Below are 71,817 nucleotides of genomic sequence, written 5' to 3'. Positions count from 1 at the left end.
AGAACACTAGTATATATATATATATAATCAACACAGTGAAGATAATCATGAAGACATGTTGAGATTGAAGCCAAACCAAATGTGAAGACATTGCAAGGTAACGCCATGAGTGAAACACTTAAAAGTAGAACGTTTGGTGGTGGCGTTACCCACCGTATAGGAAGTATTAGACCCAGACACGGCGCATAATTATCGTGGCGCTCCGAAGTCAAATTCCACATTAATGTATTCACACTTAGAATGTATGTCTTCATTGATTGAAGATATACTTTACTTTGTGTGTTGCACATCTAAGTCATCAATATGCATAAGGGTTAGGATGTGTGCCTGATCACAGGACATTTGAGGATTCCAGGATATTTAGCTCACACCGTAACTTGCAAAATCTCTTCTCATCCAAGGGCTTGGTGAAGATATCTACCAATTGCTCTTCAGTGTTGACGTGTATGATATCAATATCTTCCTTCACAACATGATCTCTGAGAAAGTGATGACGAATTTCAATGTGCTTTGTCTTCGAGTGCTGAACTGGGTTGTTGGCAATCTTGATGGCGCTTTCGTTGTCGCAGTAAAGTGGCACTTGCTTCAGATGAATGCCATAGTTCTTGAGTGTTTGCTTCATCCATAGAAGCTGAGCGCAGCAAGATCCAGCAGCAATGTATTCAGATTCAGTAGTGGAGAGAGATACACAGTTCTGCTTCTTTGAAGACCAACATACAAGTGATCGTCCCAGAAAGTGACATGTGCCTGATGTAGACTTGCGATCAACTTTGTCACCAGCATAATCAGCATCCGAGAATCCAACCAGATCAAACTCTGAGCCCTTTGGATACCATAATCCTAGAGTTGGGGTGTGAGCCAAATATCGAAGAATTCGTTTCACAGCTAAGTGATGCGACTCCTTTGGTGCCGCTTGAAATCGAGCACACATGCAAACACTAATCATAATATCTGGCCTAGATGCACATAGATAAAGTAAAGAACCAATCATGGAGCGGTATACCTTTTGATCGAACTCTTTACCATTGTCGTCAGGACCCAGATGATGTTTGGCTGGCATTGGTGTTGTGAAGCCTTTGCAGTCTTGCATACCAAACTTCTTCAGTCAATCTTTGAGATACTTTTCTTGAGATATGAAGATGTCGTTGCGTTGTTGTCGTATTTGAAGACCGAGGAAGAACTTCAGCTCTCCCATCATGGACATCTGATATTGCTCTTGCATCATATATCCAAACTCTTCACTGTACTTCTGATTGGTGCAGCCGAAGATAATGTCATCCACATATATTTGGCATACAAACAGTTCACCATCATATGTCTTCGTGAAGAGAGTGGGGTCTAGGGAACCAGGTATGAAGCCTTTGCTCTTCAGGAAATATTTGAGTGTGTCATACCAGGCCCGAGGGGCTTGTTTGAGGCCATACAGTGCCTTTTTGAGCTTGTATACCATGTCAGGATGTTTTGGATCTTCAAAGCCAGGCGGTTGTGCAACATACACTTCTTCTTCAATCTTGCCATTAAGAAAAGCACTCTTCACATCCATTTGATATAGAAGTATGTTATGATGATTTGCATAGGCCAGCAGTATACGTATGGCTTCAAGTCTAGCCACAGGAGCAAATGTTTCATCGAAGTCAATGCCTTCCACTTGAGTATATCCTTGAGCAACGAGACGAGCTTTGTTTCTGACAACTTGACCATGCTCATCTTGCTTTTTGCGGTATATCCATTTGGTGCCTATTATATTGTGCTTTCGTGGATCAGGACGCTTAACCAGTTCCCATACATTATTCAGCTCAAACTGTTCAAGCTCTTCTTGCATAGCTTGAATCCATTCAGGTTCCATGAAGGCTTCTTCAACTTTTTTGGGTTCTGTTATTGAGACGAATGAGAAGTGCCCACAGAAATTTGCCAGCTGAGTTGCCTTTGAATGAGTGAGTGGACCGGGTGCATTGATGCTATCAATTATTCTTTCAATCTGCACTTCATTGGCAACGCGAGGATGTATAGGGCGAAGATTTTGCTCTTGCTGATCATTGTCGTTGTTAGAGGGAATGTCTTCAGGCTGAGCATTGTCTTCATGTTGATCAGGTGCTGAGATGATAAGTTCTTCTTCAGGATGAGCTTCAGAAGGTATAATTTCTCCAGTTCCCATTAGCTTGATTGATTCACTGGATGGAACTTCATCTAGCACATTTGGCAGTTGCTCTCTTTGTTAACCATTGGTCTCATCGAACCGCACATCCACTGTTTCAACCATTTTGTAATGAAAGAGATTGAAGACTCTGTAGGAGTGCGAATCCTTTCCATATCCAAGCATAAAACCCTCATGTGCTTTTGGTGCAAACTTTGAGGTGTGATGTGGGTCCTTGATCCAGCACCTGGCGCCAAATACTCTGAAGTAACTGACATTTGGCTTCTTGCCAGTAAGGAGCTCATAAGATGTCTTGTTCAGAAGCTTGTGAAGATAAACACGATTGATTGTATGGCATGCAGTATCAATGGCTTCAGGCCAGAATTTTCTTGGAGTCTTGTATTCATCTAGCATCGTTCTGGCCATCTCAATGAGTGTTCTGTTCTTGCGTTCAACGACGCCATTCTGCTGTGGCGTGTACGGGGCCGAGAATTCATGTGTGATGCCCAAGGTATCAAGATATGTATCAATGCCAGTGTTCTTGAATTTAGTGCCATTGTCACTTCTTATGTGCTTTATCTTGGTGCCATAATTGTTCATTGCTCGATTGGCGAAGCGTCTGAAGACATCCTGCACTTCAGTCTTGAAAAGAATTATGTGCACCCAAGTATATCTAGAGTAATCATCAACAATGACGAAGCCATAGAGACAAGCAGTAGTAGTAAGAGTTGAGTAATGAGTGGGACCGAAAAGATCCATGTGAAGCAGTTCGAAGGGTCGAGTAGTGGTCATGATTGTCTTCGAGGGATGTTTGGTCCTCGTCATCTTTCCTGCTTCACAGGCACCGCATAAGTGATCTTTCTTGAACTTGACGCCCTCGATGCCTATGACATGCTTCTTCTTTGCAAGAGTGTGGAGGTTCCTCATGCCAGCATGCCCAAGCCTCCGATGCCAGAGCCAGCATTCTGAAGCTTTTGCTAGAAGACATACGGCGAGCTGTGGCCCTGTTGAGAAATCTACCACGTACAAATCATCTTTCCGATACCCTTCAAACACTAGAGACTTGTCAGATTCCATTAGAACAAGGCAGCGATATTTTTCAAATATTACGATCATGTTTAAATCGCAAAGCATTGAGACATACATTAAGTTGAAGCCAAGGTATTCAACAAGCATGACTTTATCCATGTGTTGATCCCTTGAGATTGCAACTCTACCTAGACCCAATACCTTACTTTTACCAGTGTCAGCAAATGTGATGTGGCTCTTGTCGGATGGACGTAAGGTTGAGTCCATAAGAAGGCTTCTTTTACCAGTCATGTGATTTGTACACCCACTATCAATAATCCATTCTGAAGACGCTGGTGTCGTACCCTACAGTGCAGTTAGGGGGATAGGCTTCACGAAGAGAATTGTGAAGCAAAAACATTTGACGAACCAGTGGGTTATGAAAACTTAGATCCAGATTAGGACTAATAGGGAGAGTAGCATGCGATTCAGGAACGAAGTACATAGTAATGCCATTCGGGCATTTGATCTTGTGCCCTACAAGATGTTTAAGGTCCCCAGCAATAGCGTCAGACGATTTTGGTTTTCTGCTAGAGACCTTTCCCTGCAAAAGAGAGTTAAGCTTTCTTAGCCACCCACATCTTCAAGGGTGGCTTAGAAGCAATAAGTCTAAGTGCAGCATATGAGAACTTTGGCTTTGGAGCCCTAGCAAACAGTCTTGCAGGCGGACAATAGTACTCGTAAGAATAAGCAGAATAGTTCTTGGTCTTATGATCATGACGGTTTGATGAACCGGTCTCATATTCATATGCCTGAGTATGGTTTCCCTGCAACACATTTGCGTTAGTCCGACTCAGGTGAGTCCTCTGAATGTATGAAGCCTTTTGACCGTATGAAGCCTTTGATCTGAGGTTTGCCTTCTTCAAGTGAGGTGTCATGATGACATTCATAGGAAGATTCTCCAGACACCTTTTCGGAACCCAGATCTTCTTCATAGGCGGTCCATTCCTGCAGTTAGTACCAATGTACCTGGCAAACACTTCACCATTCTGATTCTTAAACAGTTTATAGTTTGCATCAAGAGATTCATCGATGATAATGGGGTTAGCACAAGTGAAGCCAGTAGATTGGATGGATCAGCTGAAGGTTCCTTTGCAGCAACCCATGTGGTTTTGGGGTACTGCTCAGGCTTCCAGTAAGAGCCATCAGCATTCATTTTCCTTACGAACCCAACACCCTCTTTCCTCGGGTTTCGGTTCAGTATCTCTTTTTGAGGACATCACATAGTGTCTGATGCCCTTTAAGACTTTTATACATCCCTGTTTCAAGCAATGTCTTCAACCTAGCATTCTCATCAGCAATAGCAGTGGTATCCTCAGCAGAGGGGTTAGTTACCACATCAATAGTTGAAGATATTGCAACAGTAGCAGCAGTAGAACATTCAGCAACAGAAATAGCATTATCACGCTCAATGCATTTAAGACATGGTGGTTCAAATCCTTCCTGAGCGGAACTGATATGTTTGGTGCGAAGTGACTCGTTTTCCTTTTGAAGATCTTCATGAGCCGCTCTCAATTTCTCAAGATCTTGCTTCCTTTGAAGATAATCATAGGAAAGCTTTTCATGAGTTGTTGAGAGAGTTTCATGACGACTTTCAAGTTCCTGATACTTAACGTGAAGATTTTTTATGTCTTCAATTAAGGATTCAGATCGAGTCATTTCAGCACCCAACAGATCATCGCTTCTGTCTAACAGTTTTTGAATATGTTCCATAGCTTTCTGTTGTTCAGTTGCAATTTTAGCAAGTGTTTTGTAGCTGGGTTTTGAACCACAATCAGAGTCATCGTCACTAGATGTTTCATAGTGAGTAGTGCGTGTGTTTACCTTGGCACCGCGTGCCATGAAGCAGTAGGTAGGAGCGGAGTAGTCCTTGTTATTTGCATCGGTGTCGGTGATGAAGTCATTGTCTTCACTGTTGAAGATGGACTTGGCAACGTATGCTGTAGCCAGACTTGCAACGCCAGAATCGGACTCCTCCTCAGACTCCACCTCCGCCTCCTCAGAAGCAGACTCCTCTGAATCCATTTCCTTGCCAACAAACGCACATGCCTTGCCAGATGAGCTCTTCTTGTGTGATGAAGACTTTGAGGAAGACTTGGACGAAGACTTTGAGTATTTCTTCTTCTTCTTGTCGTCAGAGTCATATTCCTTGCTCTTCTTCTTCTTTCTGTTCTCATTGTCCCACTGCGGACACTCAGAGATGAAGTGTCCAGTTTTCTTACACTCGTGGCATGTTTTCTTCTTGTAGTCATGAGCAGAAGCTTCATCATTCCTTGAGCTTGATCATGAAGACTTTCTGAAGCCTTTCTTCTTGGTGAATTTTTGGAACTTCTTCACAAGCATAGCAAGTTCCTTTCCAATGTCTTCAGGATCATCAGAACTGCTGTCAGATTCTTCTTCAGATGAGGAGACAACTTTTGCCTTCAAGGCACGAGTTCGCCCATAGTTTGGACCGTAGATATATCTTTTCTCAGAAAGCTGAAACTCATGTGTGTTGAGCCTCTCAAGTATGTCAGACGGATCGAGTGTCTTCAAATCAGGACGTTCTTGAATCATCAGGGCTAGGGTGCCAAACGAACTGTCAAGTGATCTCAGTAGTGTCTTGACGACTTCATGCTTGGTGATCTCAGTAGCGCCGAGGGCTTGAAGCTCATTCGTGATGTCAGTGAGTCGGTCAAATGTGAGCTGGACATTCTCATTGTCATTTCGCTTGAAGCGGTTGAAGAGGTTGCGAAGGACACTGATTCTCTGATCTCTCTGGGTTGAGACGCCTTCATTGACCTGGGAGAGCCAGTCTCAGACCAGCTTAGACGTTTACAGAGCACTCACACGGCCATATATACTGTCCTTTGGTCAGATGACCACAGATGATATTCTTAGCAGTAGAGTCCAGTTGAACGAACTTCTTGACATCAGCAGCAGTGACACCTTCACCAGCCTTGGGAACGCCGTTCTTGACGACATACCATAGGTCGACGTCAATGGCTTCAAGATGCATGCGCATCTTATTCTTCCAGTAGGGATATTCAGTTCCATCGAAGACGGGGCACGCAGCGGAGACTTTAATTATCCCTGCAGTCGACATAGCTTAAAACTCCAGGTGGTTAAACCGAATCACACAGAACAAGGGAGCACCTTGCTCTGATACCAATTAAAAGTGCGTTATATCGACTAGAGGGGGGGTGAATAGGCGATTTTTATGAAAGTCTTCAAAACGTGGAAGTTTTGAAGACTAACGATAGATATAAGCCTATTACCATGCAGCGGAAGGTAGACTACACTAGGCAAACCATAGGCAGGTATTCAATGAAGTGAAAGCACAATGACTGATAGCAGCTAGGTAGTAAGGATCAGGTAGGAAGATATTATGAAGCCAATCAGAACAAGTAGTCACCTAGTGAAGACAAAAGATAAGGCAATCATACAATGACTTCACAAGGAGCAATCAGTAAGTAAAAGGAAGGAAAGGATGAAACCAGTGACTCTCTGAAGACAATGATTTGTTGGACCAGTTCCAGTTGTTGTGACAACTGTACGTCTGGTTAGGGCGGCTAGGTATTTAAACCTTAGGACACACAGTCCCGGACACCCAGTCCTGAACACACAGCTCAGGACACCCAGTCCTCACCGTATTCCCCTTGAGCTAAGGTCACACAGACCTCGCCCAATCACTCTGGTAAGTCTTCAAGGTAGACTCCCAAACCTTCACAGACTTCGTTCACCGGCAATCCACAATGTCTCTTGGATGCTCAGAACGCGACGCCTAACCGGCTGGAGGATGCACAGTCCTCAAGTGTAATAAGTCTTCAGATCACTCAGACAAGAAGACTTAAGTGATGCCTAATTCTCTTTGGCTCTGGGTGGTTAGGGCTTTGTCCTCGCAAGGAATTCTCTCTCAAAGGCTTCGAGGTGGGTTGCTCTCAAACAACAAAAGTCGTACTCTCAATCTGAGCAGCCAACTGTTTATGGTTGTAGGGGGTGGGCTATTTATAGCCACTTGGCAACCCGACCTGATTTGTCCGAAATGACCCTGGGTCACTAAGGAACTGACACGTGTTCCAACGGTCAGATTTCAAACTCACACGGCAACTTTACTTGGGCTGCAAGCAAAGCTGACTTGCCCGACTCTGAACAAGTTTCGCTCTCATAGTCTTCACTCAAAGACATAGGTTTTTGGTTAGGCATCACTTCAGTCATTCTGACTGGTTCTCTTAGACCCCACTTAACAGTACGGTGGTTCCTATGACTCAACACAAATGAAAAAGAACTACGAAAGATCTAAGTCTTCGAGCTCCATAGGCTTCATGCGGTGTCTTCTCTTGTCATAGTCTTCAATGTGAATATCTTCATATACCACCTTTGACTTCAATGTCTTCATACATTTTTAGGGGTCATCTCTGATAGGAAAACCGAATCAATGAGGGACTTCTACCTGTGTTATCCTGCAATTCTCACAAACACATTAGTCCCTCAACTAGGTTTGTCGTCAATACTCCAAAACCAACTAGGGGTGGCACTAGATGCACTTACAAGTACCATAAACAAAATATGCATGTGGGGATTTACCGGAATTTGTTGTTCGTTGTTTCCGGCCTCATTTAACCTTGACTAGATAGGTAGTTTACATTTGCTTCACACCTAGCCATGTTAATCAACATTTAATATTGTTGAGTACCTAACAAGATCAAACTAAATAACTTGTCGTGGTGTTTCGTCAATATGCAACGGAGATGCATGTTGAGCTCCACTTAATTTGTAGGATTGTTTGTGCACTTTGCCATGCCATGCTTCATTAAACCGGACATGCATCATACTTGATTGTGCATCATGCCATGATTTTGTGGTGGTTGTTTACTATGTTGTTTGCTCCTTTCCGGTGTTGCTTCTTCGGGTTGGTTTCGATAACGTCGTGTTGTGAGGATTCGTTTGTCTACGTCCGCTTTGTCTTCTTCATGGACTCGTTCTTCTTCCTTGCGGGGTCTCAGGCAAGATGACCATACCCTCGAAATCACTTCTATCTTTGCTTGCTAGTTGCTCGCTCTATTTCTATGCCTATGTTGCGATACCTACCACTTGCTTATCATGCCACCCATATTGTTGAACCAAGCCTATAACCCACCTTGTCCTAGCAAACCGTTGTTTGGCTATGTTACCGCTTTGCTCAGCCCCTCTTATAGCATTGTTAGTTGCAGGTGAAGATTGAAGTTTGTTCCCTGTTGGAATATGGAGATGTTGTTCCTTGTTGGAACATGTTTACTTGTTGGGATATCACAATATATCTTATTTAATTTATGCATCTATATACTTGGTAAAGGGTGGAAGGCTCGGCCTTATGCCTGGTGTTTTGTTCCACTCTTGCCGCCCTAGTTTCTATCATATCGGTTTTATGTTCCCGGATTTTGCGTTCCTTACGCGGTTGGGTTATAATGGGAACCCCTTGACAGTTCGCCTTGAATAAAACTCCTCCAGCACATTTGTTTTACCATTTGCCACCTAGCCTTTTCTTTCCCTTGGGTAGGCCTGCCCAAGGGTCATCTTTATTAAACCCCCGGGCCAGTGCTCCTCTGAGTGTTGGTCCAAACTGAGCGATGTCCGGAGCTACCAGGGGCAACTCTGGGCTGGCCCACCCGACGTCTGGCTCATCCGGTGTGCCCTGAGAACGAGATATGTGCAGCTCCTATCGGGATTTGTCGGCACATCTGGGTGGCTTTGCTGGTCTTGTTTTACCATTGCCAAAATGTCTTGTAACCGGGATTTCGAGTCTAATCGGGTCTTCCCGCTAGAAGGAATATCCTTCGTTGACCGTGAGAGCTTGTGATGGGCTAAGTTGGGACACCCCTGCAGGGTTTTGAACTTTCGAAAGCCGTGCCCGCGGTTATGGGCAGATGGAAATTTGTTAATGTCCGGTTGTAGAAAACCTGAAGATGACCTTAATAAAAAACATCAACCGCGTGTGTAACCGTGATGGTCTCTTTCCGGCGGAGTCCGGGAAGTGAACACGGTGTTGGAGTTATGTTTGACGTAGGTTGTTCTAGGGTCACTTCTTGATCATAGTTTCTCGACCATGCTTTGCCTTCTCTTCTCGCTCTCATTTGCGTATGTTTAGCCACCATATATGCTAGTCGCTTGTTGCAGCTCCACCTCATACCTTTACCTTACCCATAAGCTTAAATAGTCTTGATCGCGAGGGTGTGAGATTGCTGAGTCCCCGTGACTCACAGATACTTCCAAAACTAGCTTGCAGGTGCCGATGAGACCGTGCAGGTGACGCAACCAAGCTCAAGGAGGAGCTCGATCGATGAAGATCTTGTCATTTGTGTTGATTCGTTTCCAGTTGATCAGTAGTGGAGCCCAGTTGGGGTCGATCGGGGATCTGTGTAGCATTTGGCGTAGTCTTCTTTTATTTTGGTTCCGTAGTCGGACCTTGTTTGTATCTGGTTGATGTAATGCTTTATTCATGTAATTGTGTGAAGTGGCGATTGTAAGCCAACTATGTATCTCTTTCCCTTATGTATTACATGGGTTGTGTGAAGATTACCTCACTTGCGACATTGCTTTCAATGCGGTTATGCCTCTAAGTCGTGCTTCGACACGTGGGAGATATAGCCGCATCGAGGGCGTTACACACGTGTCCACCACAGGACGTGGCTTGCGTTTCCTTAATTTCATTTGGTTGATAATAAACGTTTTGCTCTTTAATTTGATACTAGTAAAAATTTGGATGATGGATATCTTGTGAACCATAGCTCCGTTTTCTATCTTCTTTATATATTATAATTCATAGGGAGAAGATCTTCAGAACAAGCTCAATCAGGGATACATTTGAACTAGTTTTAATTTTTACTGTTTCACTGGTTTAAAAATATATAATTTCACTCGTTCAAAAATCAATATTTTAAAATGCAGATTTCACTCATTTAAAAAAAAATGTCAATTATTTAAAAAACACTTGATTAAGTCAATACATAAAAACTGCTTCCTTTAATTTCAAATTTAAAACATGTTTCACTGATTTCACTTATTTCAAATCACTGGTTTCACTAAAAAAAATGGATATATTTGAACTAATTTTTGTTTAACATATTGCAGTTATCTTTGAAAGCACTTTCATAAACTAAAAATTGTTTCGCTTTATTTCATATATTTGAAATAATTAGTTTCACACATGAAAACAATCCATTTCACATATCCAAAATGTCCGATTTCACACCGAAGATGACCACCACACGACATGGCCAGCTGGCTTCATATTTTTCGTGGTCAATATCATGCGAGTTATAGCAGTCCTAGGGAACTTGTTTAGTGTTGGAGTTATCACATTTCTATTAATGAGTGTGACAATTTTTATAGGATACATACCACCTTGGGTCAGATGTCCTTTTGAAAAGCAACAGTAATTACAAAATTAGCTAGCGATCATACCAGTAGTAGGAGATGCCACAATTACTTGGCTTTGCGGTGGTTTCTCAATGGACAATATCACGTTAAATCGTTATTTGTCTCCATCATTTACTCTCCCTTATTTTTATTAGGCGCCATTCATCTTCGTCTGCTCGCGTGTGCGTGTATTCCTTGTATTCTTGAAATAAAAAAATTAATATCTCATATTGAAATCCAAATGTACAAACCTTCCACGACACATAAGATACATACTTTGCTTTCAAACCAACAATAAGTGTCACTGATTTAGTACAACTTCATATTAATTTTATACTAATTTATTTCGGGACGAAGAGAGTACATGTTATCCACCAACCACAGCTGCATCCTTTGTTTCACAGAAGAGAGTACATGTTACATGTTATCCCATTCGTAGGAAGAAGATCTTCAGAACAAGCTCAATCAAGGATACATTTGAACTAGTTTTAATTTTTACTATTTTAATGGTTTCAGAAAATATAATTTCACTCGTTCAAAAATCAATATTTTAAAATGTACATTTCACTCATTAAAAAAATATTTCAAGTATTTTAAAAACACTTGATTAAGTCAATACATAAAAAATGTTTCCTTTAGTTTCAAATTTAAAACATGTTCCACTGATTTCACTTATTTCAAATCACTGGTTTCACTAAAAAAATGGATGTATTTGAACTAATTTTTTAAATATATTTAAGTTATCTTTTAAAGCACTTTCATAAAATAAAAATTGTTTCGCTTTGTAAAGTTATATCATATTTTGAAATAATTAGTTTTACACATGAAAACAATCCATTTCACATATCCAAAATGTCCGGTTTCACACCGAAGATGATCACCACACAACATGGCGAGCTGGCTTCATATTTTTCGTGGTCCATATCATGCGAGTTATAGCAGTCGTAGGGAATTTATACAGGGTTGGAGTTATCATATTTCCATATATGATTGTGACAATTTTTATAGGATACTTACCACCTTGGGTGAGATGTCCTTTTGGAAAGCAACAATAATTACAAACTTAGCTAGCGTCATACCAGTAGTAGGAGATACCACAATTACTTGGCTTTGCAGTGGTTTCTCAATGAACAATACCACGTTAAATCATTGTTTGTCTCCATCATTTACTCCCCCTTATTTTACTAGGCACCATTCTTCTTCATCTGCGTGCATGTGCGTGTATTCCTTGTATTTTTAAAATAAAAAAAGTACTATCTCATATTGAAATGCAGATGTACAAATTTTCAACGACACATAAGATACATACTTTGCTTTCAAACCAACAATAATACTCTCCCCGTCTCAAAGTGTCACTGATTTGGTACAATTTTATACTGACTTTACAGTACTAATTTATTTTGGAACGGAAAGAGTACATGTTATTCCATCAACCACAGCTGCACCCTTCGTTTCCCTCAAGGAGAACTCCCCTGTTTTATGTTAAATGTTAGAGACCATTTCATATCCACCCGATCTCCTCCTCTGCGAAGGAAGCGATGCGGTGCCTTCGAGCCGCTGCTGCATGAACAACAACAAGGCCAGCAGCACTGCCCCGCACGGTATAACCACCTCCCACGCCATGCTGAAGAGGTCGCCACGGGGGCTCGCGTACAGGTGAGAGGAGTACATGCTTGGCTTGTAGAGATGGGCTCTGACCACATCGTACACATGAGGCGCCACACGGACCATGGTGCCCCCTATGTAGAACCATGGCGAGATCGCTCGAGCTCTGGATCCTCCCAAGGCCGCGTTCAGGATGACCTGCGGGAGGAGGAAGCCATCCAGTACCAGCCCCACGTACGACACAAGGTCCTCCCAGATCGTCGCCGGCCCTTCACCCATGCTGATCATTGACGGGTCGCCGCTCATGGCACGGGCGTTGATCCCGTGGATTATCGCGGCCAAGGCTCCTCCGAGCGCGTACAATGGTAGGCATATCCACAGCACGGTCCTCTCGGACACGGTGGATGTGCGGCGGCCTGACCACGCCAGCTGAAGAAGGCGCAGCTGCAGCACGAAGGCGATCAGCGTAGGCGCCCTCATCATGACCTCGTTCATCTCTAGCCTCCGGCTCGTGGAGTAGTAGAAGTCATAGTACTGGCTCCTCCTGCTTGGAAACAGGGCCTCAGAGTTGAGCGCGAGAGGGGCGAGATACCCCATGGTGACCACGGTGAGCATGGTGATCGATGTCGCCGCAGCCGCCTCTAGGTTCCTCTTTGTGTGGAGGATCTGCAGGATGATGAAGACGCACGACAGCGTGGTGGAGGCCAGCAGGAGGACACTCTCCATGTCCATCCTTGATACGGCCTCAAACACTTGTGAGGAGTACATCCCATAGGAGGTGAAGTCGACCTTCTCGAAGAAGAGGCGGTCGGTCTTGTCCCTGAGGCTACTGATGACCCCGGTGCCGTGCCCTTGCGCCTTGGAATCGAGGGAGGCGAACTGCACCGTTACCAGTGTCTGGCAGTCCGTGGAGCCGTTGTGCTCCTTGCAGCCGACCATGCAGAGGATGCCCCTGTTGGGATCATAAACACCTTCTGCTGAGATCTTTCTCTTCTCATAGTCAACTGAGTAGTTTAACGTATTGGTAGGGCGCACCCAGTTATCAGGTGGAGCAGTGTAGCGTATGGTGTAGCTGACATTCAGCAGACCCGGCTCTTTGTCTTCCACAGCCACTGTGTGCTGGAAGAAGGCGTCATCGGCGGCCAGCCTCTCGCTGGCGAGCATCACCGAGCCGATTGTGACTGGGTAGGCTTCTCCACTCCAGATGTCCAGCCCGTCGAAACGAAACGCAAAGTCACTGACGGTACAGTTAAAGTCAGGGAACGAGTACGACCCCGTGACCTTCTTCCCCTTGCTGATTTCCAGGTAGTGTTTCCTGGCCTCCCCGAGCACCGTGGCATTGTAGCTGTACTTCACGTCGGAGAGATTGGTAGAGCTTATTTGGTCGTCGATGCTCGACGCTGTTATCACGCCGTGGATCAGTCCAGAGCCGGCGTTGGTCGAGTTCCAGAGCATCCCTGACACGATGCTCCGCTCCCGCATCGTCCATACGGCCGGGAACCAGAAGCTCATCCTGATCCCGCATCCGTGCTCTTGCACAGCCGGAGCAGACGACGGCACCGGCAGCGCAACCCGGCACGCCTTGAAGCAGAGCATGCGCCGATCCGAGTCCCAGTGCCCGTCGGCCACGACGGCCTCCTCGCGGACCAAGGAGTGTCGGCGGCGGCGGTAGTACCGGCGCCTCTCGGTCGCCCTGGTGTCGTTGAAGAGCACAGCATTATGCGCGGACGTGCGGCCGCCGTCCGTGGTGCAGCGCATCTGGTTCACGCGCATCCAGGGAATCAGAGCGCCGCCGTGCTCTAGGCTGTACGAGGTCATGAGTTGTTGGGTCAGGTGGCTGCACGCAGAGTTGTCGCCCCTTAGCGCCCGGAGCGACTCCCTGTCCGGGTGCTTGGGTGGGCTGGGGCTGCAGGCCGCGCGCTCGGAGCCGTACCTGTAGTCGTCGCCCTCGCGTACGCGCGGAGGCGGAAAGTCCCAAGGCCGGAGCCGCCCTCCAGACTGCCGGTCACGAATGGATCGGCGAGGGTGGGAGGACTGGGGACGCGGAGGCGGAGGGCGACGTCGGGGTAGTGCTTGAGGGAGCCGTCCTCTCCGCGCTCGGTGCCCGTCCCGACCATGCAGAGCTGCAGCGAGGCGGAGGAGTAGTGGCCGTCGAGGACGAAGGAGATGGGCGCAGGGAAGCTGTAATTGTCGCGGCGTCCACCGGGGCTGCGGGGACCGGTGAGGGTGAAGGTGGCGGTAAGGTGGAGGAGAGCCGGGTCTTGGGTGCGGGAGATGCCGTGTGGGAAAAAGGCGAACGAGCGGTCATTGTAGGGACCATCATCTTGAGGGGAAAACAGGCCGGCAGCGCCACCAGAAAACTGGCCGGCGGAGATCTGGAAGGAGCGGGTCAGTGAAAGGGCGTCGTCGGCGTCGGTGCGGCGGTCGTGGGCGGGCGGCAGGGATGGGCAGGCGGTGGAGTAAGAGGAAGCGGTGACGGCGGCCGAGAGGGTGGCGGTGGACGCAAGGAGAAGGAAGCACAAGCAGAGGTGGCACGTGTGCATGCTGGGAGTCCTCTTCCTCCCTGGTGCCGGCGCCATTCTTGGTCGGTTGGTTGAGCTTGTTAGCCCGGCCATGGCCATGTCCATGTGTTGGTGCTTACATACCCGAGGGAGTACTAGACTAGTAGTAGAAAACTGCAGGGCTGCGATGTGGATTGTGGAATGGCCGACTTATTTGTTGGCAACTTGCATGTATCGAAGAAAAGTTGGGAGGAAATATAGAAGAAAAAATGTGCCTAGTGGAAGTTGAGAGGAAATATCGAAGAAAAAATGTGTCGAGTGGTGAGAGGCATAATGGCCAATGGGTCCACACACTTATCTTGTCCTGGTTTTTCAAAGTAAACGTCAACGGTCAGTGAACCCGGCCTTTCGTTTTCATTCAAGTTAATTGTTCGCAAAAAGAAAGATTGTCCTAGGTGAAACTTAAATTAAGGCTGACCAAGTCTCTATGCAGAAACATATCAAATTCTCTACTGTAGATAATTGTGGATTTTTTGTTCTTGAATTCAGAAAATGTTTGCATATTCGAAATATGTTTGCTAATTTGAAAAAAAAAAGTCCATCAAATTGAAAAACTGTTCACGGATGTAAATATTGATCACCAATTTGAAAATTTGTTTATGGATTTGAAAAATGTTCACGAATTTAAAAATATTCATGAATTTTAAAAATCATCACGAATTTTAAAAATGTTCCTAATTCATAAAATGCTTACAGAATTTAAATAAGAAAAATATAATAAAGGGATACAAATTAAAAGGAAAGTAAATAGAAAATAAAAAACCAGAAAAGCCAAAGAAGAATGGGAAAAAACCTTCCCAAAAGCGGAAGGAAGGTTCTTGTAGCTTACATAAACCGCAATTTGAGCTAACATTATCGCCAATGAGCCGGTCCAGGAAACAACGTAATGTTAGCGAGCAATTTTTTGTTGTCGAGAATTCGCCCTCTCTAGCCACTTTATTCAGTAATAGGCAGTTCATATCCGATTGAACAGGAACAATCAGATGAAAGTACTAGGACCTTGAACAACAGCATCTCTTGCCGCAGCATGAGCAGCTGCATTAGCGCACCTCCTAGGGGCCTGTTCGGTAATCACCCGCTCCCAGAATCTGTGGAGCGGAGAAACCACAACTCCTTCGATTTGTACAACAGCTCCACCAACTCCGCTCCTGGAGTTGTGGAGCGGAGGGATACCGAACAGGGCGCTAGTGAACTCAAACTTGAACCCCTGAAATGTCCGATTGAACAGGAACAATCACATGAAAGTACTAGGACCTTGAACAACAGCCTCTCTTGCCGCAGCATGAGCAACTGCATTAGCGCACCTCCTAGGGGCCTGTTCGGTAATCACCCGCTCCCAGAATCTTGTGGAGCGGAGAAACCACAACTCCTTCGATTTGTACAACAGCTCCACCAACTCCGCTCCTGGAGTTGTGGAGCGGAGGGATACCGAACAGGGCGCTAGTGAACTCAAACTTGAACCCCTGAAATGTCCGATTGAACAGGAACAATCACATGAAAGTAACTACTTGAACAACAGCCTCTCTTGCCGCAGCATGAGCAAGTGATTAGCGCACCTCCTAGCCTGTTCGGTAATCACCCGCTCCCAGAATCTGTGGAGCGGAGAAACCACAACTCCTTCGATTTGTACAGCAGCTCCACCAACTCCGCTCCTGGAGTTGTGGAGCGGAGGGATACCGAACAGGGCGCTAGTGAACTCAAACTTGAACCCCTGAAATGTCCGATTGAACAGGAACAATAACATGAAAGTACTAGGACCTTGAACAACAGCCTCTCTTGCCGCAGCATGAGCAGCTGCATTAGCGCACCTCCTAGGGGCCTGTTCGGTAATCACCCGCTCCCAGAATCTGTGGAGCGGAGAAACCACAACTCCTTCGATTTGTACAGCAGCTCCACCAACTCCGCTCCTGGAGTTGTGGAGCGGAGGGACACCGAACAGGGCGTTAGTGAACTCAAACTTGAACCCCTGAAATGTCCGATTGAACAGGAACAATCACATGAAAGTACTAGGACCTTTAACAACAGCTTCTCTTGCCGCAGCATGAGCAACTGCATTAGCGCACCTCCTAGGGGCCTGTTCGGTAATCACCCGCTCCTAGAATCTGTGGAGCGGAGAAACCACAACTCCTTCGATTTGTACAACAGCTCCACCAACTCCGCTCCTGGAGTTGTGGAGCGGAGGGATACCGAACAGGGCGCTAGTGAACTCAAACTTGAACCCCTGAAATGTCTGATTGAACAGGAACAATCACATGAAAGTACTAGGACCTTGAACAACAGCCTCTCTTGCCGCAGCATGAGCAGCTGCATTAGCGCACCTCCTAGTGAACTCAAACTTGAACCCCTGAAATGTCGACAGAAGAGTCTCTGAAAATTTGGTATCCTACATTTACTAGGTCAAGCCAAGCCAAGGCCCAACCAAGCCCACAAAGCTGACTAAGTCACAACCGAGGCTTCAGGCAAAAGAAGCCAGGCATGTCCGACATCTGCCTAAGAACTGCCCAGATTTAAGTAAAAAAAACTGGCAAAACTTGTGAAATCTCACAATCCATCCATCCCTTGGTCAGATTTTGTACGGTAACGCACCAGAAGAAAAAAAAACATACTACAAAAATGCCCAATACCACTATGAGATACATACAAGATTTGATCTGATCATTATCGACTCAAAAGCGAAACGAAAGGAGAGTCGGTGGAGATCGTTGATGCAGATCCCCACATCTGAGATTTTAGAACCTATCATCTGCGAGGATGTTCTACGTCAGACAGCCCTTCAGGAGGCCCTCGGACATTTCCTCAGAGACGGCTTCAGGGAAAGCAACTAGTTAACGAGCGCTCCTTCGGGAGCCTCGCAACGATCAGCACCACTTGGCGCGCTCTCAGCCATTTGCCACGTGTCGCGCTCCCAACGATTTTGTTTTTTTATATTTTTTCGCACGCGTTTTCGGCCTTTTAAATGATTTCTTAGACGTTTTTCCACCGGTCTTCCTTAGCTTTTCCATCAAAAAAATCGAGAAAATTTTTTTTGCGCAAAAAACGCTTTCTCTTTTTTTTCGCGAGAGTCCCGGCCGCGCCTCTCGGAAATGAGAAAAAAGCATTTTCTGTTTTTTTTTCTTTTCGCGAGAGTCACAGTTTTACTTTCGCGAGAGGCATAGTTGTGCTTTAACGAAAGTCATAGCCATGCCTCTCGAAAAAAATACATTTTCTATTTCTTTTTCTTTCGCGAGAGTCATGGTTTTCCTTTCGTGAGAGTCATGGCCATGCCTCCTCGGAAACGAAAAAAAACGTGTTTTCTCTTCTTCTTTTTTCATCCGCGAGAGTCACGGTTTTGCTTCCGCGAGAGGCACGGTTGTGATTTCGTGAGAGGCACGGGCGTGCGTCTTTCGGAAAGGGAAAAAACCCATGCTCCTGGTTCGGTCTTTTCGTCCGGTTTTTTTTCGTGAAAAAAAAAGATTCGTCAAAACCTATCAACATGAGATCTAGTTTTGAAGATATTGACACAAAGAATCCAACGGTGAAAGCGATTCGAGATGAGACGATGAATGATTAATTTTCCAATTGGTTTGATTGGTCAACATGATGGCCTAATTACTGAACGAATCTGATCATCCTTTATGGTTTGATATTAAAAAGAAATGAAATTGTTTTAAGCTTTCGCAGTTTCAAAGATATGGTGGAGTCCTTTGTTCCAGAATGGTACCAAAAATTATTTTAGTGCAGTTGAAAAATAATCAAACAAATTATCGTCCTCTAATCAGTTTAGGGGTCGGCTAAGTGCAGCCTAGAGGAGGATAACCGAATTTATCCTCCCTTACGATTAGATACAGGATCAGTTAGAGTTTTGCTAATGTGGGGACTTTTGGTTGAGCAACAGGTTTATAAAGAGAACCAGGAGTAAAACGGGAAGAAGAATCTACAAGTAATCTTTCTAACTAGCAAGGTCGGAACATGGGCATATTGTTGATCTCAACGCAGAAACAAAGAACGTAAAACAAATCTGGATCAGACTTTCCTGATTCCACGCGGCCTGTAAAGAGTGTGCATACCTTGTTGGGGTGGTCAAAGAGAAATAGAGACCTAGTTTAGAGATCAATCGCAAGTTGTTGTTCTTTCATGGTGAAAAGTAAGTGGCTTTATTTTTTTTTCCGAGAGAAATTTCCACATGGGCGGCACGACGACGCCGCCCTGGTCGCGGCTGCCCATTAGTGGTCGTTGTAGCGAGCAGGCCATTGTACGAGTTTTGAAAATGTAGTCTATATCAAAGTAATGCATTAACTCTGCACTGGTTGTTAAAAAAACTCTGCACTGCTTGTAGAATACTATGGAGAACGGGCCGCCATACCAGTGCGATGAATTTACATTTTTCAAAGTTGATTTTTTAAACATGCAAACATTTTTTTAAAGTGAACACTTTTTAAATGTGAATATGTTTTGAAATTGCAATGTTTTTTTGGAAAAAGCAAAAAAATTTGAAATTTTGAACCATTGTTTCAAGACACTGACATTTTCTAACATTCGCAAATACTTTTTGACTTTGTGAACAAATTTTTAAACTAGAACATTTCTGGAAATTTTGAACAAAATTTTAAAATCTCAAAAAAATAGAAACTCCCAAACATTTTTTCACATGCAAAGAAAAACTGAAAATTGGAGCACTTTTAGAATATTTAATGATTTTATAAAAACATGAAAATTTTGAATTTATGTAAAATTATGACAAATGCAAACATTTTTTGAATTGTTTGAACATTTATTTGTAAAAGTCAACATTTTTTAAAATTCAAATACAATTTAAATTCCATACGAATAATAGAAAAACTGAAAATTTGAAACAGATTCAGAACCGTTCCCAAAACTGGATGGCTTGTACTGTCTAATATGTCAATATTATTGCCCATATTGTGAAGCTTCCAGAATTTCCTGCTACGAGCGTCCAATAGCAATTGCGGTCCTTTACATTGCATTTTGCGTCAAGATGCCCACGTTCCGCAACCGCATCTCATCGATTCTGCCTCTTGCGGAATTAAATCAATGCTTTCACAATAAGTAAATCGGTGCCTCTTGCGTGTTTTTTTCGTTCTCCGAGAGGCACGGTGGTGTCTCTCTCGAAAGCAAATCCGTGCCTCTCGTAGTCTAAAGAAAAACGAGTTCTTTCCTTCTGTGAGTGGCATGGTCGTGTGTATCACATAAGCAAATCCATGCCTCCACGAGAAATTCCTGCCTCTCACGGATGGAAAAAATGTGTTTTTTCTTTTCCGAAAGGCACGACCGTTGCTCTCGTGAAAACGAATCCGTGCCTCCATGAGAAGTAAATGTGTGTCTCTTGTGAAGGAAAAAAGTTTTTTTTTCTCTTTTGCGAGAGACACGGCCGCATAAGCAATTATGCACGTGCCTCCACGAAAAGTAAATTTGTGCCTTACGAAAGGGGGAAAAAAGAACATGCATCAAAAAAATTGGAAAAAGATTTTTGGTCCAAAACCTAAGAAAAACAGAAAGACTTCCGAAAAGCCGAAAAAACAAAAAAATGTATTTAAAAGCCGAGAACGCATGCAAAAAGATAAAAATTAAAACAAAATTCGGAAAGAACGCCCATCGCGCGACACGTGGTGGCGGCTGAGAGTTCACCAAGTGGCGTAGCCCAGCCCAAGTGACCCTTGCGGGGGCATTCGAAGGAGTACTCCTTGATTAGTTGCTCTCCCCGTGCGAAAGGCGGAGAGCGACTAGGTACCGCTCATAGCGACACCTACATGAGCGTCACCTGCAGCACTAGCTAAACGAAACTGGTCCAATTAGTTCCAAGCATCCACAGGAAAAACAAACATGTCTGCACATATGAGTTTTTTTATTCGTTTGATTTTCTAAATATGTTAGTAAAGTTTAAATCATTTGAAATACCTACTTCCCAGAACTTAGAACTACTTTTAACAAAATCTTGGAGTTTAAAAAGATTAACACACTGGAAAAAATTTCTAGAGTAATTTCAGCAATATGTTTATAGCATTCAAAACAATGTGTGACATTTACAAATATTGGCGCATTTCATAAAACCTATACATGACATTTAAGAAAAAGATTTATACAATGAAAACAAATCGTGTAATTCAACAAACCGGATACAGAAAATTGTTACAAGTTCAAAATATATTTTTGATATTTTACTGAAAAGTGTTTGCACACTGTAAAAATTGTTCCGTATCATTCAGAAAATGTTTCGATAGGGATTCCTAAGACTTTTAACATATATCAAAAATAATCAAAATCTTTTTGAAAGAATATTCATCATGTATTTAAAAAATTTATTAAAAAATGTTTTGGATGTATACAAAAAATATAAAATGTATATCAAAAGAATAGACATCAAAATATATGTTTGAAAATAATGTTGAACATATATTTAAAAAAATTAAACGTGTAAAAAATGTTCTTGGTATATATGATCAATGCACAGTGCCTACGAAAAATGTGGACATGTGCTGAGAAAAAAGGAAACATAAGGAGAAAAGATGATCAAAACCGAGAAAAATTATAAAAGAAACCAAATAAAATAAATAAAAATAAAGGAGCAAAAACAAAAAAACTTGAAGAAACCATGCAAAACATGAAAACCCCAATAAAACCCCATAGATTAAATTAGCAAAACCCAAAAAAGGCCACAAAGAAAATTAAAAAAAGACTGTAAAAAGGTGAATACCACACTAATCCAACAAGTACACAACAAAGAAGAATAAGAAAAAATAGACGAACAACAGCGATCGATCGAGGTAGCGCCTTCTGGTTCGCTTGCCATGAAGAGAAGAACTGGTCTGGCCGGATAACGACTCATAGAAAAACCCTTCTGGCGAGACATATGAAATATTTGTATGAGCGATACTTAGCCCTGGTGAAAATGGTGACATTTTGTCTCAACAAATAGGGACTACATATTCCAGTGTCCTATGCGTGGAAGAGAGCAAGCAGGAAACATTATCAAGCCAGGCCTAGTTAGGTTGATGTAGAATTTCTTTTTTGTACCATTTTTTCCGCCTTTCAGATATTTCCCAGTTCTTTTGTTCTTGTTTGTGCACTTTTCATTTATTTTAATTTCATTTTTTGGTTTATATTTATACATTTGCTATCAAGCTTTTTTCCGATGTGTTTTGTATACACAAACCTTTTTAATAATCCAGGACGAACATTTTCACACTAGCCGATAAATAATTTTCCCAATGTGCGATCAACTTTTTGTACAAGCGCAATGAAATTTATTTTAATTTGTGATTACTGATTTTTTAATACACAACTAAAGTTTTAAATACATATAGAAATTTTAAATACTAATTAACATTGGGGAAATAATAAGTTAATCGAGGAAAGTTGTTATTCCTTTAAAAAAATTAAAATCTTGATGTGGCACTAGAGATAATATGAAAAAAGCTTGTATGGCAATCATTTATGCTCTTGTTGCAAAGAATGTGAAACAGTTAGACACTCATTCTTTTAGTTTGGGTGGCTAGAGCTATTTGGTGCATTATTGAAAAAAGTTACTACGGTCAGTTGTTGTCCTACAAACTTGTCGCAATGTATTTCTTGGTTGTTTGCTTTCCTGCATGTTTGGGGATATGGACTACTCGAAACAAAATCACTTTTTAGGGCGTGTGAGGTGAACGCTAGTTGTGATTATCCTTACAGTTTGCTTGTTTTCGTTATACTGGACGGGTTTGTTGAAGGAGGAGAACAATGCAGTGTTCCAGGAGGGAGTTCACCGTTCACGCAATCATGTAGGAAGCGACCATGTTGGCACGCCATACGTCACCTAAGGGTGCTGATCCTGGTGCCTTGTGGATTGTTGATTCATGAGCTTGCCGAACGATGGGTGTATTACCTAGAAGTTGTTTTTCTTTTCAACAAATGGTTAATTTGATTGCCTCAAGATGGAGCATCAAGAAGATACAAACACGATTAGCATACACTAGTTATCAACCCGTGCATTCGCACGGGCTAGTTTATAAAAAAATATTAAGTATATCTTTTTCTTAAATTTGATAAAAAAATATATAATTTCATTTGAGTACATATAACTAATCTCTAGTATATCAGTACCACCACCACTGGTTACCAGCTCGTCAGAATTTTAAGAATATAAAATTTTCATTTACGAATAGTCTAAATTTGAATATACGACCAGAAATGGCAACATATTACAAAAATATTATTGTTCATAAACATGAATTTTTCTATATTGCCGAGATAAAGAATATTACAATATTTTAGACATATTACAAAAAGATAATTGTTTGTAAACGTGCATTTTTCTACATTGCCTAGATAAATATGATTACAATATTTTAGACATATTAGATTGAACACAGCGAAGCATAGAAGAATAAACATGAGATCTCTAGAAATATAAGACCATCTTGAAAATAATTTAACAACCATATGTTCCTATATACCTCGCGCTAAGATTGTGGCTAGTTGGTCTACCAGGCTTGCTATAAGAAAAAGTAGTCAAAATGGCATATAGAGTGTTGACTTCTACCACAAATGCATGCCTACATGTTCCAACCCAACTAAGAACAGCTTCACCACGAAAATGGGCATTTAACTTTTAGTGTACCCAACTATCTATTGAAATACAATGGGGTTTCTTATGCAAAAAAAACGATATGAAATCTCAGCGACCATCTTATATTTTCCACCAAAGCAACCATGCTCTCCATATCTTCGTTCTCGGGATCGGCAACTAATCTAAGTGTTGATTATTGAATTCAGTACAGTTTTATAACACCAAAGAACATGTACTTGGCATCTAGAATTAAGATGAAGATACAACGTAGTGTGTGCTCATGTAGATGAAAACAAAATCCATAAAGATTGATGATGTGGATGTCGTACTGAAAACTTATTTATTAACTCTAGGGGATATAGCACTCATATTTTTTATGCATCGTTCAGACTAAAAGAGACATGGCATTTCCATTTGCTTAGATATTGTGTGTTCTGAAAAGGAAAGAGAAATATATCAACAATAAGCAGTTTACAATTTATCTACAAATTATGTAATGGAACCGGCATGATAAAAACGCCACTGTATCTTTCTTTGAACTTTATTACAACATGTAACACATGGAGCAGTTATCTCCAGAGAAGGGAGCCAGAACTTTTAGTACTTAATAATTAAGAATATGGTAATGGCAACATGGCACATCAGATTCTTGGAACCTATAAACATGAATACCCACACAATATAATTCTATTGAAGTAGTGGCCAGAACTTTGTAGTACTTAATAATTAAGAATACGTTAATGTCAACATGGCACATCAGATTCTTGGAACCTATAAACATTAATACGCCCCCTCGGCACTATGCAAATGTGTACATACATCATGTGAGACACAGTATACACTTGAAGATGATGTATAGCACTTGATGGCTCCTCCTCGCCGCGGCGCACCTTCAAGTATGATCTGGCCCGTCGCGCGCGGGTTGTGCGTAGCAGATTCTGCAGGGGCAACCTATAAAATCTAGAAAATATTATTTGGAAGTGTTGCTATATTAAGTATTTGGAAAATAAAAAGATCATAATATGGTTTTCACATTTATTGTTTAGATCAATAGTAGTTATGGACAATATTGTAAAACATGCTCTAAATAAATCTGAATGTAACTTGCTGTATAACCCTAAGAGTTTATTCTTGATGCTTGATCTGTTGCACGATACAGTGGAGCTGCTAGGAGTGGGCCAGCAATTAGGTCCTCCAGATCATGTAAAATTCATAGGGAAGTTCTTTGTACCTATTTAGGGCTTTACTTTAACCACTGAGCTGGAACATGAAGGATGTAATAGGAGAAAAATATATCAGTATAAGCATCCATAGCACGACACCCGATTCAATCATATAGTGTTATAGCTTTATATATAACTAAGCAAATTTAATCCATACTACATTCATGTCTTGCTAAAAAATAAACTAACCATATATTGAGCAGATACTTTGTTATAAACTTTTGTCTGTATGTTTGAGCAGATACTTCGGTTCCTTTATTAGGGAAAAAACTACCCAGAGTCCAAAAATATGCTTACAATCTATAAGAAATAAGGTCCAGCTTTGCAATATATTTGGTTTTATACAGATTAGGTTAAATGAACTACATGAGACATCATCACATATACCACCAAATTGTTCCCAGATGGCAAATATAGGAGTACATTAAAGCACATGGATTAGTACGTTGATAGATAAATATGTATTAAACCCTCCAAAGAACTGTCACTACACCACACCATGCACTGCATTGATGCATTAGCCAAAATTAAAGCATCACTTAATTTTGGCAGGAGAAAAATAGGTCAGCATGCGTGGCTGATGCAGACAGTTTATGTAATGAACTAAACAAACCTGATCTTGTATCTTATTTCCCACCTAGTTAGAAATTAGTATATCACATAAGCACAAAAATTAAACTAACCGCACCGACAGATTACTCTACTCATAGATTTCTCAATAAATACTCCAGTGATGGATTGCAAGATATATCTTCACTTCATGGGTGCATGTATATGCTAAATATTGTTCCACTAGTAGAAAAAGGGTCTTCTGTCCCGGTTGGTAAGGGTCTTTTGTCCCGGTTTTGTGAACCGGGACTAAAGGGTTGTTACTAATGCCCTGGCCCTTTAGTCCCGGTTCAATCAGGAACCGGGACTAAAGGCCCTCCACGTGGCCGCTGGCTAGAGCTCCACCAGCTCCACCTTTAGTCCCGGTTGTAACATCAACCAGGACTAAAGGTAATTTTTTTTTTAATTTTTTTCTCGATTTTCAAATTTCTGAATTATTTTATAATTTAATCTCTAATCACCCACCCCTCATCACTGCTCAATTTAGCCTCTAATCTCTAATCACCCCTCATCATTCCAAATCATCTAACTTTCCGACCGGTCACCCATCCCTCTCACTACTCCAGCCCGAGCACGCTTAACTTTCGGGTTCTATTCTCCTTCGTTTCCAAGTCTGCACTTGTTGTTTTCCTGACAATAGTAAGATGCCAATCCTATTAGCCCTCAGGAGTTTAGCTTGAGCATGAAGTCACACATTTCACTGTTTGAGTTTGAAACTATTATTGTACAAAACAATAATTATTTAGTAACACTAATATTTCTTGAATAAATAGTTTGACCACAGTTTGACCAGATTTGACCAAAATTCAAAAAAACCGAAACAATTATTTAGTAACACTAATATTTCTTGAATAAATAGTTTGACCATTGTTAGACCACAATTTGACCAGATTTGACAAAAATTCAAAAAAACTAAAATAATTATTTAGTAACACTAATATTCTTGAATAATTATTTAATAACACTAATACTTCTTGAATAAGTAGTTTGACCATAGTTTGACCAGATTTAACGAAAATACAAAAAAAACTGAAATTTGAGCATAACTTTTTTCCTTTTAGAATTTGAGGATTCTAAAAATTTGCAAACAGGCCGTAGGCTATCAAAATTGAAAGCGGATTTTCGTTCTGAACATTTTGATATATTATACGTTTTTTCTGACATCGTATGCAAAAGTTATAGCCGTTTTATATTTTCCCTACATTTTTTGCAAAACATGTCCAAATTTAAGTTTTTTAATTTTCCTAACTAGTAGATGTAGTAATATAACTACCTCTCGAAGGATTTTATTTTTTGAATTTTTTATCATTTTCTTTTGATTTTTTCAAAACAAAAAAGGTGATCGGGGGGGTAGAGTTTGAAAATGGGACCTTTAGTCCCGGTTTGAGACACAAACCGGGACTAAAGGGCATCGCACCCTTTAGTCCCGGTTTGTGTCTCAAACCGGGACTAAAGGCCTAATCTTTAGTCCCGGTTTGAGACACAAACCCGGACTAAAGGGCATCGCACCCTTTAGTCTCGGTTCGTGACTCAAACCGGGACTAAAGGGCTCAGGTGAACCGGGACTAATGCCTTAGCCGCACGAACCGGGACCAATGCTCACATTAGTCCCAGTTCGTGATTGAACCGGGACTAATGTGAATATTGTCCCGTGACCAAAGCCCTGTTTTCTACTAGTGTTCCTTCCAGAAGCTACTCAAGAGCACACCCTTGATCTGTGCTAGACCTATATATTACATTGGATACATATGGGAGAAAGATCATTGACCGTGGACGTGAGGGATTTCTGTAAAGGTGAAATAACCGATTAAGCTACATAATATTACACGATTAGTGTTTACCTAAAGAGCCAGTGTGCATACATATTAGCCTCCTCTAGTTGTTTATATGAACTCTACATGCACAACCGAGTACTTTGATGATACTAATTCACTTAGCAGCATGGTCTTATTTGGTCCTTCGGACATCAAGATTACGCTGCATGAGAACAGGCTGACGACCTCCAGCGTTGATGACACCGAATGGCGATTCATAAATCTGGAAAGAAAAAATCTTTAGGGTGGGAAATGAGAGATCATGGTGTTAAATATTACCGTATTAGAGAAGGAAAACAATACAAATTTCTAGATGTAATTATGTATCATGAAATTTACTTTTTATTGTAACGTGATGCAAATCCTTTTTTCTAACGCATGATGGTTGCATCTCAGCAGATCTACCTAGGCTATTCTACAATTTGAGCCGATATAACTTGGCTATGTAACTTCAGATTCAAATCTAAACCGCCAATAGCAAGAAAAAGAAAAGTTCAAAGGTGTAGAGATAGTCAAATTTACCTGCTATGGGGGACAGAGAATCGCATGTGAAGAGAACCTATCAGTGGGGAAACAATGTGACAGATCGGAGCGATGGAATCCCAAGGATTTGAGATGAGGCAGCGATTAGTGGAGAGCCACGATTGCAGCACCGGATTGAGGTGATCATCAAGACAAATATGTTATGTTGTGTTGGCTTGCGGCGGGGAGACAAGACGAAGGATGATGGAAGTAGATAGATAAAAGCGAGAGGGCGGCAGCAGCGAGTTCAATCCATGGGAGCAGTCTTACGGAGGGAGACATGGGGCGTCGATGTGAGATTGAGGGTGTGCGCAAATCTACCGGCCCAAAGTGATTTACATGCGTCTAGCCCGACACCTTCAACACGGCCGACGGCGGCGCCCAGGCCTACGATGCTGCCGCTCGCCACATCCACGGCAGACAGGCCAAGGTAAACTTCCCCGACACTCGCAGGGCGAACTGCAGAAGCAGAGCCGCGCCAACACCGCAACGTCCCCGTGCGCCTGCGAAGACGGCAACGTACTCTGCCGGTGCCTTATGCGGCAGCGCAGGCACGGGTGGAACAGCAGGCCGTGATGTCCAAGCGGCCTGAACCGATGGCCTATTTGAACATGGATGCATTCCTTGTTCTATGACGTGGTGTTTCTCAAAAAAAAGTTATATGACGTGTGTTAACATGAATACTTATATTCATTTAAAAAAAACCATGGATGCTTATTGGAAAAGGAGTCTTTCTTTAATCTTGATCGTTATAACTTGTACCCACGTGATGGATGGCTAGTGTTATTTTTTCTCTATAACGTGATTTTTTTTCAAAGTTCTATAACGTGATTTTCATATGTGTAGACTGCGTCATGTTTTTTTAGCCCGTGGGGCTATAGATACATAGAGAGATGGGAGTTTTAAAACGTGATTTCTATATGTGTAGACTACGTCATGTTCTTTTAGCCCGTTGCAAGATAGAAAAGATAGGAATTTTTTTCACCTCAAAGAGAAAAAAGATAGGAGTTTTTTCTCTCTAGGATTTTATAGGTTGATCTACACCGTTATAATTTGATCCCACCAGATTAACTGTTCCTAATTACTAATTAACGTGGTAATTTCTTGGAAGTCTGTAATTAGTATAGGTATAGGTATAGATATAGATATAGATATAGATAGATCTGGCCTCTACATAGTTCAGATGCACACAACCAACAGAAAAACACAAACAAAAAGACGTCAGCAAATAGCAAATTCATCTAAGACCAAAGCTATGCGTAGGCGAGGGGAAAAACCCACAAAACGATCAGATACGCGATTAGCATACTATGACAATGACCATATCCGTACCAGTCATCTCATGACACCACATGGAGGACAAAATTCTGTTGTTGGTTGTTGGTGTTTGCAAAGTGTGTGGTGCCTTGTTGGGCCTTTTGCATGTAATGCTGACTACTTCCTCTGTCCTATAATGTAAGACATTTTTTTACAGATTCTAGCTTGATGACGATGTTTCAATGTTATCACCTTTTTGTTCGGTGATAAGTGCTTCGATGGTGATCACATGTAGCAGCTTCCTGATAATGCTCCAACTCGCTCTTTTTTTTTCTCATTTTCTCCCTACTTCTGGTTCGTGTTTAGTTGTAAAATGGAAACTGGTGTATTCTTGTTGAGCAATTAATTGAAAGGGGATGCCAATTTAAAAACAGTAGTTAACATTTTAAAATAAATAACCAATATGTTTCAAATACATGAAAAATATGCAATAAATATTTTTTTCCAAATACATACCGGTCTCATTAACGGTATGCAAATATGCATAAATAACCAATATGTTTCAATATTTTTTTCAATCCATGGGAGCAGTCGTACGGAGGGAGACTTGGGACGTCGATGTGAGATTGAGGGTGTGCGCTAATCTACCGGCCCAAAGTGATTTACATGCGTCTAGCCCGACACCTTCAACACGGCCGACGGCGGCGCCCAGGCCTACGATGCTGCCGCTCGCCACATCCACGGCAGACAGGCCAAGGTAAACTTCCCCGACACTCGCAGGGTGAACTGCAGAAGCAGAGCCGCGCCAACACCGCAACGTCCCCGTGCGCCTGCGAAGACGGCGACGTACTCTACCGGTGCCTTATGCGGCAGCGCAGGCACGGGTGGAACAGCAGGCCGTGATGTCCAAGCGGCCTGAACCGATGGCCTATTTGAACATGGATGCATTCCTTGTTCTATGACATGGTGTTTCTCAAAAAAAAAATATATAACGTGTGTTAACATGAATACTTATATTCGTTTAAAAAAACCATGGATGCTTATTGGAGAAGGAGTCTTTCTTTAATCTTGATCGTTATAACTTGTACCCACGTGATGGATGGCTAGTGTTATTTTTTCTCTATAACGTGATTTCCATATGTGTAGACTGCGTCATGTTTTTTTAGCCCGTGGGGCTATAGATACATAGAGAGATGGGAGTTTTGAAACATGATTTCTATATGTGTAGACTACGTCATGTTCTTTTAGCCCGTTGCAAGATAGAAAAGATAGGATTTTTTTTCACCTCAAAGAGAAAAAAGATAGGAGTTTTTTCTCTCTAGGATTTTAGAGGTTGATCTACACCGTTATAATTTGATCCCACCAGATTAACGGTTCCTAATTACTGATTAACGTGGTAATTTCTTGGAAGTCTGTAATTAGTATAGGTATAGGTATAGGTATAGTTATAGATATAGATAGATCTGACCTCTACATAGCTCAGATGCACACAACCAACAGAAAAACACACACAAAAAGACGTCAGCAAATAGCAAATTCATATAAGACCAAAGCTATGCGTAGGCGAGGGAAAAAACTCACAAAACGATCAGATACGCGATTAGCATACTATGACAATGACCATATCCGTACCAGTCATCTCATGACACCACATGGAGGACAAAATTCTGTTGTTGGTTGTTGGTGTTTGCAAAGTGTGTGGTGCCTTGTTGGGCCTTTTGCATGTAGAGCTGACTACTTTCTCCGTCCCATAATGTAAGACATTTTTTTACAGATTCTAGCTTGATGACGATGTTTCAATGTTATCACCTTTTTGTTCGGTGATAAGTGCTTCGATGGCGATCACATGTAGCAGCTTCCTGATAATGCTCCAACTCGCTCTTTTTTTCTCATTTTCTCCCTACTTTTGGTTCGTGTTTAGTTGTAAAATGGAAACTGGTGTATTCTTGTTGAGCAATTAATTGAAAGGGGATGCCAATTTAAAAACAGTAGTTAACATTTTAAAATAAATAACCAATATGTTTCAAATACATGAAAAATATGCAACAAATACTTTTTCCAAATACGTACCGATCATTTTCCCAAATTCGTGATGAAAGTTTTTCATACACACGAACATGAACAGTTTTATATTTTCTGTATTTTTTTGATGTTTTTCTAAATTGAACTTAACAATTTTTCAATCTGTGAAATAAAAATTCGGCTGCTGGTATGGAGCGCATTCGTAGGAGCACGCGAGAGGTTGGACGTAGGCGCTGTGCTCCGTGCTTGCCTAGAAGAATATGGCCCGACCAATATACTACAGTACTAGCAAGGAAACGAGCTCGAAATTTTGTTCACTAGTAGTACATAGTAGGAACCAGACCACACGTACCGCGGCGGGCACAGAGCTGGCCACCGGCAACGCGTTGACGCGCAGACGAGTCGTGAACCGACGGCGGTGGCGGCGCCATCCCGCAACGACTTCCATGCCGGGCTGGATACCACGTAAGATCATTCTTTTCCCATCCAATGTGCGTGCCAATTCTGCACCACACACCAATCGCTTGCATAAAAGCACGCTCCGTCGATCCAGTCCCATACCACATCACGATATTCACAATCCACCAAGTCACAGCCCATGATCATGGTGCACCGTGCTACGATCATCGCGCTCGTTGCGCTGATCTGCTGCCTCCTGGCCGGCGGCGGGGCGCGCGCGCAGCCGTTCGACTACCCGGCGGCGGGGCTCTCCACGACCTGGGCCAACACGGAGGCCGCCCTGCCGCACCACGTCGTCTACACCGACGGCTCCGTGGCGCGCGCCGCCCTGCTGCGTCTCAACCCGGCCGGCCTCGGCCCCTCCTACGCCTTCGGCTTCTTCTGCACCGCCAGTCAACCACGCGGCAACGGCCCCGCGGCCCCGTGCACGGAGTTCCTTCTCGGCGTCGCCGTCGTGTACTGCAACAGCGGCGCGGGCATGACGTTCGTCACGGCCGGCGTCCCGCAGGTCGTCTGGTCGGCCAACCGCGGCAGCCCCGTCCGGGAGGGCGCCGCGGCCGAGCTCACGCCGGAGGGCGACCTCGTGCTCAGGTCCAGTAACGGCGCGGTCGTGTGGTCGGCCGGCACCAAGGGCCGGTCCGTCGCCGGGGCGCGCATCGGCAGCGACGGCAACCTGGTGCTGTTCGACGGGCGCAACGCCACGGTGTGGCAGTCGTTCGACCACCCCACGAACGCGCTCCTCGTCGGGCAGTCGCTGAAGCACGGGGCGCGGCTCACCGCCAACGCGTCGACCGCGGACTGGCGCGATGGCAGGCTCTACCTCGCCGTCGACGACGATGGACTGAATGCCTACGTCAACGCCACGCCGCCGCAGCGCTACTACCACCTCGGCCTCAGCGAGACCGCACCCGGCGCCTACGCGACGTACACCAACGGCAGTCTCACGGTTTCCGCTCGTCCTGGTGCGCCACCGCTGGCCGCCATCCAGCTGCCCACCGTCGGGGCAGGCACGGTGCAGTACATGCGGCTGGAGCACGACGGCCACCTCCGGATCTACGAGTGGCGCTCGGGCTGGGCGCCGGTGTACGACGTGCTCAAGTTCTGCGACATGTATGTACAAATTCCATTATAGAAAAAAATGGACATAAATCTTGTCTCCATTCTCTCTGTATTGATCACCTCATGCCAGATGGATGGTGACTTAGCTTGTGCCGAACCCAATAATGTCTATAATCCTAGAAACACCTCTAAAACTATGTTGGTTTCTGCCTTGGCTTAATAAAGTTGGGGCCGAGGAAACCCCTATGTTTAAAAAAAAACACCTCTAAAACTATGACGTTATACTATTGTATCTGGTACTAGTGCACACATACAGAATCAACAATAAAAATAACTATCCACTTTAGCTATATATAAGTCGTCTGAATTTTAAATTTAGATCAATCAATTTTCTAACCGTTGATTCTTTTGTCAAGATTTGTGTTGTTTTCTTTCTTTGGTTGCTAAGGTTGATTTTTGACTTGTCCCTATTTGGGGTAAGTCAAACTTTTCTTATGCTGCATTTTTTATTTGCCCCTGTTTGGGGTAAGTCAATATTTTCTTAGAGCATCACCAACAGGCCCCCAAAAAATGCCTTACGCGCTAAAACTTTAGCGCACGCGTGTGCACGCGGGCTGCTACAGGTGGGGCCGCTAGATTGGGCGTTGTATTTTTGTGCATTTGGAAAACCTCGTCGTTAGTCCCGTGCGCAAAAAGACAATTTTGACGCCATAAAAGAATTGTACCGCGTTGAGGTGAAGTGCGCCTGTTGAAGATGCTCTTAGGTTGAATTTTTAACTTGCCCCTATTTGGGTAAGTCAATTTTTCGATTGGGCTTGAAGCCCGTTATACCTTGTCTGTTGTTTTTCTATGGCTTTTTTCTTTTGCTTTTATTTTTTATATCGTTTATTTCCATATGGGTATTTTTTTGCATTTGGATGAGTGAAAATGTATGCATGCAATTATTGTACAATATGAGTGTCAATTACACTAGAGTGTGAAAAGTGCACTATTGTACGATTATTCTTTCCATATTTGAAAGTCCAATTTCAATGTCAAGCTGAGAGCAAGTATTTTTATCTCGTTCTCTTTCTTCTTAAAGGGTAATACCAATGCCACTATTTCATTGTTTCTTAGAAAAATCCATTGTTTTGATTAGTTTTAGTTTTTATTTCTTTTCCTTTTTTTCTTAATGAGTAATCACAGTGCCACTAATTCATTCTTCCTTAGAAAAAACTATTATTTTTATTTAGTTCTAGTTTTATTTCATTTTCTTTCTTCATTAAGGGTAACATCAATTCCACTAATGCGTTCCTTCTTACGAAACAGCTTAGCTCCACTAATTTATTTTGTTCAAGTTTTATTTTAATTATTTTCATTTTCTTTCTTTCGGAAGGGTATTAAATTGCAACTAACTCATTCGTTCTTAGAAAATTTATTTTTTATTTTATTTTATTTCTTCTTTAAGGGTATAATACAAATAACATTAATTCATTCCTTCTTAGAAAACTTTTTTAAGGAAAATCCAGATAGCATGCTTATTTTTGCATATTATGGAAAAAGCAATTTATGTATAAAGTGTGTGCGAAATTTTGTCATTACTTGTTTTATTTGTTTAATTTTATTTCTCCTTAAAGGGTAATACTAATGACACTAATTCATTCTTCCTTAGAAAACTTACTTGGCTTCTTCTTTTTTCATTTTATTCTTTAAGGGTAATTCCAATTACACCAATTTATTCTTTCTCATAAAACTTCATTTTTGTGAGAAAAAAATCATTGTTATATGTCTGTTCTTGTGTATTGTAAAAAACAGAATTTCAGTGTAATTGCATGGAAATATTATTATTATTATTATTATTATTATTATTATTATTATTATTATCATTTTTCTTCTTAACGAATAATACCAATGGCTCTAATTCATTATTTCGTATATTTTATTCTTATTTTATTTTACTTAGTTCGTATTTAAGTGTTATACCTTTGTTACTAATAGATTTTCTTGTTGGAAACTTCTCTTTTTATGAAATTTCACAACTATATGCTTATTATTGCATATCACAATAAGATGCAATTTATGTGTAAATTGCGTAAAAAAAATTGCGCTATTTGTTTCAATATTTTTTTTCTTTTATCTCTTATTTAAATGAAAATTCATGAATCCTTACAAAATATCATTATTTTGATTATGTTTAGTTTTTATTTTATTTTTTCTTCTTTAAATGTAATACGAATGTCACTACCTTAGGAAAGTTTTTTATACGAAAATTCCACTATTACATGTTTATGCCTGCATTTTATAAAAGAGCAATTTTTGTGTAAATTATGTCAAAACTTTGCCATTATGTTTTATTTATTATCATCTTGAAGGGCAATCGATGCCACTAATTCATTCTTTCTCTTAAAACTACATTACTTTTATTTTGTTTCAACTTTCATTTCATTTTATTTCTTCTTAAAATGTAATACAAATGCCACTTATTCATTCCTTCTTAGAAACTTCATTATTTTGATCCCCACCCCCTGTTTTTATATCATTTTGTTTGTTCTTTAAGGGAACTTTTAAACTTGGTAGAACTTTGGATGGAAGGGAGGGGCTCTAGACCAGGCCTGGGATTTGCATATCAGACTTGTCAAGGCCGGCCCGAAATTTGGGCTGGTGTGGGAATGATCAGGTTTAACACAAGTTACCTTAATTGCTGGAAAAAAACATTGCTACCTTAACTTGGTATTTCCAAATTCAAATTGTCGTGTAATATGAAAAAATGTTCAAACACAAAAAAGGTGTCAGTTGTGTATGTTGGGAAAATGTTCTGTATATATGTGTAAAATATTTTTAGAAGTGAGAAAATATTCATGTATTGAAAAATAATGTTGGCGTATTCAAAAGGCTATGTTCACATATGAAAAGAAAAGACAATAAATAAACAGAGAAAAAAGTGATGGAAAATAAAGAAACAAAAATGTAATAAAAAGGAATGGAAAAAATCAATACTTTTTCTTCATTGTATTCATTTCCATGGCCAGTTATGTTTCTTTTTTAGTTCCAATGTGAGCGTGGTTCTATGAAGCTCCGTTTCTATATGCATAGGAGCCACAGAGAAATGTCATGGTTAATTGCTAAATGAAGATATTTTTTTATTGTTGATTCTGTATGGGGTGTGGCTAGGTCTCAGTCGACTGAGATTTAACCAAGTCTCAATCATGTGATATAACATGTAAAAAAAGAAAAAAAACTGAAAAGAAAATTTTGCACGGATCTCAATGTAAGACCTCACGGATATAGCATCGACTGAGGCTTAACAAAGTCTCAGTCGACCGAAACTTAGCAAGACTGTAGAGATTATTTCGCTTTGGCACAAGCTAATCACACGTGAAGTCGCCATGCATTTGTCATGAGGTACTCAATGTAGAGAGAATGGAGAGATGATTCATGCCGTTTTTTTCAATATTGGAATTTGTACATATATATGTCCCAGAACTTTATTCGTGTCATATTTTCAAGGACAATGCCATATGCTACTGTATTATGTGCGTATAGTGTTCAGGAGTCATCAGTTCCTGGCAGGCTTGACCTGCACCTTGATATGCATGGTGGAGTTGTAGTGCACCACGTCCGGCTGCACCGTCTGCATCGAGAACACCTCCGACTGCAGGTAGCATGACCCGTCGCCGGCGTCCGGGCCGTAGTAGAACTGCGCCGCCGCGCAGGCGCAGTCGTCCAGGCACGCCTTCTTGCACGCCTCCTCGCTTACCCTCTCCACGGCGCGCATGCTCGTGCCGTGGTCGTTGAAGTAGGCCGTGCCCGGCAGCGACACCAGCCGGTGCTGCGTGCGTGGCCGCCGCGACGGGCGGCACGACGTTGGAGGCGGCGTGGTCGGGACGCAGCCGCGGTTGGGCCTCCGGAAGTCCACCGGCCGGAAGTTGGCCGCGTCGGGGCAGCTGCACTGCGTGTCGGCCGTGCACACGCCGTACGCGCCGCACGCTGTCGGGAATGCGCAGCCGCCATCCGGGAAGAGGCGCAGCACGTCGAACACCGGCGCCCAGCCCGAGCGCCACTCGTAGATCCGGAGGTGGCCGTCGTGCTCCAGCCGCATGTACTGCACCGTGCCGGCGCCGACGGTGGGCAGCTCCATGGCTGCCAGAGGCGGGGCTCCGGGCCGGGCGGACACCGTGAGGCTGCCATTGGTGTACGTTGCGTAGGCGCCGGGTGAGGTCTCGCTGAGGCCGAGCTGGTAGTAGCGCTGAGGCGGCGCGGCGTTGACGTAGGCGCTCAGGCCGTCATCGCCGACGGCGAGGTAGAGCCGGCCATCGCGCCAGTCCGCGGCCGACACGTTGGCGGTGAGCCGAGCGCCGTGCTTCAGCGACTGCCCGACGAGGAGCGCGTTCGTGGGGTGGTCGAACGACTGCCACACCGTGGCGTTGCGCCCGTCGAACAGCACCAGGTTGCCGTCGCTGCCGATGCGCGCCCCGGCGACGGACCGGCCCTTGGTGCCGGCAGACCAGACGACCGCGCCGTTACTGGACCTGAGCACGAGGTCGCCCTCCGGCGTGAGCTCCGTGGTGGCGCCCTCCCGGACGGGGCTGCCGCGGTTTGCCGACCAGACGACCTGCGGGACGCCGGCCGTGACGTAAGTCATGCCCGCGCCGCTGTTGCAGTACACGACGGCGACGCCGAGCAGGAACTCCGTGCACGGGGCCGCGGCGCCGTCGCCACGGGGGCGGCTGGCGGTGCAGAAGAAGCCGAAGGCGTAGGAGGGGCCGAGGCCCGCCGGGTTGAGCCGCAGCAGGGCCGCGCGCGCCACGGAGCCGTCGGTGTAGACGACGTGGTGCGGCAGGGCGGCGTCCGTGTTGGCCCAGGTCGTGGCCAGCCTCGCCGCCGGGTAGTCGAACGGCTGCGCGCGCGCTCCGCCGGCTTCCACGAGGCAGCAGATCAGCGCGATGATCGTAGCACGGTGCATCATCATGGGCTGTGTCTTACCGATTTGTGAATATTGTGATGTGGTATGGGAGCACTGTGGTGCAAGAACGTTCGACGGAGCGTGCTTTTATACAAGCGATTGGTGTGTGGTGCAGAATTGGCACGCACATTGGATGGGAAAGACGAAAGAATAATGGTGGCGTCCAGCCCGGCGTGGAAGTCGTCGCGGGATGGCGCCGCCGCCGCCGCCACTGCCGTCGGTTCACGACTCTTCTGCGCGTCGTCAACGCGTTGCCGGTGGCCAGCTCCGTGCCCGCCGTACGTATGTACTCATGTGCATATCTGGTACCCCCTCCAGTCTTATTTACATCTAGATACATTCTCTTTTATTCATTTTAATGATAAGTATTTTCGGATGAAGGGAGTACGTGATTTTGTTAGTAGTAATACTAATTTCCGCACTCGTTCCTTGGTTGTATATGGAAATGGCTAGAAATCAGTCAGCTGACTTTTTCATTTGTGGTCAGTCGATTTATTAGCCATTGGATGCAAAAGCAAAGGCCTACAGTGCTTCTTTAACCTCCATCTCTTTGAGCCGCCAGCCACCGCCGGCCGAACCGTCGGCCAACCGCCGCCCGCGCCGCCTCTTCTCCCCGCCCTCCCCGAAACCACTCCCCACCGTCGGTCCTCCGCCGCCCCAGCCATCCCTCTAGGCCTCCCATGTCGAGCTTTTTCTCCGGCGAATCCCCACGCCACCGCGCCCCACCACCGCCGGCGACCACCACCCCCACCCTGGGTAGCCTCTCCGGCAAGCACCCCCTCCTCGCTGCGCGGCTGGTTCTTTCTTCCCTCCGGCGAAGTCGATGAACTGATCAAGGGAGTCTGCTGGCTAGGGCTCTTCTGTGTGCATACAACGAAGCCGTTTAGTCACACTGACCTCTTGTGACAGATGAGGAACGCGTGGGCATCAGCACAAGGTGTGAATTTCAATATTAAAGGCCCAAAGCTTTTCCTGGTGCAGTGTCATTGTCTTGGTGATTGGAAGAGGATCATGGGGGGTGGTCCATGGATCTTCCGCAATTCTGCACCTGTTATCATACAAGAGTATGATGGTTTTACTGATGTGTCTGAGTACAAGTTGAACAAGATACCGCTTTGGGCAAGGGTGAAGGGGCTGCCGGATGATTTAACAACGAAGAAGAAGCTGGCAGAGAAGGTGGCAGCAAAGGTGGGTGAGCCACCGTTCATCGTCATTGTCAATGAAGGAAAAAAATTAATCCGGCAAGCACCTTGAGGGTCAGAGTCTATGTGGATGTTAATAAACCTCTGGTCTGGTTTGTGCCAATAACACTCAAGGGGAGCAAAAGGTATCCGGTGTTTTATGACAAGTTGCCTGATTTTTGTTACTTTTGTGGCCTGATGGGGCACATAGTGGAGGAGTGTGGTGATGGCATACATGATCCTGGATCGTGTGAATGGGGGGGAGTGTCTTCTGTGGAGTAACGAGACGTCCAGGTTTGCAGATGTTGGGAGGGGAAGCATGGAAGGAGGAGGTAGAGGTAGTAGAACAGGTGGAAGAGGTACTAGGGGGAGGCAAGGAAGAGGAGGTCCGGTCGGAGGGAAAGATGGGGTAGCTGGTGGCACAAAATGGAGCTGACTCAGATTTCATACCCGATGGTCAGTACCTGCTGGAAACCAACAGAACTGCTCGTAAACGGCTTGTGTCAGTGGATAGCACTGACAACGTTCGTGGGCAAGCTTTACCAAATTTGGCGAGGAAAGTGGCTGGCACAGTTTTGTTTTTGGAGAATGGGGCGGTGAACAATAGTTCAGGGGCGGCAGTATCTACCCCAGAGAAAGATCTGGTGGTGAAGAGGAGAAGGCGGGAGGGAGAGACTATGGTTGAAGACTTGGATGTGACAACTCAAGCGGCCTCCATTGAGGAGGACCGCCGAGCCCAATGAGGACCCTTTGCTGAAACTGCCGCGGAATTGGCAATCCCGCGACGGTTCGTGAGCTCCGCGATCTCGTGGAGGCGTGTGCGCCGATGGTACTCTGTATTGTTGAAACACAAATTGCAAAGTACCGGGTGGAAGGCTTGGATGGTAGTTTAGGGTTTACTGGTAGTTTTGGTGTTGCGAGTAGCGGACGTAGTGGAGGTTTATGCATGTACTAGAAGGATGATGTTGATCTTGAAATAAAGAGCTTTTCTCAGTATCATATAGATTCAGTTGTGAAAGAACCGGGTAAAGATATGTGGCACCTATCATGCTTCTACGGTGTAGCGAACAAAATACTGGCATCTTCCTCCTCGGCACTCCGGTGCAGGTGGCCACAACTGCTCCACGCCATTCTTCGAAGAACGATGCCATGCTCGGCTGCATGCATCCAGCGCCTGCCCATTTGGACTCAGGAGGTGTCGAGGTTGTCGGTGTGGCCATAATACCTTGCGTGCGTGGAAAGACAAGGTGAGCATGCATTGAGTTAGAAGAGACTGGAAGATGATCCGGGTGAGGTAGGTATCATATTATAGGGGCTAGGTATGTATTTTATGTTTGTTATAAGATTTTCAGTATTGGTCTTGTTTGATAGGTATAGTCGCATGGAGCTAAAAAGTTAGGACATGTGAGGCGGACTTGTTGGCGAACCTAAGGGATTCGTCGCATAAAGTCAACAAGTATAATTTTGGTCTTGTTTGGGATATATGTTGCCACTTGGAGCTGAAACGTTTGAATAGTTGTATATATCAAACCTTCCATTCGAATCACCCCTATAGAGGCACTGTCGGACATGAGTTGTGCTTTAGGGGCTACGAGGCAATGCCAAACACGGGGATGGGCAATTTTTCTGTTAGGGGCTACAACGCCTCACACGCCACTGTGGGTTGCAGGTTGCCGGTCCGACATCTGAGGTGGCGGCGGAGGAGGAGCTACACCAAGAGTTCGTCCGAGGGGGATTTCCTCCTCCTGTCGCACTCAACCCGGCATGGAGGCGGACTAAAGCGCCAAGGCATTAATAATCGAAGCATGATGGCCCTGGCCAACTCAAAAAATGCCTCGACAAAAAAATACTGGCATCTTCCTATTCGGCACTCCCGTGCAGGTGGCCACAACTGCTCCAAGAACGATGCCATGCTCGGCTGCATGCATCCAGCGCCTGCCCGTTCGGACTCGGGAGGTGTCGGGGTTGTCGGTGTGGTCATAATAGCTTGCGTGCGTGGAAATACAAGGCAAGCATGCATTGAGTTAGAAGAGACTGGAAGATGACGCGGGCGAGGTAGGTATCATATTATAGGGGGTAGGTATGTATTTTATGTTTGTTATAAGATTTTCAATATTGGTCTTGTTCGATAGGTATAGTTGCATGGAGCTAAAAAGTTAGGACATGTGAGGCGGACTTGTTGGCGACCCTAAGGGATTCCACGCATAAAGTCAACAAGTACAATTTTGGTCTTGTTTGAGATATATGTTGCCACTTGGAGCTGAAAAGTTTGAATAGTTGTATACATCAAACCTTCCATTCAAATCACCCTTGTAGAGGCATTGTCAGACATGAGTTGTGCTTTAGGGGCTACGAGGCAATGCCAAACACAGGGACGGGCAAGTTCTCTGTTATGGGCTATGACGCCTCACACGCCACTACGGGTTGCAGGTTGCCGGTCCAACCACTGAGGTGGCAGCGGAGGAGGAGCTACACCAAGAGGTCGTTCGAGGGGGATTTCCTCCTCCTGTCGCACTCAATCCGGCATGAAGGCGGACTAAAGCACCAAGGCATTGATAATCAAAGAATGATGGCCCTGGCCAACTCAAAAAATGCCTTGACAACAAAATATTGGCATCTTCCTCCTCGGCACTCTCGTGCAGGCGGCCACAACCGCTCCACGCCACTCTTCAAAGAACGATGCCATGCTCGGCTGCATGCATCCAGCGCCTGCCCATTCCGACTCGGGAGGTGTCAGGGTTGTCGGCGTGGTCATAATACCTTGCGTGCGTGGAAAGACAAGCCGAGCATGCAGATGATTCTCATTCTCACATTTTAAAAATCAAAAATATATTTCTGAATTACTCCGAAGACTTTACAGATGATGCCCTCGCAACCCTGCTAGTTTAGTTTAGTTTCAAAAATAAGAAAAGAGATTCGTACATCATTTTCCAGACTGCCACATATATATATCTACAGGCCTACGAACACTTATTCCTTGCCCTTATGCCGAGACGAGCACAAGTAACAAAGCCATCACGGCGGCGGTCAGCCGCGCCGCGGCTGCGTCGGGGGCCATAGACTCGGCGGCGGTTGTGTTGGTGGTGACCGCCGTGGCGCGCGACTCGGCGACTACCTGTACGGTGAAGTTGCAGGGTGGCCGTGACACGTCCTTGTCGGTGACGAGGGCGAGGCCCTGGAAGTCGCACGCCAATGGCACCTGCCCCTGCGGCCTGGTAGTAGGCGTTGAACGCGTAGGAGGCGTTCCCGGCGGCGTCCAGCGCGCCGCAGCTGCAGGCGTAGCCGAGGGGCGTGCAGTCGGCGCGCGAGCATGCGTAGGCCACGTTCTCCGCGACCGCCGTCGTGTTGGTGGCGTTGGGGCTCAGCACGCACCACCGCCGCGGCAGGTACTGCACGCCCCTAGCCCCCGCCGGCATGACCGGCCGCCCGTTGCCACGGAGGTCCAGCGGGAACTTTGGGCGGCCGTCGAACGTGAAGATGCCCCAGTGCCGCTCGAAGTTGCCCGGGGCGACGCTCTTGGCGTCCTCGTCCATGAGCCCGAAGAGGTAGACCTCGATGCGGGCGTGCGGGCGTAGGGGCGTGCCCTGCCGCGCCGCCAGCCGCTTGAGCAGCCCGGTGTAGAACCTCTCCGCGTGAGGGCGTTGGTGGCGTGCTTGTCGCCGTCCGTCGGCCAGCCGACCTCGCCGATCACCACCGGCAGGCTCCCGAAGCCGATCTTGTCGAGCGCGGAGACGAGCGTGTCGAAGTTGGCGTCGAACACGTTGGTGTAGTTGATGCCGTTGTCGATGACGGGCGTGGGAGGCGCGCCGTCGAAGAAGGCGTAGTCGATGGGGAAGTTGTCGTTGCCGTAGAGGCTGAGGAACGGGTAGATGTTGACGCTGAAGGGCGCGCCGCTGTGGTTGAGGAAGCCGACCATGTCGGTGATGACGGCGGCGACGTCGTCCCGGAACTTCCCCGCCGACGGGACGGGGTTGCTGGCCGGAGAGTCGTAGACGTCGGCGTTCACCGGGACCGTGGCCTTGATGGCCGCCCCGTGACCGGCCTCGTCGAGCGCGCGCTGGATGTTCTTGAGCGCCGGCACGGTGACGTTGTCGTAGGTGCCGTTGTACGCCGTGAGGAACGGCTCGTTCCCGATCGCCACGAATCTGACGGATGGATCAACAACCAGTAGATCAGATCAGTTGCGAGAAAGACGGACGAAAATGACGAAGTAACTGCAAGCCCCGCACGTACTTGATGTTGACGCCCCCGTGGTAGTCGTACTTGGTGACGTTCACCTTGACCCATTCCTTGGCCCGGCGGTAGTCGGCGGCCACGGCGGCGAGCATGTCGTTGGGCACGGCGATCATGGTCTCGATGCCGGTCCCGGCAAGCCCCATCATGGTGGTCTCGTCGGCGTCGAAGATCTTCACCTTCTTGAACCCGTTGTCCTTGAGCAGCTGGGCCATCACCTTGGGCGGCAGCCGGCGCGTGGCCATGGTGCCCCAGTTCACGCCGAGCCCCTCCACCGGCGCCCCCGCCACCGCGGCCGCCAGCACCACCGCCACCACCGCCGCGCAGCACGCCATTGCTCTGCTCGGTCGAGGATCGCCAGGAAACGCCGCGCGCGATTAATAGAGGAACGAAACCAACCGAGATCCGACACGTACGTACCGCGCGGGTGTACGTGCCACCGGAATAAATTGGGCAACTTTCCGAGCGACCGATCTATAGCTGGTGGGTCGAACAACCGCAAACTTTTTGGATCTCTATCGGCCGGCCGGCCGGCCGGCCGGGCTGCTACGGCCGGGGAAAAGCAAATGGAGAGCGGCGCGGCTGGGACAATCAATGGCGACGCCACGATAGAGTACTACGGCGAGGAGGTAACCACCGGCCGTCTAGATCGGAAGAGGTGGCGGTTAATTTGTCCTCTATAAATCGGACGTGGGAACGAACGACCCCAACTGAACTGGAGACGCCCTGGGGGATGTGGGAACCGCGCGAGAAATATATCTCGCTCAACACGAGATGGAAGCAGGTCTTGACTGAAGGATTTCCTCCGCGCTGCAGTACCCGCCCAGCCCATATTCATGCATTCTCGTCACTCGCTCGCTGTTGCTTCGCTGGTTCATTGTTTGCTTCGGTTTTAGACATCGGCCGAACCCGAGAGGAGATTCGAACCTAGTCCAACTTTGATTTAACAAAGCCATCAATCGACCAAGATTACATCGATCGGCCACTTACAAGCAACAGGAAAAAAAGAAGTAAAGCAAGACTCAACATCAGGCGGTCGATACAAGGTGCAAAACACGATAGTGCACAAACCAAGACCATACAAGCAACTACCAAGATGAAGTGACTCAATAGCAAAAAACCACCACATTTGCGGCTAGGTTTGCAGGAAACCACCAACTCGTTAATCCGTTGCAGAAAACACCGGAAAATTTGCTAAGTCGTTACAAAAAAAGCACTGATTGGTAAGTGGGGCCGTATTGTAAGGAGCTTAACTGGCAAAAAATTAGCACACACCCCTAGATATTTACAGAAAAGGCAATCAGGCCCCCGGTGTGGACAACCGCGGCGCACTGGCCTTGCCATCTAGTACGCACGTCGACGCCCTCGTCGGCGTAGGAGACGACCACGGCCGTAGCAGATGACGAGGAGGCGGCCGGGGTGCGCGCATTTCCGAGGCGTTGGCCTGCCAGTGCTGCAGCGACGGTGGCGGTCGGGTCAGCGACATGGAGCACGCGTCAGGAGCCGAAGCAGAGGAGCAGCACCCTCTTCCTCCGATGTGGTCAACGGAGGGTTTGGAGGGGGAGGCGACAAGATGAGTCCACCTGCTCGACTTCCCGTCGCCCTCATCCACGAAGGAGGACGAGCTTGATCCAGAGGCCACTCCGGCGCTTGTGCAGCTGCGGCATCCTGATGTGCCCGTCAGTGCCGTAGCAAAACCTGATCACATTACAAAATCTAATATTTTGATGATGGGTACAATGGCACTTAAAATACCGTCACCAGAACCAGAGCCCGAAGAAGTCAAGCCTAATTTTCATACGCCAAGCTGGATAATTGTCGGTGCTATTTCGGTCTAGGTCACATGAGGTTTACGTGCAGAAGCGTTTTAAATCCAAGGTGCTATAGTACGGTTAAGGTATATTTTGGTTCCTAGTGATCAGCGTGGCCGGATAGTTAATTAGTAAATTCTTGGTTGTTAGGTAAAGGAACTTTTCCTTAGGCGTGAGATTTAGAGGAGTCGTAGTAGTACTAGGAGTCTTGTTCGGTTTATGGTTAGGAAGAGAGTCCGTATCAGTTTTGTTTTGCTCGTGGGCCGGTTTGATCGGATGTGTGATGCCTATATAAAAGGCTGGCTACGGCCGATGTAAAGGGCAGATTTTTGTATTAGTCGTGAGTTCAATAAAACTACAGAAAACGTCCCATGTCGGGGGACACCAAATATCTTTGTTGCTGATCCGAAGGGATTTTGTTGCTGCTGCGTGTGGAGTCGATCAAATCTACTCGACACAAGTTTCTGATCTTACGGTCTTGCATCTTTGCTCGACCGGAATTTCTTGTTCCTGCTGCTAGTACCGTGAAAGATCGGGCCGTCGACGACTCGCCATCTAGTCGAGTCTCCATCAAGTGGTATCAGAGCTAAGGTTATTCACGGTACTGTGTTGATCAAGATGTCAACCTCGGTCAACAAAGGTGATGAGGTTGCTGCTGATTCTGAGGAAATAGTACGTCCAGTGTATGCGGATGATATTCCGCAAAATATTCGAGATGGTTTTGACCACACATGCAACTACATCAAGTAATGTCATGATGCGCTCGGTAAAAGGATAGATGTCCTAATCATTCGGTTTGATGGTTTGGCGGACATCATCAATATGCCGGCGACGAATTTTGCCCCACCACAGACTGCTCCGGCGGCTCCACTGCATTATGCACCACCTGCTCGCGACGGACATGCCGGCGTGCATGATCGCCGTTTGGCGACACAACCTCATGCTGGAGATGATGGTTTCGATGATGGCGTTGACCAGGCAGGGTATGCGCCACGACCACGACACTATGAGCCTCGTACTGAAACTTCCGTTCGTGGCGGAGTGCATGATCGAGTTGGTCAAGCTGTGCGTGTGCCTGTGGATGATGGAATTGGGCGCATAAAAATTTCAATCCCTTCGTTCTCCGGCAAGTGCGAACCAGAAGGCTATTTAGAGTGGGAGATGCGTGTGGATCAAATTTTTGATGCCCATCATTATAGCGAGGAGAAGAAAGTTCAACTTGCTGGCATTGAGTTTACCGGTTACGCGCTAATATGGTGGAATCAATTTTGCCGTTCAAGACATCGCCCGACGACTTGGCGAGGGATGAAAGAGTTCATGAGGCGACGTTTTGTTCCTGAGCATTATAAAAGAGATATGTACAACAAGTTGCAGTGGCTCTCTCAAGGTAATATGAGTGTTGATGAATATTACAAGGAGATGGAATTGCTTATGATACGTACAGGGACAACGGAGGATCCGGAGGCGACCATGGCACGTTTCTTTAACGGGCTAAATATCGAGGTGCAGGATCGTGTTGAGATGGTGGTCTACTGCAACATACAAGATCTTGTGCACCAAGCTGTGCCTGCGGAACAACAGATTAAGCGGCGCCAAATCAGCACAGTTCCCAGTAACACTTTGAACATATGGTGACGCTCGCAGCATAAGAGTGAGGATGTCGTTCCTAGCTCCAGGACGACAACATCAAATCGTTCTCATGGTTCCGTGCAAAAGGATGCTTCAAAATCAGGACTGTCGAGGGTTGATTCTAATGTGCAGTCGATCGGACGCACTAGTGACATAGAGTGTTTCAAGTGTGGTGGAAGGGGACATATGAAGCGTGAATGTCCTAATGAGAAAAGAGTGTTGCTCACAAAAGATGGATATGCATCCGCTAGTGATGAAGAGGTAGTTTCTGACAATTCTAGTGAAAAATCCGAGGATGCTAAAAATGTGGTTGCGTGTTTTGAAGCTGCCGAATCATATCCATCATTGATGGTGCAGCGAGTGCAAGGAGATCACATTGAGGATAAGGGACAGCGTTGGAATATTTTTCAAACTCAATGCAAAATCAACAAAACCAATTGTAAGTTGATCATAGATGGAGGAAGCTACACTAATGCGGTAAGCAAGGACTTGGTGGATGCTTTAGCTTTGCCTACTTAGAAGCACCCACAACCGCATTGTGTCGAATGGTTATATCAGTCGGGCAAACTGAAAGTTACTCACAAGGTGCGTGTCAATTTTTTGATTGGCGGTTATACCGATACAATAATCTGTGATATTCTACCAATGGATGCATGCCAGTTGTTATTGGGGAGGCCATGGCAATATGACCATCGTGCTACGCATGAGGGAAGGTCTAACCGTTATTGTTTTTGGGACTCTGGAAGGCGACATGTGTTACAGCCGATGTTCGCTAGTGCTATCAAGAACGATGTCTGTAAGGTCCCCAAAGCTACCACGAAACCGATGACGGCTTCGCTCCAAGAGAGAGGGGATGATGTAGCCAATAGTACTAACTCAATTACTGAAGCTCAGTCTGCTATTTGGAAGAAGGAGAACTTGGACCAATGTACTTCGATGCAACACCTTTTAATTGGTTCTATGTTGCTCCAGGTTCCTCCACCCCAGCCAGAAGTGAAACCAAATTTTAGGACTCCACCAAAAAGGCTCTGATCCATTCTGAAGAAAGAAGAAATATGCAAGTTTCTTTAGTACGTAGTTGTAGAGTCCAAAGGTTACATGCATGGCCTTTATTTTTTTATGTTTTTTTAGTCAGCTATTAGTTACGTGAGCAATCTGAGTCTAGCTAGGATCCAACATGATCAACGGTGCCGGATATTTAATTAGTTAAAACCCGGCTTAGTTTAAATAGGAGATAGAGTCCGTGTGAATAAAGCTAGCTTGTATGTCGGTTTGGCCTGCTTATATAACGGGCACGTCCCGACCGTGTACGAGGTCAGTTTTTTGGGTTATCGTGAGATTTGTTTCGGTTGTGAGTTTCAATAAACAGAAAAAGTTCCATGTCGGGGGACACTCAATATTGTCTTTGTTGCTGATCCGTGTAGATTTTGTTGCTGCTGCGCGTGGAATTGATCTAGTCTATTCAACGGTAGTTTTTGATCTTACGGTCTTGCATCTTTGCTCGACCGGAATTTCTTGTGCTGCTACCAGTATCGTGAAAGATCGGACCGACGAACGACTTGCATCTAGTCGAGTCTTTATCAAGTGGTATCAGAGCCAATGGATGCATGTCACTTGTTGTTGGGAAGACCATGGCAATATGACCGTCGTGCCACACACGAGGGTTGGTCGAACACTTACTCCTTTTGGGATGTCGGAAGACATCGTGTGCTCCAGTCTATGTTTGTGGAAGAAATCAAGGTGGATACAAATATTTCCTTGAAGAAGAAGAAGGTCAGTAAAATTGTTGCAAAACCGAGGACGGTTTTGATTCAAGGAGGGGATGATGTGCCCGTCAGTGCCGTAGCAAAACCTGATCATATTACAAATTCTAATATTTTGATGATGGGTACAATGGCACTTAAAATACCGTCACCAGAACCGGAGCCTGAAGAAGTCAAGCCTAATTTTCGTACGCCAAGCTGGATAATTGTCGGTGCTATTTCGGTCCAGGTCACATGAGGTTTACGTGCAGAAGCGTTTTAAATCCAAAGTGCTATAGTACGGTTAAGGTATATTTTGGTTCCTAGTGATCAGCGTGGCCGGATAGTTAATTAGTAAATTCTTGGTTGTTAGGTAAAGGAACTTTTCCTTAGGCGTGAGATTTAGAGGAGTCGTAGTAGTACTAGGAGTCCTGTTCGGTTTATGGTTAGGAAGAGAGTCCGTATCAGTTTTGCTTTGCTCGTGGGCCGGTTTGATCGGATGTGTGATGCCTATATAAAAGGCTGGCTACGGCCGATGTAAAGGGCAGATTTTTGTATTAGTCGTGAGTTCAAAAACGTCCCATGTCGGGGGACATCAAATATCTTTGTTACTGATCCGAAGGGATTTTGTTGCTGCTGCGTGTGGAGTCGATCAAATCTACTGGACACAAGTTTCTGATCTTACGGTCTTGCATCTTTGCTCGACCGGAATTTCTTGTTCCTGCTGCTAGTACCGTAAAAGATCGGGCCGTCGACGACTCGCCATCTAGTCGAGTCTCCATCACGTCCACACGAGGCGCAGCCACTTGAGGGTCCTGGCCGGCTCCTCCTTGTTGCTTCCGCTGGAGCCGGCGGCTGACGACGCGCCGCCGTTCATCTCCTGGCGGGCCGCCCCTGTGTGTGGGGGTGTCGAGGGCAGCGGCGAGATCGCAGGGGATGAGCGACTGCGCAGCATGAGCTCGCCCGGCACCGACAGGTCCTCTTCGAAGCGCGCAAACCAGCTGCACTCCTCCTCCTCCCTCATCCTCCCGGCCCGGAGCAGAGCGGCGGCGGATGGCAGCAGCGCGGCGGTGGCGCGTAGTGGATAGGGCATTGGTGTTCCACCGGGGAGGATCTGATTGCTTTTGTTTTTTAGATCTAGGGGCGTATGTGCTAATTTTTTGCTAAGTCAATTCCTTACAATCCGGCCCACTTGTCAGAAAATGATTGAACGGGCCAAATCACCCGATCAGTGCTTTTTACAACGACTTAACAAATTTTTCAATGTTTTCTGCAACGGATTAACGAGTTGGTGGTTTTCTACAAACCTAACCACAAATGTGCTGGTTTCTTGCAATTGACTCAGATGAAGCTGAAGAACTGAGCTTGATGGATCCGTCGAGGTCTTCGGCCACCAAAGAGCCAGCACCAGGCAACCACCGAGCCTGTGGAAAACAACAATTTAAAAGGAGAAGGCCCAAGCCACTTCTTCATGATGAACAACCTGGGCACAATGACATATGTCTTTGTCGCCGTAGAAGGCCACAACCTCCTCGTCCCGAATCAGAAGGGCGTCGCACCGTCGGCAGGCGAAATGGTTCCCCAAGAACCCGAATTCACATATGGCCACCATGTGTACCATGGGAGCGGCTGCAACAGACCACATTTAGCTCCACAAGAAACAGTCGTTGCCATGACACATCCACGAAAGAGAAGCGCGTCTTCAGGATAGGAACACGAAACAAATCAACATGACGAGAAGTTGATGAAGAGAAATGCCGCCACAGCAGGAACCAACACATCTCAACACGACATCCACCTAATGATCCAAGGACGGCGCCTTCAGAAAGGGGTACGGTGCCATAGCGCCACCATCGTCCTGAAGAAGGACCAAAGTTTTCACCTAGATGCAGGGAAGGATGGGTGGGGGTGGGATACCTCAACGAGGCCTCCAAGAAGTGGTTCGACGCTGCAGCGTCGTTGTCGTTGTGGTTGCCGCCGGCGGCAGCCATAGGTTTCCCTTGGTCCTAGGAACCCCACCGCCAAAACGACGACCACTAGGGCCACACCGGAGCCTAGATCGAACGGGAGAGGGTGAGGAGGATGGGGTTGGTCGATTTAGATCTGGCGGGCGACCGATGAAAGGAAGTCCGGCCACCGCGAGCTCCATCCACCGGACCTCGCCGCCCAAGCAAGTCGAGGAGACCAGCCGAGCACCCGCCGCCGCAGTGACAGCGCGCCCACCTTGGCCGGGGCCGCTACCCCGACACGCCATGCCCTTCGTGTGAGGCAGAAGCAGCAAGCCTCGCCGCCACCTTCCTTGGTGCCGTGCGGGCTTGCCGGTGGTTTCTCTGGTGGTGTCGAGGTCAGGGGAGAGGCCGGCGGCAGACTTTGGAGCCACCCAAGTCGCCCCGAGGGAGCAACGCGGGGGCAACTTGGATAGTGTATACTATCTGAAACATATGATAAAAATGTTTTATTAATAAAGCGGGCAAGTGTACACTATCTGAAATATTGACCATGTTTCAACGTGCTTTTGCCATCGGTTTTGTATCGTATTTTTCTGTCTTCGTTTTCTTTTGTTTTTTTTCTTCAGCACTTCATTTTTTTCGTTATATTTTGGGTTTCTTTGTTTTTCACCGGTTTCCATTGTTTTTATTTTTTTGCTTCGTTATAACTTAGTTTTCTTTGTTTCTTTCTCGGTTTTCATCCTTCTCCTTTTAGTTTTTTTATCGGTTTTCATTGCTTATCTTTTTTTAACACATGTCCACTTTTTTTAGTGCAGAATATCTATTTTTTTCGTGTACACGTGAAATATATTTTTGTAAACGTCAAACATTTTTCAAATACACGATGTACATTTTCCTTTCAATACATGTTTGAACACTTTATTAATACATGGTCAATATTTATCAACTATACGTTGAAATATTACTGTTGAGCGACATGGTTTTTCTTACATTTGTATAAACAAGCTTGTAAATGTCAGAAACAATCTTTTGAAACGGGGCAATATTTCTTCAAAAAATCATGTACTTTTTTTACTGGTAAGTAACATTTTTTATACTACACTACTTTTTTTTACATTGTATGCATTTTTAAAAATTCACAAATAATTATTTTAACTGTCATATTTTCTTACAGTTGTATGCAAGTCTTTGTAAATGTCAGGATTTTGTTTTTTGAAACGGGGGAACATTTATGTCATGTAATTTTTTTTAATGGTATGAAACATTTTTCATATCCTACACAACTTATTATTTACATCGTGTATGCGTTTTTCTTAAAACAAATTCACTTAAATTTTCTTTGAAGGACATGAACATTTCTTTACATTTGTATAAACATTTCTTTAAATCTCGCAAAAAAATTTGAAACAGGGGAACATATGTTCAAAATTTCATGTTCTTTTGTTAATGTTACGAAACAGTTTTTATACTACACAATTTTTTTACATTGTATACACATTCGAAAGAACACATATATATTTTGAAACCCAGAGACAATTTTTCATTTTTACGAACATTTTTTTTGAAACCTATCAACATTTCCTAAATTTGAGCTCACATTATTTATACCGTGTTAGGATTTTTCAAATTCATGGTTTTAATTTTCGAAAGTAAAATATTCTCTAATTATATTTATTTCAAATATAAGTAAAAAGATAATATAAATAATAAAAACGAAATTAGCATGACATCAGATCGACGACTCACGTCCCTACTGGACCGGCACCGGCAGCTTGCAGCATGCTCGCGGAGAAGGCAGCAGTCTGCCTCGCTATAAGCGAGACATAGGCGCGCCCTATCTCGCCTGCAACGAGAGACAAGCTGGCCACTGGCACGAGGTTAGCATGCTGGCCCAAAACTGTAGCTCCACTGAGGCCCCGATTGGATTGCTTGATCATTCCTATACCTGTAAATTTTCACACTTGTATCTTAACAGTCTCCAACTAAATACCCGACAGCGAAGTAGGAGTTGTATTTTTAAATCGGATGGGCTGCAGGGTGTATCAGATACCAGCCCATTACAGGTGTATTTGTGGAAACCAGTGTAATTATTACGCCGCTGAAACGACGTTCCAAGCGCGTGGTCAGCCGTCCACGGTTTCTTTTACGGGGGTTTATTTTACATGTGTATATCAGCTAGAAAACGAGATTCCAAGCGCGGCCTGAGTTGTTTTGGCAAGATTCCATGGTCCGGTTTGGATCGGTGTTAGAAGGTTGTGTACGTTTCTTTCGATGTGTTTTTCTTATCGGTTTTCTATGTTTTTCTATTTTTATATCCTTCTTTTTTCCTTTTATTTTCTGAAACACATGTCAAAATTTTTAAATACATGTTGTAAATTTTTCATATACATGCGGACCATTCCATGGGTACATGTTGAACATCTTTCGAACACAGGATAAACATTTTATTCAAGCATGTTTGAAATTTTTTTTTGGTACGTGCAAAACATTTTTCAATGCATGTTGAACAATTTATGAAAGGTATAAAATATTTTTTAAGTGTAGACCCTTTTTGTTTTATCGTATAAACATTTTTTGAAAGGATAAAACATTTTTAAAATTGCGTCAACAGTTTTTACAATACATAAAAATTTGCTATAAATGTGATGAATAATTTTTGAAAGCGTGAACACTATTTTTTAATGGTATGAGATATTTTTTATTATATGAACATTCTTTTTTTACATTAGGTAAAAAAATTAAAACAACACCGAAACATTTTTTTTGCAACACATGTACCTTTTTTAAATGTAAAACATTTGTTAGTGCTATGAACATTTTTTTAAGTAGTGCAAACATGACTTTATGTTGCATAGACATTTTTTAAATGTGCAATGAGCATTTTCAAAATTTGAGTAAATTATTATTTGGAGTATATGTATTTAGAATATTGCAAAAATATAAACAAAACAAAATGAAAATATAAACAACTCCTGGATATGAACCACCGAGAGGCCATGCTGCAGGTCTATGCACCTCATTCAATCGTTGTCTTGCAAAGCCTTGTCCAGCTTGCAGTTCTTGGTGTTGGAAAGCTAAAAAATTCCTAGGGCAATGTCCTTGGGCTTACATCCTTGCAGCCATGTCGCAAAAGCTCGTCGTCTCGCCATCCCCGATAGGGATGTTGGTGACGTCAAAAGATCTTAATCCTGTTCATGATATGGAGTCTCAAAGTCCATCCACACCCTGCGCTGCCTCTTGTAAGCGAACCAAAGCCACCGAAGACATCGAGCGCACGAAAGCATAGCAAGGTCGAGTTCACATCCTTCTAGAAGCTCGGGGAAGAAGATGACAAGGTGTATAGGGAGAGGTTGTATTAGAAACTGGTGTAAAATATGCTTTTATATTATGGGACGGAGGGGTAGCTTGTACTCCCTCCGTTCCCAAGTATTTGTCTTTGTAGACATTTTAAATTGACTATAACATATGGATGTATATAGGCATATTTTAGAATGTGAATTCACTCATTTGAAAACCGGCTGAGTGCTGAGCGCTCGGTATGTCCGTCGCTGGCTAGCTGGGCCCCACTGTACAGCCGGGGCCACAGTTAATATCGTGGCGAGCCGGCGAGATTTGGCAAGTTTTTTTACTTTATTTATTTGTTTGGACACCTTTGGCAAGTTGTTACCACACCAACCTGTGGTGAGCAGCCTACAGCTACAGAAGAAGTGGTCACCTCACCTGTCGGTAGCTGCCGCATTGATTCAAGGAGCAAAAACACACACACACAGAGACAGATCGCGCCATTATATGCGCCAGCGTCCGTCGACGGACTTGGCCGAGCGGAGCTACCATCTCAGTCAACGCCAACACAGCACAGCTCGCTCGCATGGCGGACGGGGACGAGCATGAGCATGGCGCGCCGGGCCGGCTGGAGAGCATCCTGACGGACTCGTCGGCGCCGCTGGCGGGGCGCGTGTGGGCGGCGGGGGCGATCGAGCTCGGCATGCTCTTGCGGCTGGCGGCGCCGGCAGTGGTCATGTACATGATCAACTACCTCATGTCCATGTCCACGCAGATCTTCTCCGGCCACCTCGGGAGCCTGGAGCTCGCCGCCGCCTCCCTCGGCAACACCGGCGTCCAGATGTTCGCCTACGGCCTCATGGTACGTATGCGCGCACTGACTCCCCTCCGTCTCGTCTCCAAATCATTCGCCACTCGCTGTTTTTATCTCAAAAAGTTACTTCTCCGTTCTTAAATAGATGACTCGTAACTTTATACTAACTTTAATACCTATTTTGGAATGGAGGAAGTATCTGTGTAACCACACTCTGCATTTTGGTTTAGATCCAAAATGTTGTGTGTTCAATGAACATGCCTGCCATTGTTGGACCGAAAGAGTAGTATATATTTCCGATGCTTCAGAGTAGAATAGACCGAGATGCTCGATTAACCACTCATCAACGGGCGCTGATTTGACCAGGAGTGTTGGACATATACAATAGTACCGCTACCTCAGTCGTTGCTGTTCTTAATTACCCACAGCTTATTAGATCGAAATGCTCGATCAACCTGTCACTTTTGGGAAACATTGATTTGAACCAAAAGAGCACGTAGTATATTTCACGTTTGTTCATTGGTTGATGACAAGAACCAAGCTCGTGTGTCATGGGGTCGATTTGTTTACGGTTGCGTATAGTCGATGGATTGCAACGGCGATCGACTCGGGACAGAAATTGACTTGTTGAGTCGCGCCGGCTCCTATAGGCCACTTGTATACTTAGGAAACCTCCCGTGTGATTTGGAATATTCGTTTTTCCTATAAATATTGTCTCAATCACACTTGGTTGCACTAGACATGATGTCATGTATGATCAATTTGCTACCAACTGAGAATCTCGACTCAGGACCATGTGTGCAATTTGGCCCCAAATCCTCTACATCGAAACAGGGCCGAGCAAGGAAAATCAGGGGCATGTCCGAAACTACCTCACTAGAATATGATCATTGCCATATAAATTCATACTCTCTAAGTTCATTATTTGCCTAAGCCATATAGCCCTCCGCAATGATTCTACCATCAAGCTAAAAAAAATGATTCTACCATCGAAAAGTTGATAATTCTTAACACACACAAAGTTACTAAGGTAGCCAAGTTTTACTGGAGAGGGAGATACTAAGTTAGCCAGCTAGGTAATGAGGTCCAGTGTATGACAAAAAAAATACTATCGAGAAGGAAAGGCTCCATGGCTCTCGACCTGAACTGGCCTATGTGTGGATCGGTGTTGTCGCGCAGCCCTGATCAAAAGATATTTCATATTTGTCACTCTCTATGACCAAAATGTCGAGAAAACACACCTAGTCACATGAGATGGACCACGCCAATTACTTGGTAAGGTTCTAGTCTATTTTTTCCTATTTCAGGAAGGTTCTACAAGATTTTGTCCCGGTATTTTCTTTTTTCCATTGTTTTCACTACCTGCTTTTTCTTTTTTAATACCTTTGTTTAATGTCCACAGTTTATAGAAATATTGCTAAAATTGAAAAAAAATGTGTTTTGTAAATATTCAAATATTTTTTGAAACAAAATCACAAATTTAAGAACTTTCACATAGTAAAATATTCACATTTTTCTAATTATTATTATTTTTATTAAAAATTAGTCTCATAATTTCAATAAGTTACTCACTAAAAAAAGGATTTTGGGAAACCAAAATGGGAAACTGAGTGAAAAATACTTAAACAAAGAAAAAACAGAATAATATATATCGATACAACAATGAGCGTAAAGTGGGCCGGCCCAGTCCTTGCTGTTGCTATGCGATTAGCTGAAATATTGTTGCAACACACGTCAACTAGGTGACATTCTGTTGTAACACACTTCAAGTTGGAGCTCCCTTCATCAAGCGCTTCCAGAAGGGTGCGACTATTTCTCGCTTTTAGTGAGACGATAGAAGTGCTTGCATCAGCCAAGCCTGTGGTGGGCTGGCTCAATAGAAGCTTCAAATGTTCCATCGTTTTTTCTTTCGGGCCTGATACAACTTTTTTCTTATTCTTTTCTTACTTGAATTTATATCCCAAAAATCTTCTAAATATTTACCGATATGGTAAAATTTCTTTACTTAGTTTATGGAAATATTCACCGCACATTGCAAATGTTTCTGGTATGTAAGATTGTTGTCGGCATTTTTAAAAAAAGTTTGTATAATTCAAAAATATGTTCATGATATTTAAAAACTGTTTACATATTTCAAAATATGTACATTACATTTTTATAAAATTTTCATTAAAATTAAAAAAATCATGTAATTTGTAAAAGTTCAAACTTCTAATAATTCTTCGAATGAAAATATTTTCATGTCTGTTAAAAATTTAATGTATATATTTTTTATTTTTTTACAACATATAAAATATTATTGTGCCATGAAATATGCTAGTGTTTAAACAATTTTTGCATTTTTAGAAAACATTCTTAATTTTTTGGAAAAAATAATGTGTTTTTTGAAAAATTCACCTTGTATTTAAAAACATTCAATATGCATTTGGAAATTTTTTGACATTTATTTGGATAATTCAACATCTATTTGAAATATTTCCATTGGGTATCTGAAAATGTGCAATCTGTATATGAAAAAAGTAAATTAGTACATAAACAGCAAAGATGAATATAAAAAAAATCTGAAAAAAGGTCTTAAAAGATAATAGAGAAAAACACAGGAAAAAAACACACTGCGCCTTTTCAAAACCGGGCGGAAGGTTCCACAAACTGGTGCATCTTCCCAAAACCGATCACTACCACCTCATTGGTTGGGCCCACTTCATCGATCCTCTAGGCAAGCTCTGCTTCTGTCTATCTGCTATGGGCGGAACTGAATTGATAGAAAAGAAAAAACAGTATATTTTTTAATCTCATATATGTGGGGTGACGAACAAATAATCTCCAAAAATCCATTTTCTTAATGTTTTCACCTGGAAATCTCTAACACCGGGTATATCACCCCCTTGAATGCTTAAGGTTGACATGTCGAATTTCATGTGCTTTTGGTTCCTGGTTAGGACGTTCACTCCTTTTTTTGCGGGCAGACATTCACCCCTTTTGACACCTTGCGTCTGAAAATTTCTTCATAATCGATGATACGCGATTATACATAATGGTACATGCTACACTCCTAGATCATCCTCGCCACCTCCGCCGTGCCGTTCTCCCCACCGTCTAGATATTAGGTAGGCTCAAATTATAAGAAAATTACTCCTAGATGCTACTCTAACGATGCCAAGACCCATATAACAAATTCATGGGCTTTTCCCACTTGTTCAAGAGGTTTTCTTCAATATTTAATATCCAAAAAAGAATTGAATGTCTTTGTATTATTTAGAGTCTGCTAGCACGTATGCTCGTGCGTTGCAACAACAGATAAAATAATATGCATTTAAAGTTAGTGAGAATTATCTGTGCAAGCAAAACCCTGTGTGCACACGAAAAAGGAACATTTAGCTTCTCGGTTTCGTCGCGTCTGAAGGAATCAATCCGCTATTTTTCCATTCATTGATTGAGGGCATTTAAGAGTTTTGTTACATCATCGTACACTAGAGAAGGCCTAGGAGTTATTCAATCTACTCTTCTTTTCAATCGAGGGGATTTTAAGGTATGGAGTTTCTAAATAGAGAAAATTCCTTATTTGACACTGTCTTAAATCTGGTTCTTTATTTGACACTGGAAAAGTTTTTCTTCCCTATTTGACACTAGTTCTAAATTTTATTCCCTATACGACACTTCCATCTATTTTGAGCCTAAATGACACCTCAAAAGACGATTTTGCCCCTCATGCGCTATGTGTGTGTGCGCGTGTGTGCTGTTGCGTGTGTGGGTCCATGCGCACATGTGTGCTGCTGCTGCATGTGTGTGTGCATGTTTGCTGCTGCTGCATGTGTGTGTGCATGTTTGCTGCTGCGTGTGTACGTGCGCGCGCGTGTGTGTGCTGTTGCGTGCCTACGTGTGTGCTGCTGCTGCGTGTGTGTATGTGTGTGTGTGCTGCGTGCGTGTGTGTTGCTGCGTGTGTGTGTGCACATGCGCATGCATGTTGTTGCGTGTGTGTGTGCGCGTGCGTGTGTGTTGGTGCATGTGTATGTGTTGCTGCATGTGTGCTCCTGCCCTCGCACTGATGCTACGTGTGTGCGCTATTGCCCCTACACACATACCACATGAGGGGCAAAAGAGTCTTTTCAGGTGTCATTTAGATTTAAAATGGACGAAAATGTCATATAGGGAATAAAATTTAGAACTTGTGTCAAATAGTGAAGAAAAACTTTTTCAGTGTTAAATAAGGAAGTAAATTTTAAAATATTGTCAAATAAGGAATTTTCTCTTCTGCATATCCTAGGACACATGAACAATTTTTTAAATCCTGAATAGTTTTTTGGAAATTATATACACTTTCGGAAAAAATGCGAACAGAATATGACAGGGAACATCTTTTAAAATTCACAAATATTTTCTGAAAAGACCAACTTTTTTAGAAAAACATGAACATTATTTGAATTTGTGAGATTTTTAAAAAACAGGAACATGTGTTGAAAATTCATAAGATTTTTAGAAAATGTGTATCTTTTATACACGAACATTATTTTTAATTTTGAAAATTTCACTAAAACATTACTATTTTCAAATTTGGTGCATTTTTTGAAATTTCATTTCTTTTTAGAAATCCCGAACAATTTTGGAAACAACATTTTTTAAGAAAAAATGAGCAACGTTTTGCAGGTTCCGGATTTTTTTCAAAATAGAAACCAAATTGTGGAATTCCGAACATTTTCCACAATTTGTTTTTTTCATTCTGAACATTTTTGGGAATTTTTAATTTATGAAATAAATATTAAAATAAAAATAAACTGGAAAGGGAAAAAAGAGATTGGTAAAGGAGAATAAAAATAGAAGTAAAGCACAAAAAAAATTTGGCCTGCCCATTATTGGTTGTCCTGTGCGAAACTTCAACTATTTATCGCCCCATGCGGCAAATAGAGTTTACCCAGTTGTATGGGCAGAAAAATAAGCGAGTGACGCACGCACGAAAATTCTTTTTCTAGCAGACAAGCGCATAAGAATTTAGTACCATCTCGGATAGAAAAAAAATATTTTCGACAGTGAACGGATGAAAAAATTGGCGAAACACACCTTGCTTTATTATTTTTTTGATTTGATTTGATTTGAATTTTGAATTTGAACTTCGCACCTTACTTTATTAGTAGGTATAGATATAGATAGATTATTTATTTATTTTCCTTAGTTTCGAAATATTGATTTTAAAAGGTATGTTTGACTGTCTAATCGCAATTTATCACACTCATAAGACATTACATTCTGCAGCTGGGCATGGGTAGCGCAGTGGAGACCCTGTGCGGACAAGCCTTCGGTGCGCACAAGTACGACATGCTCGGAACCTACCTCCAACGCTCCGCCGTGCTCCTCTGCTGCACCGGCATACCGCTCGCCGCGATCTACGCCTTCTCGGAGCCACTCCTCGTGCTATTAGGACAGTCACCGGAGATCGCCCACGCCGCGTCCATCTTCGTCTACGGCCTCATCCCTCAGATCTTCGCGTACGCCATCAACTTCCCGATCCAGAAGTTCATGCAGGCGCAGAGCATCGTCCTGCCCAGCGCCTACATCTCCACGGGCACGCTCGTGCTGCACTTGCTGCTCAGCTGGGTCGTCGTCTACAAGGCCGGCCTCGGCCTGCTCGGCGCCTCGCTGGTGCTCAGCCTGAGCTGGTGGATCATTGTCGCGGCGCAGTTCGCGTACATCGCCGTGAGCCCGACCTGCCGGGAGACGTGGACCGGGTTCACCTGGCAGGCCTTCTCCGGCTTGCCGGCCTTCCTCAAGCTCTCCGCCGCGTCTGCTGTCATGTTGTGCCTGGAGACGTGGTACTTTCAGATCCTGGTGCTCATTGCTGGCTTGCTCCCCAACCCTGAGATTGCTCTGGATTCCCTTTCTGTGTGGTGAGTACCATTCATCCATAATTCTTGCTGTTGTTTTGTGCCTCTGCCTAGTAATTAACCCGCGATTTGTGCAGCATGACAATCTCCGGTTGGGTGTTCATGATCTCAGTAGGTTTCAACGCCGCCGCAAGGTTCGCGACTCTAAGCTGAATGACTTGACAACATTATCATTGCATACTGACATCTTGGAAAATAGTAGTACTCTAATTAACGAATTGATATGTTTTCACTTCAGTGTAAGAGTTAGCAATGAGCTTGGTGCCGGCAACCCCAAGTCAGCATTTTTCTCAGTGTGGGTCGTCACTTCGCTCTGTGCAGCCATCTCTGTTGTCTTTGCCATTGTGATGCTCTGCCTACGCAACCACATCAGCTACTTGTTCACAGAGAGTGAAATAGTTTCCGACGCGGTGGCGGATCTCTGCCCGCTCCTCGCCATCACACTCATTCTCAATGGCATACAACCTGTACTATCAGGTGAAGTTTCTGTACACCAAGATGTGCTATCTTGATTCTTGACTAGTCCATTAGTACTCCCTCCGTTCCTAAATATAAGTCTTTGTAGAGATTTCACTATGAACCACATACGGATGTATATAGATGCATTTTAGAGTGTAGATTAACTCATTTTGCTCCGTATGTAGTCCATAATGAAATCCCTACAAAGACTTATATTTAGAAACGGAGGGAGTACAACATTTCAGAAAATGTTAATGTCAACCGCATTATTCAAACAACATGTCACTGAACTTTACTAACATGCATACAAATATCAGGTGTTGCTGTTGGATGTGGATGGCAACAATTTGTTGCATACGTGAACATTGGTTGTTACTACATCGTAGGCGTACCCCTTGGAATTGTTCTCGGTTTTGTCTTCAACCTCGGCGTAAAGGTGATAGATTTATCCTTGCACTATATATATTTGGTGACGACAAAATCTTTACTTCTGTGTTCTAACTTGTGTTTGGTGATGACATCGTATGCCTGCTTGCAGGGCATTTGGGGTGGCATGATTGGAGGAACGACTATGCAGACGGCCATTCTATTGTGGGTCACCATCAGAACCGATTGGAGCAAAGAGGTACCCCTTTCACTAAACATATAGACCAGAAAGTTGAGACAAACATTTCCGTTATTTTTCACAAAAGTGTTGATGTTGAAAATGGAGTTAAATTATGTGAGGTCCGGAGATTCATTCTACCTACCTCTATCGCCATAGCTTGCATAGTTGTTATAAATTTAACATCCAGACCTCTTGTTTGCTCACCACTGTGCCTTCTATCGCATGATTCAGAACCTTCTTAGGAGTATATATGGACGATGCAAATTGTTAAAAATATTCATTGATAAAGATACACTACGTAAATGTACTTGTTTTATTTGACCTTCAGGTTGAGGAAGCGCATAAAAGATTGAACAAGTGGGATGATACCAAGAAACAGCCCCTCCTTACGGCGGCCACGGATAATAGCTAATTAGTGGTCCAGAGTAGGTCTACATTTCTTGTTTAACAATCGAGAATCGAGCTGGCTTTGAGATTCACCATCAGTATGGGGAATTAATTTGGAAGGCAGAATTCATGTGTCTTGATTATTGTGTTGTAGAACCATTCATCAAGATTTCAGACATGCTTCATAATGACATGAGGTGGGCATATGTTTTTTGTTTTTCTTTTCAAAATGATGATCTAAGAGCATCTCCAGCCGTTCGCCCCCCCAGGACGCATAAAAATCGCCCCCTGGGGGCAAGCCGGCGATAAAATCGGCGCTGGGGGCGGTTTCGCGTCCAGTCGTCGCCCCCAGGCGCCGATATTGGCCCACTTTTCAACCCCATTTCGGCGAATAAAGGGCCCATATAGGCGACAATAGGCCCATATTCGGCGTGGTTCGTCGTTGTTCGGCGTTCAATTATGCACATAAATTTTTTTATCACATATTTCATCACAGAAATATCAAATATTTCAACAAAACAGTACAACAACAAATAGTTCAATACAAATTATATAGTTCAACAAATAAAAACTCATATTTCATCACCCCTCGCGCCCGGCGTCGCCCTTGAGCCTCCATAGATGCTCTATCAGATCTTGCTGCAGTTGATGATGCACCTGTGGGTCCCGGATCTCCTGACGCATACTAAGATAGGCAGTCCAGGTTGCCGGTAGCTGGTGATCAACTTCGACTAGAGGACCCTGCCTGTAGTATGGTTCAGTGTCAAACACTGGGTCTTCTTGCTCGCTCTCGATGATCATGTTGTGCAAGATGACACAGCAAGTCATAATCTCCCACATTTGATCTTTCGACCAAGTTTGAGCGGGGTACCGGACAATAGCAAATCGAGATTGGAGCACACCAAATGCCCGCTCGACATCCTTCCTGCAAGCCTCCTGAACCTTCGCAAATCAGGCGTTCTTGCCTCCTGGCACAGGGTTTGAGATCGTCTTAACAAATGTCGACCATCTCGGATAGATGCCATTAGCTAGATAGTACCCCTTGTTGTAGTGCCGCCCTTTGATCTCGAAGTTCACCGGAGGAGAATGACCTTCAACAAGCTTGGCAAAGACAGGAGAGCACTGCAGCACGTTGATGTCATTGTGAGTTCCTGGCATACCAAAGAAGGAGTACCAAATCCAGAGGTCCTGTGTGGCCACCGCCTCAAGTACCACACTGCAACCGCCTTTGACTCCTTTGTACATCCCCTGCCAAGCAAATGGGCAATTCTTCCATTTCCAATGGATGCAGTCGATGCTTCCAAGCATCCCAGGAAATCCTCTTGCTGCATTCTGTGCTAGGATCCGAGCAGTGTCTTCCGCATTGGGTGTTCTCAAGTATCGCGGTCCAAACACTGCCACCACTGCCCGACAGAACTTGTAGAAACACTCTATGCTGGTGGACTCGGCCATGCGCCCATAGTCGTCGAGTGTATCACCGGGAACTCCGTATGCAAGCATCCTCATCGCTGTCGTGCACTTCTGGATGGAGGTGAATCCAAGGGCGCCGGTGCAATCCATCTTGCACTTGAAGTAGTTGTCGAACTCCCGGATGGAATTCACAATCCTGAGGAAGAGCTTTCAGCTCATCGATAACGGCTCCGAAATGTTTTCTCGCCGTGAAGTGGAGCATCGGCGAAGTAGTCGGAGTAGAGCATGCAATAGCCTTCGAGACGATGCCGGTTCTTTGCTTTCACCCGCCCCGGCGCCGAGCCACCTCGCCCCGGCTTTTCATTGCTCGCCAGCAGCTGGGTGAGGGCGGGGAGCACCATGAGATGCTCTTCTTCCTGGACGCCGGCCTCGGCTTCCTCCTCCAGCAGCGCGGCGAGCGCTTCCTCGTCATCCGAGTCCATCACCGAGGCAGGCAAATCGCCGAACACCTTGCGCCCGGTGGGCGTGTCCCCACCGCTAAACCGCCCCTCCGCGGACGGAAACGGCGGTCGGAAACGCCCAGCTGCTGTTGGAGGGGCTGCCGCGGCGAAGCTCTGCTATTTTTTCGGCGTGGAATGGCTATCTAGTGGTGAAAGGCGGCGGGCAGCGCCGGGATATAGCTACTGGCGGCCGAGGGCGCGGGGGTGGGAGGCGAGTCGGGGAAGAAAACCTTGACTTTTCCCCTGACGGCGTGGCCAGCCGCGCTTTTCCCTTGCGCCGGAGCCCCCAACTGCCCCCCAGTGCGCCGGGTTCGGCCTGTGACCGCCGGGTGGAAAAAAGGGCCGAACCGGCATTTTTCGGCGTCCTGGGAGCGCGACTAGGACGTTTTTTTGGCGCCGGCGCCGAAAAAGTGGCCTAGGGGGGGGGGGGGGGGTGTTGGGGGCGCGGCTGGAGATGCTCTAACCCCTAGCCTCTATGTTGGTGATGCTGGTGATGCACACGACCATATATTATTGCCAACTCATAGAAAAGAAGTTATAATAGCTCAATCGCTATGACAAACGCGAACATGATGATAAAATGCACCCATGCTGCTTCAATCCTACTACTGTACTGCCACCCATATCAGTTGAACATAGCTCGACCGATTATCTCCCGCCGACAGCCAGACTAAACCAGCACTGACCATACTGAGCACCCAAATGTTGATGCATAGATGAGGTGCACGCTCTCCATAACATATTTCCACAGATTGTTGATGCACACAGTCTTCATTCTACGAGCTTGGCATTGCAATTGGAAACGCAATTTCCCATATATTACATCATCGTGAGTTTTACAAAAAAAAAATCTTAGGGGTTAATACTCATATTCCAAACAAATTACTATAGGACACACATTGGACAAAAGAACACATTGTAAGTGCAAGGAACTTGGCCAATATTGCAAATTTCTGCATCTTCTCCGCGCAGAGGCCGGAAGAGTAATAATAATTAGTTAAAAAACTACATGAAACAAATGTGTTTGATGTGAAAGTGTTTTTTTTTAAACAGAAAGATGTTGCGATGAAGAGTGGGACATTCGTTTCGAGTGGCAACCTTATCTAGATGTTTATAGTTCATCTTACTTTAATTTCACACACCCAAATTTTCATACATAAGTATAAAAACCAAAATCAGAAAAAAAATGCTGGTCTTTAACGAATATAGGAGAAATCACACACTCTAACTAAAGTCAGTGAAAAAAATCGTTTGATGGGATGCGGCCCACGGGCATGTGCATGTAGGCGAGCACTAATTCTAATTTGCAACAATAGGTGATGTAAATCCCCCTTTGACACTTATTGCATCAAACTGTCGGCGATTCACACAGGCCAGGCCACCGCTAGGAAGCGAGGTGGACGAGGTTTTTACGGTTCATTGCTAATGGTTCTTTCTCGAGTGGTTCGTCGTGGTTCTTTCGGTCAAGTTCCGGGCTCCTTATGGAGTTTTGAATGGTTTTCTACAGAGTATCTGTCTCTTCTTTTCCCTTTTGTTTCATTTTCTATTTTCTTCTAAAAAATATTCACAAAAATTGAAAATTGTTCACACGTTTTGAAAAATGTACACAAAAAATTAAACATATTAGCATTGTGTAAAAATGTTCAGAATTTTAAATAGATACTCAAAAAATGTTAATAATGTTCATAATTTATAGATTTTCCATAAATTTCCGAAAATGTTCACTTGCTTTAAAAACTGTTTAGAAATTCTAAAAAAGTTCACATTGTATAAAGGTGTTCACACATTTTTCTAGAAATAGTTCATGTAAATAAATAACTGTCATATTTTAAAATTTTAAACGAAACAAAACTGGCTAAAACTAGTTAAACAGAAAGGAAAAGGAAACAAAAGAAAAATCCTTAAAACCCCTTGTGCGGCATCCCTCTTATATGACATATCCAGTATCACACAGGAGGCCCCATAGAAGACCTGGGAACTCCCCAAATGAGACGGACGACCGAGATTTTTAGTTCTGTTCGGCCCATGTGCACTGCAGTACTGTTCCTTCCATGGAAGGGCAAGACTGACAAGTTGGTCATGTTTGGCTTCAACAGGTCCACCTTTTTTTTGCGGGTGTTCAACAGGTCCAACTAACTTGAACCATACATGAATAATGAGAAAATGGCTATTTAAGCTTCCACCGCTGACCTAGCTTTTGACCTCGTTAAGTCAATATGATTATATAGAAGATTCCATCTGATTCTACATCTTGTACTCCTTTTATGCAAAATTTACAAGGTTCAAGTTTAGCTCTCAATCCATGATAATTTTGTTTTAAGGATTAAAGAATCCTATTTTCACACACACACACACACACACACACACACACACACACACACACACACACACACACACACAAACACACACACAGACAGAGAGAGACAGAGAGAGAGAGAGGCCTATGACCTCATGTTACCGTCAAAAAGGTTTGAAATCATGATTTTTTAGATAATAGAAAATTTTATTGCCACACCTCTACATGATAGATGCATATAGCCTAACTTATTACAATATTAATTAAAAAAATGCCAGACAGTGGCCTTACTAGGAAGAGAGAAAGATCAATAACATCAAGACAGTCAAACGAAAGAAAAATCTAACTTGCCAACCATGTCTACTCTACATACTAAGAAGCATATGACCGTCAGGCCAACCAAATTAGTACAGAAACTCTCCGGTAATCCACTCAAGAATCAGGTCACATGAATTCTGTCGCTCCCGGTTAATGCCTCATGCTGGCGGCAGATCTCAAACCCAAAGCAATTATGACTCTCCGGCGATCCATTAGTTATCATCTGTGACGCCAACAAGAAGGGGCTCCTTCTTTGTATCATCCCACTTGTTCAATCTTTTTTGGGCCTCCTCTACCTGAAGGTTACACAAACATAAGAACACAAAAGCAATTACATATTGTATCTTTATTAGCTTTATCAACACATATTTTAGATAATTTACATCAACATATACTGTCAAGAAGGAGCAACGGTGAGCAAGCAAGTGACCGACTAAATCTTCGGACCTCAGGCAGTTTAACTTCGTTTTCATCATTTACATTTTTGTGCAAAATAAATACATGGAGCTATAAAGTTAAGCTTGCTGCTCTATAGGTTAAGTCACAGGGATTACCTCTTTGCTCCAATCAGTTCTAATGGTGACCCACAACAGAATGGCAGTCTGTATGGCCGTTCCTCCAATCATGCCACCCCAAAGGCCCTGTGAGTAGGCACATGATTCCACCATGAAATATAAGTTAGAAGATATACAGAACTGAATATTTCGTCATGCAGGAGTATTATATACTCTTAGAATTTACAGATAAATCCATTACCTTTACGCCAAAGTTGAAGACAAAACCAAGAAGAACACCAAGGGGAACACCTACGATGTAGTAGCAGCCGACGTTGACGTAAGCAACAAATTGTTGCCACCCACACCCAACAGCAACACCTGATATTTCTATGCATGTCAGTAAAGTTCAATCACCATGTATATATATATGTTGAAAAAGAGCTTCGACACAATGTTTCACACTCAATATAATTTCCCTAGCACTAGAATTGGAATCAAAATCAACCTGCCCTGTTGCTTAAATAATGCAGTTGACATGAGCACTTTTCTGAAAGATTGTGCTAATGTACTACTCCCTCCGTCTAATAATGTAAGACGTTTTTTGGCAAACATAAACGTCTACATTATGAGACGGAGGGAGTAGTCAACAATAAAGATAGTACCATGTTGGCGTGCAGAATTTTTATAAAATTTACCTGACAGTACAGGTTGGATGCCATTGAGAATGATGGTGATGGCGAGCAGCGGGCACAGATCCGCAACGGCGTCGGAAACTCTTTCACCCTCTGTGAAGATGTAGCTGATGTAGTTGCGGAAGCACATGATCACAACAGCAAGGACGATAGCGATTATTGCAGAGAGCACCGTCACGACCCAAACCGAGAAAAATGCAGACTTGGGGTTGCCGGCACCAAGCTCATTGCTCACTCTAACACTGAAGTGAAACATTGTGCATTAGCTTATCTATAGTTAAGTAACTAACTAATTAGCTTGTTTCCAAGCCATTCCGTTTAGAGTCACGAACCTTGCGGCGGCGTTGAAACCTATTGATATCATGAACACCCAAGCAGAGATTGTCAAGCTGCACAAGTCGCAAGTTAATCAGCACTCACTCTATGGATTGATTAGTAGGCACTCCTATATAAGTACAAGTTACAACCCAAAAATAATGAACACGTGCAGATAAAGGGGACTCACCATACTGAGAGGGAATCCAGGGAAAGCTCGGGGTTGGGGAGCAAGCCAGCGATGAGCACCATGACCTGGTAGTACCATGTCTCGAGGCACAACATCACAGCGGACGCGGCGGAGAGCTTCAGAAATTCCGGCAACCCGGAGAAGGCCTTGATAGTGAACCCTGTCCATGTCCGCCGGCACGTCGGGCTCATGATGATGTACGCGAACTGCGCCACGACAATGATCCACCAACTCAGGCTAAGCACCAGCGAGGCGCCGAGCAGCCCGAGACCAACCTTGTAGACGACCACCCAGCTCAGCAGGAGGTGCAACACGAGCGTCGCCGTGGAGATGTAGGCGCTGGGGAGGACGATGCTCTGCGCCTGCAGGAACTTCTGGATCGGGAAGTTGATGGCGTAGGCGAAGATCTGAGGGATCAGGCCGTACACGAAGATGGACGCCGCGCGGGCTATCTCCGGGGACTGCCCCAGCAGCAGCAGGAGTGGCTCCGAGAAGGCGTAGATCACGGCGAGAGGTATGCCGGTGCAGCAGAGGATAACGGCGGAGCGTTGTAGGTAGGTTCCGAGCATGTCGTACTTGTGTCCACCGTAGGCTTGTCCGCAAAGGGTCTCCACTGCACTACCCATGCCCAGCTGCAAAAACATATTGTCTTGTTACTGTCATATATTTCACTCTAGTCTAGATTGTATAGCTTACAACACATGTCTTGTGCTAAGAAAAGTAGGTTTTGCAAATGTGTTTCGAGCACATATTTTTCTTCTATATCACATCATAGGTTCTTTCTCCATGAAAACATGTACGCATGCATAACACATGAGCATGTACTGTACATGCTCATAGTTGTACTAAATCAGCGACAAATAATATGGAACGAAGAGAGTAGTAGCTAGGGCAAACACATCCATATCCCAATCACGTGAAAACTTCTCTCTAGGACGTGCCAACTACTCAACGAGTCAAATTTGTCTCAAGTCGATCGCCGTTGCAGTCCATCAACCACCCATCATTCATTAAAGAAATGAACCCCATGAGTGACACACGATCCAAGCTCATGTCAATAAAATAAACGTCAACTGGTACTCTTTGGTCAAATCAACGCCCATTAATGACAGGTTAATTGAACCGTGCATGCATGCACGTGCCGAGTGGATCGTGTGACGTGCAATTATTGCATGCTTTAGCGACCATCACAGCACTAAACACGGGATTAGTTGTCTGATTTTGGATAAATGGGAGAAAAAGGTGCGGCGATCGGCTATTTCCCACGGCTCCAAATATTCCCTGGAGCTTTCCCCGCGCATCTTTCGCCCTGCAGCGCCTACAACACCGAATGCACCCTGGTGTAGTGTGTACCATATTGGATCTAAGCAGCAAGTGAAATGCCCTTTTGGTCAAGTGAACGCCCACTAATGATGAATCAATTTGAACATTACTATCATTGCGCGCGCCTACTATGTAAACCGAAATGTAGAATGTCATCAAGGAGTGGCCTGGTTATACGCGAATATTACACATACATAAATGATTTTAAAGAGCTTTCCCATGGTATAATGTTTACGACATCTGGTTTGCACTTTACTAGTTAATTTGTCGGCAAAGTATTGCCCAAAAATATGGTGAACAATAAGCCATGATGGAGAAAATACTATCTAAACCAAAATGGAGATGTTACCAAAGAATAATAAACCCCGAACCCGTCAAAGAAAGTACTCCCTCTGTACAGACCGAGTGCTATCTAGGCTGAAAATAGAGAATGCATGAAGGAGTTATTCGGTTCCGCAAATATTTCATGATTTTACAAATGATTTTAAAACAGGTTTTCCACAGTATGTTATTGTGACATATATAGTTTATATTTTCTTAATAAAATATAAAGCCAACGTGTGACTCAAAATACATGAGATTAATAAACCCAGAAAAAGAAAGTATTGTACTATCTATGAACCGAAATGGAGAATGCCATCAATGAGTGGTTTGGTTACGAAGATTTTACACGTACACGATTGTCTTGGAGATGAGATGGAGGTGAGCGTGCGTGAGTGCGTACCATAAGGCCGTAGGCGAACATCTGGACGCCGGTGTTGCCGAGGGAGGCGGCGGCGAGCTCCAGGCTGCCGAGGTGGCCGGAGAAGATCTGCGTGGACATGGACATGAGGAAGTTGATCATGTACATGATCACCGCCGGCACGGCCAGCCGCAGGAGCATCCCGAGCTCGATGGCCCCCGCCGCCCACATGCGCTCCGCCCGCGGCGCCGACGAGTCCGTGAGGATGCTCTCCAGCCGAGCCGACGCGCCATGCTCGTCCCCGCCGCCCATGCTCGTCGATCGTAGGACAAGAGGCTCGGCTCGGCTAGCTAGCGCAGCGAGGAGCTCGTGAGAGTGTGGGAGTGTGGGTGTGTGTTCCGCCGTGCCGTCGTTGACTGTTATCGTCCCCAGGCGGATGTGTATATATAGTAACGGCTTGGGTCTGGGAGGTTTGCAATTTGTTGTTCGTCTCTAGCTAGCCTGTTGGCTGGTTGGTGTCATACTTAGACGGCACGCGGATATGAGATATGACGCGGATTTTGCGCGCCTACGCGTACCTGCGTGCCGCATTATCGTGGTCGCCGCTTCACACCGGCGAGGGAGTCTGGAGATCCGCGTTGGATCACTGAAACTGCGATTTACTAAAGTCATCTCAGTCAGGCTGGCCGGCCACGCAAATTAACAGTACTGACAGTCTATTGGCCGCGTAGTTTTTCGCTTTTTTGGGGTGGCGAACACGAAAGATGCGCACGTCGGCGGAGGGACCCGAAAAATGCCCTTTGTCCTTCCCTCTGTCCAGTATGCACGCTGGTTAACTGTGCTCCAATTATTTGGCACAGTCGTAGTGCTGATTGTTACACTGAAAAACAGGCTTTAGGGCAAAATGGAAGGGATTACGATGAGCTGGTCTTGGTTTCACCACCCGACGACTTGTGATGATCCCGAGGAACACGAGCGGCCAGGATAATTGGGGTAGGCCGCCCAACATCTTTTCCGAAGATCCGGCCAGCAGCACATGGGTATCTCACATCCAAGTCCAACCAACCATACATGCAGGAGGTATGGGTGGATCCCCATCATGCACGACGTCAACCAAGCCAGCTTCAGCCACGAGCATGTATGCAGCTCAGGGTGATCGGTGAATCTGCCCATCTTTGCTTGTTTCATCTAGTGGAACCGGTGTGATGGGCTCCCAGCACCCACCTGATCATCTACTATTCATCTTTAGAAGAAAAAATTGGTGAATTAATCTGCAAAAATGCATTCGATCTCTCTCGCTCCCCGCATTGGATGCATGGCCATTAGTTTATTGCATGCACGAGCCGCCCGTGGTTCTTAATATATTACGCGGGCGAGCTGGCCGCTGGGCAGGTCGATCAGAACGCGGGAAACGTCAGCTGCGACCGGCTGGTTCTGGACGAGAGGACGTGCCCCTTCGTGCACCATGCGTGCCCATTTTCTTGCTGTATGTGATACGATATGTTCATACACATTGCATGCCGGGACTACGTGGTGACATCCCTTCCATGCATGCAGCTGGAGCACGTGTGATCGCGACAGAGTCCCTGCGTGTGAGCCGGCGCTGGAGCCGCATGAGTTTCCCATCTCGACCCTGGAATGTGGTGGCTAAAAGGAAAAACGATGTGCAATCAACGTGCACCATCCAGACGAAATGCCGGTGTGCAACGTGATGCGGTCTTCATTCACTTCTCCAACATGGAAGGACATCGTGGCCACAAGGGATATTTTTCAAGCCACACATCATTGTCGACACGTCTGACACTACAGTGTCACTGACACTTTGTTACCAAAGTCTTCATCAAGTGGTCTTCGTGAACTTCTTTGGCACACACACAACAACTGCCTCATCCACCAGATGGACATTTCTAGCATTCTTTGACAAACTATGTTGCAAAACGTGCCATCGACAACAAGAAGGACCGTGCCATGACAACGAAAATTGACTATATCATCTACGATGACAAGACTACATCGACACGCCCTCTCTATTGTGATGACTCCCTAAACAACTACACAGTTCTGAAAAAATTGATGTGTGTTCGACGGGTTTCCACTAGACCTGGCAAAACCAGGAATCTCCTTGCAAACAGCATCCTCTGACATTTGCAAGGTGCTTCATCGACGACCGATGCTCTGTCATCTATGGTATAGCACAATTTTTGCGCCTCCGGCTTTGTGTGGCTACACCGATGCAACGAGTATACCGTCGACCACAACTACCTCAACATGGGTATTTCATCATGATCAACTACCTTGACATCGTCATCTAAGGCTAGGTATACATCTACTCATCGGCAACAACTACAGCCTACAACATTTGGATCGTTACTAGCGTCCATGACACTTCTGCCGTGACAACGGGACGGAATATATGTGAGACAGGAA

The 71,817-nt window shown here is 44.6% G+C and overlaps 4 protein-coding genes and 3 pseudogenes across 4 annotated transcripts; 3 read left to right on the top strand and 4 right to left on the bottom strand.

Moving 5' to 3' along the window:
- Positions 1-11,856: 11,856 nt before the first annotated feature.
- On the bottom strand, positions 11,857-14,900 carry LOC125546160 (annotated as a pseudogene).
- A 3,373-nt stretch (positions 14,901-18,273) lies between these two features.
- LOC125549734 lies at positions 18,274-18,356 on the top strand (annotated as a pseudogene).
- Positions 18,357-31,211: 12,855 nt separating this feature from the next.
- Positions 31,212-32,545, top strand: LOC125549382 (epidermis-specific secreted glycoprotein EP1-like). Its single transcript, XM_048712812.1, has one exon. The coding sequence runs from the start codon at positions 31,336-31,338 to the stop codon at positions 32,326-32,328; it is 993 nt and encodes a 330-aa protein (XP_048568769.1). The 5' UTR covers positions 31,212-31,335; the 3' UTR covers positions 32,329-32,545.
- Positions 32,546-35,633: 3,088 nt separating this feature from the next.
- LOC125549381 (epidermis-specific secreted glycoprotein EP1-like) lies at positions 35,634-37,252 on the bottom strand. Its single transcript, XM_048712811.1, has one exon. It carries the CDS (start codon positions 37,201-37,203, stop codon positions 35,791-35,793), a length of 1,413 nt encoding a protein of 470 aa, XP_048568768.1. The 5' UTR covers positions 37,204-37,252; the 3' UTR covers positions 35,634-35,790.
- A 3,951-nt stretch (positions 37,253-41,203) lies between these two features.
- Positions 41,204-43,012, bottom strand: LOC125549380 (annotated as a pseudogene).
- Positions 43,013-53,490: 10,478 nt separating this feature from the next.
- On the top strand, positions 53,491-61,410 carry LOC125549378 (protein DETOXIFICATION 40-like). The gene is made up of 7 exons (XM_048712810.1): positions 53,491-53,886; positions 59,086-59,717; positions 59,792-59,848; positions 59,953-60,191; positions 60,491-60,609; positions 60,712-60,798; positions 61,109-61,410. The coding sequence occupies exons 1-7, from the start codon at positions 53,611-53,613 to the stop codon at positions 61,190-61,192; spliced, it is 1,494 nt and encodes a 497-aa protein (XP_048568767.1). The 5' UTR covers positions 53,491-53,610; the 3' UTR covers positions 61,193-61,410.
- Positions 61,411-65,559: 4,149 nt separating this feature from the next.
- Positions 65,560-69,813, bottom strand: LOC125546159 (protein DETOXIFICATION 40-like). Its single transcript, XM_048710328.1, has 7 exons — positions 69,433-69,813; positions 67,386-68,017; positions 67,213-67,269; positions 66,884-67,122; positions 66,448-66,566; positions 66,246-66,332; positions 65,560-65,987 (listed from the first exon to the last, which is right to left on the bottom strand). Exons 1-7 carry the CDS (start codon positions 69,700-69,702, stop codon positions 65,904-65,906), a joined length of 1,488 nt encoding a protein of 495 aa, XP_048566285.1. The 5' UTR covers positions 69,703-69,813; the 3' UTR covers positions 65,560-65,903.
- Positions 69,814-71,817: the final 2,004 nt, after the last annotated feature.

Source organism: Triticum urartu, chromosome 3 (genome assembly GCF_003073215.2).
Source record: "Triticum urartu cultivar G1812 chromosome 3, Tu2.1, whole genome shotgun sequence".
NCBI classification, from domain to species: domain Eukaryota; kingdom Viridiplantae; phylum Streptophyta; class Magnoliopsida; order Poales; family Poaceae; genus Triticum; species Triticum urartu.
Note: the sequence above shows the minus strand (reverse complement) of the source record. Positions and strands in the feature narration are given on the sequence as shown.

Bases quoted from the DNA above. Each gene is read 5' to 3' on its own strand.
- LOC125549382 (XM_048712812.1), top strand. From the start codon at position 31,336: ATGATCATGGTGCACCGTGCTACGATCATCGCGCTCGTTGCGCTGATC.
- LOC125549381 (XM_048712811.1), bottom strand. From the start codon at position 37,203: ATGATGATGCACCGTGCTACGATCATCGCGCTGATCTGCTGCCTCGTG.
- LOC125549378 (XM_048712810.1), top strand. From the start codon at position 53,611: ATGGCGGACGGGGACGAGCATGAGCATGGCGCGCCGGGCCGGCTGGAG. The intron at 60,192-60,490 runs GTGAAGTTTCTG...TACAAATATCAG, and splicing joins CATACAACCTGTACTATCAG to GTGTTGCTGTTGGATGTGGA. The intron at 60,610-60,711 runs GTGATAGATTTA...GCCTGCTTGCAG, and splicing joins TCTTCAACCTCGGCGTAAAG to GGCATTTGGGGTGGCATGAT.
- LOC125546159 (XM_048710328.1), bottom strand. From the start codon at position 69,702: ATGGGCGGCGGGGACGAGCATGGCGCGTCGGCTCGGCTGGAGAGCATC. The intron at 67,123-67,212 runs GTTCGTGACTCT...GTTTCACTTCAG, and splicing joins GGTTTCAACGCCGCCGCAAG to TGTTAGAGTGAGCAATGAGC. The intron at 66,567-66,883 runs GTAAATTTTATA...TAGAAATATCAG, and splicing joins CATCCAACCTGTACTGTCAG to GTGTTGCTGTTGGGTGTGGG.